The sequence below is a fragment of the Oryctolagus cuniculus genome, unplaced genomic scaffold (genome assembly GCF_964237555.1).
Source record: "Oryctolagus cuniculus unplaced genomic scaffold, mOryCun1.1 SCAFFOLD_54, whole genome shotgun sequence".
Lineage (NCBI taxonomy): Eukaryota > Metazoa > Chordata > Mammalia > Lagomorpha > Leporidae > Oryctolagus > Oryctolagus cuniculus.
The window spans coordinates 901554-970216 of NW_027208332.1; the positions used below are offsets into that span (position 1 = coordinate 901554).

The following is a 68663-nucleotide window of genomic DNA, read 5'->3' on the forward strand; positions in this document are numbered from 1 at the left end:
TCATAATAATACAAGCCATCATTGATAACTTTAACAAGTTCAGTCAATAATCAAGAAAAAATTTAATTTATATTTTAAAGCCAAAATAAAAGCAAGAAATTAATGAGAAACAGATATTGATATTTAGTATGAAAGAAGTAAAAGTAAAAAAAGCAAAGGGCATTTACAAAAGTATATGAAGTTTGACACATATATATATATATAAAATATAAAAGAATATTTCTTTAAAAATACAAAAAATTATAAAATTAAATAAAACTATGAATACTAATTTAGAAAACAAATTACAAGCACAAATTTCAAGTTGCTGACATTTACCACAAAGACAGGAAAATGGAAAACTCAATTTTCAATGATTTCTAGAAACTCATTTATGATGCATTTTTCTTTAAAATTTTTACAGGAATATTTAGAAAACACTAAGTTTACTAAAGTCTAATGTAAACAAAGAAACAAAACTTAAGTTTAACTATGAGCTTCTAATAAGGACTTGCCACTGGATTATATCCACACAAGCCAAGTAACTTATTATACATTATCAAGCAATATCTTTATTTTGCCACCATGTTCATCCTGCTAAACAGAGTTCTCTGAATGTTTTCTAGTTTTGAGTGTTGTATGATTCATGAATCCTTTAAGTACTTAAATACACTCTGTTAAATTGATTTTCCTGAATATTTTTATTTATCATAGTCTGAGACATTCTATTTCTCATTTCTGCTCCGTCACTACTCAGTAGAAGGGAGTCCTGTGTTCCACAAAGAGAATTTTACACATAGTGTGAAAATCAGGAGATACTGCCCTTTGGAGATGTTGGGAGCTTCTCGCCATAGTGCCATAGGACCCATTTCACATGGTGCTGTGCATGCTGGTCTTCCATCTTCCCATGATGCTGATAGTTGAGCAGACACATTAGGCCACAGGAGCAACCTGGAAGTCATTCCAACACAACCTCAAAACATAATGTTGCTGTAGATACACATACCAATTGATTGGAGACCACCCAAACACATGCTATTAAACTCCAAGAAGACATACCCCCATGTTTTTGTCTCATATGGATTGCACAAGTGCCACTGGATTATTATGTTACTAAAAGCTTCAGTCCATTGTGGTGATAAAATATACATAGTATGATCTCAATTTCAGTCTGCATGTATCTTCATTGATGAGGCATGCTTCTTGTAGACAGCAAGTATATGGACATGTTCATTCAGTCTGCATGTTCCCAGATACAGTTGGAGAATTTAGGCAATTTAGATTCAAGGTTAATATTGATAAATAATGAATTGTCCCTGACATTATTTCTGTAAATATTCTTATTGCTTGCTCTAGGTTTCCTTTGTACTTTTACTAAATTTAATGCTTTCACATTATTTGACCATGGTGACAGTTCTGTGTTTATGTGTTTAGCATATCCTTAAACAGCATTTGTAAGGCTGGATGAGTGTTGCAGAATTCTTTCAATTTCTGTTTGCTATGAAAGGTCTTTGTTACACCTCCATTCATAAATGAGAGCTTTGCAGAATACAGTATTATAGAATCACAGTTTTTTTGTGTTTAATATTTGGATGATGTCTCTTCATTCTCTCCTAGACTAAGGTTTCTGAATAGAAACCTGCTGTCCATCTAATTGATGATTCTTTGAAGGTAATCTGACATTTCTCTCATGTTTTACTCTTAAAAGTTTGACTACAATAGGCCACAGTGCAGATCTTTTCTGTTCACATTTATTAGCATTTCTACAGGCTCCCTGTACTTTGATGTCCCTTTTGTTTTCCAAATTAGGGAATTTTTCTGTTGTTAATTATATCACTGAATAGGCCTTCTAGTCCATTTTTCAATTTTCACACTTTCAGGACATATTAAGACCAGTATGGTGGGGCATTTGATAGAATCCCATATATCTTGAACACTGTTTTAAATTTTTCTAATTTTTCTTACTTTTTTTGATCTGAGATACTTTTAAGGATGTCTTTTAAGGATTTCTAGCTGGGATACACCTTCTGCATCTCCAATTCTCTTCTTGAGGTTATTCACTGTATTTTTTGACATAGCAAATTCTTTATTTCTGATATTTCATCTTGATTTGTCTTCAAAATTTCTATTTGAGTAGAAAACTTTTCATCCATGACATGTACAGATTTCTTTAGCTCATGAATTCGCTTCTATTGCTTCTATATGAATGCTTTTGAGTTCCATTTCAGGCATTTAGAAAGCAAGAGAGTGGGAACCCTTTGGATGAGAAAGGCCAGGAGGCCCATTATTGCTAGTCTAGAAAAAAATAGGAGAGATCTGTAACCCATGACCCTGCAGGGATCTGGAACTAGTTAAAAACAGCAATTAAAATTAACTATGTTATCAATATGGCAGCCTAGGAGATAACAGAAATGAGGCATGGGGGACAGCAGAGAAGGATGACTGAGGCTGGGAACTGGGCACTGGCTGCCAGATTCAACATTTCCCCCACTCTCCAACATGAGAGACAAAGTAGAGGGGCAGTAAACAGACCCTGGAACCATCAGTCAAGCCAGGGAAGGCCAAGAGAGCCCAGAGAGTGAAAGAAAGTGATGGCCTCGACTTCTTGTAAGATGTTCTTACTGCACAAGTATGTGGCAGAGACACTGTGGCTAGCTGAGACAGAACAGGATGTGGGCAAGGTGGCTCAGTTACAAGAAAGCAGGCAAGACTCTGCCTCCATGAAATATTGGCAAACAGATTTTGTTGCAATGAGACAAGGCCAAAGAAATGCTGAAAGTAGCATTCCTCAGAATGATGTTGCTCAGCCCTGACCACTGGCCCTCGCCAGTGCTCCATGATCAAGGATCAGTTGTTTGGGATTCTTGCCTTCACACAAAAATGATTCAGATGTGATACAGAGAGTAGTGGTGAGCATCCTAGGGAAGCTTAATGAAGAGAAATAATGAAGAGAGTACAAATAGCAGAACACATTGGCATCTTGGTAAAAAAAACTGAGAGCAAAAACTTTCTTGAAATAAATGAAAATGAAAATACAAGATCAAAATCCATAAGATACAGTAAAGCAGTATTAAGAGGGAAGCTTATTACATTAAGTGCTTACATTAAAAAAGAGAAATGTCTCAAGGTAAAGAGCTAATTATACATCTTTAAGAGTTAGAGAAATGAGAACAAACCAAATTGAAAATGAGCAGGAAGCCAAAATCACGCCCTGGATAAAGGACAATCTCGTCATTAGATAGTGTTGGAAAATTGGACTTTTGCTTGCAAAAGTATGAAGCAAAAGCTCTACCTAACAACTTGTAGAAGAATCAGTTCACAATGAATCTAAATTCCTGACATGATACAACCAAATTGCTGGAGTAACATTTGGGAAAATGGGACAAGACATATAATAAGCATAATCTTCTTGCATAAGACCCCAGAAGCACAGGCAGTCAAAGAAAAAATAGACAAATGGGATTACATCAAGCTAAGAAGCTAAGAACCACTCATAAAAGTGAAGAGGCAACTCACAAAATAGTAAGAAACATTTGTGAACTATGCACCTGATAAAGGGTTAATGTGCAAGGTCTATACAGAGCTCAAGATACTCAACAACAAACAATCAAGTCAAGACATGAGCAAATGACATGAATAGGTATTTGTCATAGGATGTAATTCAAATGGCCAACAAATACATGAAAAAGGCTCAGGATCACTAGCCATCAGGAAGTGAAAATAAAAACCATAGTGCAGTATTACTTCACCCAAGTTCAAATAGCTGTCATCTAAAAAATAATAACAAATGCTCACAAAGATGTGTCAAAAAAGGTACCCTAATCCAGCATTGGAAGGAATGTAAACTATTATGTAAGTCTGTATGGAGATTCCTCAGAAATCTGAAAATAGATCTATTAAATGACCCACTCCTGGGAATTTACTTAAAAGAAATGAATCAGCATATGAAAGAGTTATTTATACTCTATGCTTTTATCATCTCAATTCACAATTGCTAAGATACAGTATCTACCCAGATGTCTATCAGCCAATGACTGGATAAAGAAAATGTGTTGTATATAAAAAATGGATTACTATTCCACCATAAAAATAATTAAATGTTGTCTTTTGCAAAAAAAAAAAAAAAAAGGATGAAACTGGAGTTCATTATGCTTCATGAAAAAAGCAATTCCTGAAAAGACAAATACCATATGTTTTCTCTGATATGCAGGGGTTAATATGAAATATAAAAATGTATGAAAAGAAACTGGTATCTCATGATTCAATATTGCTTTAGCCCTTGTGCATACTCCTGTGCAATAGTGTCTTTCTATTTACTTGTTGAATATTATGGTTAGTGATTCACTAAGTTTGTGATTATAAATTAAATTGAAATTACATTATCACAAAAATTAAAAGAGAAAAAGAAAGGAAGGAGGGAAGAGAGAGCAAGAGAGGGAGGCATGAGGGAGCATTGTTTGATTATCTTCTCACAGCTATGTCTGAAATACATGAAATCTGTTCTCTTGATATTAACAAAAATTTTAAGGATAAAAATATTTTTAAAAAGGACATTTATAACTTGTGAAAGGAACTCAAAATATCAATATACAGGAGATTGAGAAGCCTTAATTGCCTCCTTTATGTATGACTTGGAGGGGTTCAAGACTTCAGTGGAATAATAAAACTGCAATAGAATTAGAATTGTAAGTAAGTCCTGATTATGTGATTGAATTGCTGCAAATCCTTGATAAACCTAACAGATGAGGACTTACTCTCATGAGTAACCAAAGAAAGTGGTTCATTTTTAAATTAGTTAATTAATAAATCACTTGAGATTGTTCAAAACTGCTAGTTCACTGCCCAAATACCCATATAGGAGGGGCTAAGATAGAAAAAAAGCTGCGAGTTAGAATAAAATCTATGTCTTCTACATGGATGGCAGGGACTCAATTACCTAAGATATTAACTGCTGCATTCCTGAGTTACATTAGTAGGAAGTTGAATTAGGAAGAGAGTCAGGACTTGAATACAGTCTCTGAATGGGTTTTTGGATTCTTAACTGTTAAGCCAAATGTCCACTCCAGAAAGTGGATTCTTGAGATAGAATCTACTTCTGGTGAGGATACAGTAAAAATTGTTGACACTATAACAAAGAATTTAGGATACTACAAAAATCTAACCAAGAAAGCAGCAGCAGAGTTTTTGACAGTTAGCTCCCATTTTGAAAGAACTATCATGAACGTGTGAAGTGCTATGAAAGAGTATTAAATATTATGCAGAAATATTTTATACAGGGGTGTATTTTAATGTTGACAAATTCATATTCATTTTTCTTTTTAATAAATGACTATAGCCACTCCAATTATCAGCACCAGTCATTTTGACCAACATCCATCAACAATGAGCACTGAGGGAAAGCTCTACAACATCAAATGTATTACAAACCTAAAGTCTCAAATGCTCATTTGCATTTTAATAAAAAAATTTAAGGTATTTTCTTTTTTAAATACTTAATGATATTGTGTGTATAATAATAGTATGGCATATACTTGTAGGGACTATAAAATTTTCATGTGAAATTACTTATTACCATATTTCTTTTAATGTGGGGAATGAAACTAAATATCAGTATAACAAAGTTACGCCTGTGTCTATTAATTCTATAGAGGTTGCTAAGAACAAACATGACAGATTAGACAAACAAAAACAGTTTAGATATTATTTTAATGTCTGGTAAGCCCTTAAGGTGGGTCCACATATCTGAGAACAGCCTAACAAACCTCAACAAGTTTGTTCCTTTATCTCATGTGCAATAAAGTTGAGGAAAAGAAAATGTGTTCCAAATGAGATAATAAAAGAAATCACAATTAGCTTACCCTAGCAAAATGAAGATTTGTGATTTAACTAATGGAGAATCACTTCCACCATGAAAAAGTATAAAATTATAAAACCAATATAAAAAGTATAAAAGGGATCAATGATCTAAATACAAAATCTGAAAATATCAAGCTTCTAAAGGAAACATATGGGAAACACTTCAAGGCAGTGGCATAGTAAATGAGTTCTGGATAACATCCTGAAATCACAAATAAGAAAATTAGATAAGTGTGATTTTATTAAACAGAAATTTCTCCACAGCAGTCAACAGATTAAAGAGACAATTTACAGCATGGAAGAAAATATTCATAAAACATGTCTATGATAAAAGATCAGTATCTAGAATACAGAAGATGCCAAAAGAAATACAACAACAAAACAAATAATTCAATTAACAATTGGAAATAGGGGTTTATATCAACTAATTATTGCCTGAGATGACCATATCTCATATGTAAAATGGGATATTACACACTCATAAAAAATAACAAAATCCTGAAATTTACAACAAAAAGATAAAATCTGAGATCATTATGGTCATTGAAATAAACAAATCACAGAAATAAAAAATATCATTTTTCTTGCTAATTCATTTATGTGTGTGTGTGTGTCTACAGTGATTACTAGAGGATAGAAATTGGGGAATGAGAGTTTTGATAATAAGTAACAAATGCAATCAATTCAAGTAATGGATTCTTATTTTAAGATTTATTTATTTGAGAGACAGAGTTACAGAAAAAGGTAGAGACACAGAGAAAGAAATCTTTCATGCACTGTTTCACTCCCCAAAATGCCTCAATGATGGCTGCTGGGCCAATCCAGAGACAAGAGCCAGGATCTTCTTCTGGATTTCCTATGTGGATGTAGGGTACCAAGAACTTGAGCTATCCTCTGCTACTTTCTCAGGCCATTAGCAGAGAGCTGGATAGAAAGAGGAGCATCTAGGTCATGACCTGCCTAAAAGAGATGTTGGTAATGCAGGCAGAGGCTTAACCTCTTACACCACAGCAATGGTGCTGCTAATGGATTCTTGTGTTCCATAAATATGGAAGGTAGACTTACTTTTTCTGTGTACATGTAAAAATAGTGCTCCATGCTCCATAGGCTGTATATATTCTTCATGTTAATTTTTAAAATAACCAACACAAAAACAGGAAAAGCCATAAATATGCTAACCTGGTTAAATAAAGGAATGGATGAACAAAGTGAGAATTTCAATAGAGAGAAACATTAAAATATATACCAAACCAATATAATTTAAATACATGTAAAAACAAAGTGCAGTGCAGGTATTCAATAGGAAATTTGATTAAACCAAGGGAATGATTAGAGAAATTGAAAATATGCAATTGTTTATATGTATATATATGCATATATATATGCATTTGGAAATCATACAAAATGAACAGAAAAGCAAATAAGAATGTTAAAGAGTGAAGACAGTCAAAGGATATATGCAATACCACCAAGAAAAATAAATCCTATATTGTCAAATGGCAGAAAGGAAAACAGAGACATAAAATTATAGCATTTATAAAAGACATCAAAGACAGCCTGTAATGCACATTAGATGCCTCACATAAGCCTCATAGTAAATATGAAGAAAAACTTAGTACATACATCACCCAAATAACAAAAACAAAAAAGGATCCAGACATATCTTTACATAAAAGCATCACACCACAAAGGAATATATCAAGGAAAGTAATGATTTACAAAATAATTGACAGAATAGCAACAGTAGGTCCTTAGTTGTAAATAATTACTTTAAATATAATTTATTAAATTATCTAACTAAAGAATTAGGTGCCTTAAAGGATAATGCTAGATTTAACTATTTGCTGCCTTCATGAAACTCATTTCACACAGGAACTGAAAGAAAATGTAAAACAAAAAATTCCACAAGAAACAGGAACCAAAAGAGAGTGAGTATAACTACACTTATGTCACACAAAATATACTTTATGTAAGGAATGCCATTATGTTGTGGTAGAGGGTTCATTTCATCAAAAGCTGTAATTGCATTTATATATATACATATATACATTTATATATATATACATATATATGGTAATTTTTCCTCTTGGCTATAAGGGAAGCTCAAGTAGTGTCCATTCATTTGAGGTGCGGAGCCATCTGTAATCACTGTAAACTGATGCTGTAATATTTATTCTTTCTGTTTCCAAGTTGCAGCACTTGAAGACTTCTTGAAAACTGGAAAATATGCTAATAGTTATAGAAATAGTTGTCACTTTAGTTTTAAACTCGTTTCAAACAATTTTTCTTCAAAAAAGGAATTGATTCTTTTGTCTTCTTTTCTGGTTTTTATCTTGAAGTATTTAACTTTGTTTCCTCTGCAGGCTTAAAAATAGTGTTTCAGTTACTTTACTAGAATTTCAAGAATCAGAGGTGTAATAATCCTTTGCCCCTTTTGTGATGTCACAGCTTTTGACCCACCTGGAGTGTTCTAGTGGTACCCTGGTCCCCAGAGAATTTAACTTGTGGCTGAGCTAATGGTCACACTGACAGTTGATTCCATTGGGGTCCTAATGAATCCAGAACATGTTGCTAATAAAGAAATAATAGGGCTGTGTTTTCCTGAAACTTGAAAGCTGCAACAACAAAACATAAAAATAACATTTGTCAATATAAATATAAATAGATATGAAGAAAGAGAATGAATGTAATACAGTGAGATTCAGGGGCTTCAGTACTGAATGTAAAACAATGAACAGGGGCCAGTGCAATGGCATAACAGGTAAAGCTACTGCCTGTGGTGCTGGCATCTCATGTGGGCACAGATTTGAGTCCCTACTGCTCCAATTCCAATCCAGCTTTCTGCTATGGCCTGGGAAAACAGTAGAAAATGGCCCAAGTCCTTGGGCCCTTGTATCCATGTGGTGGACCCAGAGAAGGCTCCTGGCACCTGGCTTCAGATCAGTGCAGTTCTGGTCATGTGACCATTTGGGAAGTGAACTAGCAGATGGAAGACCTCTCTCTGCATCTGCCTCTCTGTAACTCTGCCTTTAAATAAATAAATCTTTAAAAAAATGAACAACCATCTAGAGAAAAGCAAGAAGAAAATATTGGGCTCAAACAATATTTTAGGCAAAATGTACCTATCATGTATTTTCAAAACATTGCATTAAGCAATAAAATACATAATATTCTCAAATTTACATGGTGCACTATTTTCCATGATAGATTATATGTTGTGTCACAAAAAGTTTACAATAATTTTTTTTTTTCTGTAATACTACAAAACTAAAAATCAGTAAGCAAGGATTCAGGACAATTCATAAATATGTTTAAATTTTTAAAAAAATATTCATATTCTTCTGAAAACCAGTGGAGTTAAAAAATAAATTATCTAAATGACTTGAAAATAAAAGTAGAAAACAAATACAAAAACCTATGACATGTAACAAAAGCAGTTCTGAGATGTATATTTATATGAATAAACACCTACATTTAAAATAAAATCTCAAACAACTTAAAATTACATTTCCAGGAAATTAAAAAAATGACAAAATTTACCCAAACTTAGCAGAAAGAAAGAAGATAACAAGATTAGAACTTAAATAAAAGAAATACACTAGAAAAGCAATAGAAAAGATTAACAAGAGTGAAGCTTATTTTAAAGAGACCCATGGAATCAATGAACTTTAACCTAGAGTAAAAATGAAAGAGAAGTGTCAAATAAGATCATAATGAGAAAGAGACATTACCACTGGACAAGCCAAAAGCTAGGAATAAGAAGCGATTAAAATGAAAAACTACACCAACAATTATGAAAATCTTGAAGATATGAATGAAATCCTAGAAATCTGAAATTTTCCAAAACTGAATCAGGCAGAAGAATAAAATATAAAACCAATAACAAGACAGGAAATTGAAGCAATGATAAAAATTCTCCCAATTGAGTCAGAGCATTTGGCACAGCTGTGCAGAGGCCTACAACTTATATTAGAGTGCCGTGATCTGAGTCCTGGCACTGCTTTTGGTTACAGCTTCCTGCTGATTTGTTCCCCAGAAGACACCAGAACCTAACAAAGTACTTGAATTTCTAGCATTTATGTGAAACCCTTGGATTGATTTTGGATTCCTGGCTCCAGTATAGCCCATCTACAGCTCTTCTAGGCATTTGAAAAGGACATTAGCACATAGAACATCTTTCGTTCTCTCCCTTTCAAATGAAGGAATAATAATACATATATCCTTTTAAAATATCTTGCATTAGAGTAAAGCCCAGGACATGAACAGTTCACTGTGAATTCTGCTAAACATTTAAAATAGAAATGGTGATAATCATCTTTAAATTCTTCCCAAAAATTGAAGAGGAGGAAACACTTAACTCACTTTGCAAGACCAACAATACACTGATATAAAAACCAGGTAAGAAACACACAAGGGAAAAAATACAGGCCAATAGTTCTGGTGAACACAGATGAAAAATCTATAAAATACTAGCAAACTGTGGCAAGATTGTGGCACAGCATGTTATGTTGCTGGCATCCCATATTGCAGCACCAGTTCAAGTCCTGGCTGTACCATTTCTGGTCCAGAACCTGAATAAAGCGCTTGGGATAGCAAAGGAAGGCCATTTACTTGGCCCTGGGCACCTATATAACAGACCTAGATGGAATTCTGGGTTTCTGACTTGGCCAAACCTAGCCCCCAATTTGGGCATTTGGGGAGTGAACCAGCAAATGCAAGATCTCTCCCTGTCTCTCCTTCTCTGTCACTTCACCTTTCCAATAAAATAAATACTTTTTTAAAATACTAGTAAACCTGGGGCCAGCACTGTGGCATAGTATGCTAAGCCCCTGCCTGCAGCAGCAGCACCCCTTATGGGCACTGATATGTGTCCCAGCTGCTCCTCTTCCTATCCAGCTCTCTGCTATGGCCTGGGAAAGCACCCAAGTGCTTGGGCCCCTGCATCTGCCTGAGAGACCCAGAAGAAGCTCCCGGTTCCTGGCTTTTGATCAGTCCAGCTCTGGCTATTATGGCCATTTGGAGAGTGAACCAGTAGATGGAAGACATTTCTCTCTGTCTCCCCCTCTCTGCCTGTAACTTCACCTCTCAAATAAATAACAATCTTTTTTAAAAAAATATTAAGCAATTCTATAGCACACTAGAAAAGTTATTCAAACTTAAAAAGTGGGAATTATCTCAGGGATGCCAGAATGTTTCAATATATTAAAATTAATATGTGTGATGCATAACTGGATAAAGAAAATTGTATAGTATTCTATACATTATGGAATGTATGGCTCAAGACTATATACATTATGGAATACTATACAATGGTTATAAAAATGAAATCCTGTCATTTGCAACAAAATGAATGCAACTGGAAACCATATACTTAGTGAAATAAGCCAGTCCCCCAAACAAAAATACCATATATTCTCCATGACCTGTGGTAACTAATAGAAGACCTAAAAGGTAATCTGTAGAGTATTGATACCTTTTTTAAAAGATTTATTTATTTATTTGAAAACCTGAGTTAAAGAAAAGCAGACAGAGAGAGAGAGAGTTCTTCCATCTGTTGGCTCACTCCCCAAATGGATACAATGGCTGGAGCTGTGCCAATCAGAAGCCAGGAGCTAGAAGCTTCTTCCAGGTCTTCCACATGGGTGCACGGGTGCAAGGACTTCAGCCATCTTCTACTGCTTTCCCAGGCCACAACAGATAGCTGGATCAGAAGTGGAGCAGCTGGGACTTGAACTGATGTTCATATGGGATGCCAGCACAGCAGGTGGTGGCCTTACATGCTAAGCCACAGCACTGGCCACAAAATTGATACTTTGAAACGTGATGATCTTTAACAGCCCTTGACTTGACTATTGATGAATAATTTTCTTTCATACTAATTGTTGCATTCTTAGTCCTGGGTTAATCTTATGACTGTAAAGTTAGCTCTCAATAAATCTTGGTAAAAATAATTGGAATAGGAATGGAAGAAGGAAGAAGAGTGGCAGCATGGGCAAGGGGAATGGTAGAATGGAAAATAGCACTATGTTCCTAAATCTATATACATGAAATACATTCAATTTGTGTACTCTAAATTAAAATTTAAAATATAAGTGTGATATACAATATCATCTTAATAGAGAATAAAAATCACAAATGTCACAATACCAGCAGATGCAGAAAAACAACTTGTGAAAATTCAGATTTGATCATGGGAACTCTCAAAAAGCTGGCACAGAAAGAACATACCTCAACACAACAAAAGCCATAAACAGCAAGACCACAGCTAACATTGAAGTCAATGGTGAAATGTGTAAAACCTTTTATCAAAGATCAGAAATAATATAAGTATCTACATGTTTATCATTTCTATTCCACATAGTGCTGGAATTGCGAGATAGAATTATTAGGCAAGAACAAAAAAATCATCCTTATAAGAGGAAGAAGTAAAATTATTTCCATTTAGTGATATTAAGGAATCAATAGAAAAACTGTTAGAAAATAAATAAATTCAGGCCGGCGCCGCGGCTCACTAGGCTAATCCTCCGCCTAGCGGCGCCGGCACACCGGGTTCTAGTCCCGGTCGGGGCACCAGATTCTGTCCCGGTTGCCCCTCTTCCAGGCCAGCCCTCTGCTGTGGCCAGGGAGTGCAGTGGAGGATGGCCCAGGTGCTTGGGCCCTGCACCCCATGGGAGACCAGGATAAGCACCTGGCTCCTGGCTCCTGCCATCGGATCAGCGCGGTGCGCCGGCCGCAGCGCGCCGGCCGCGGCGGCCATTGGAGGGTGAACCAACAGCAAAGGAAGACCTTTCTCTCTGTCTCTCTCTCTCACTGTCCACTCTGCCTATAAAAAAAAAAAAAAAAAAAAAAAAAAGAAAATAAATAAATTCAGGAAATTTTTAAGTTCTAAAATCAATATAAAATTATTTGTATTTCTACAGACTAATAATATATTATCTGGGAAAGAAATTAAGATAATTTTCCTATATATAGGAGCATAAAGAAATACATTTTTTAGAATAATAAATAAATAATGTATCCAAATAAATGAATGTTTTATACACTAAATTATAAAACATTGATGAAACAAATTGAAAAAGATAGAAATAAATATAAAAGTAGCCTCATCATATTGGCATATGATCCAAAGCAATCTATGCACTCAGTGCAATTCCTATAAAAATACCAACAATCTTTTATTCAGAAATAGAAAAAATTCTAAAATTTCTTTGTGACTGTAAAAATACAACATAGTCAAAGTAAGCTTGAGCCAAAAGAACAACACTGAAGGTATCACACTTCTCACTTGAAAATATATTACAATGCTATTGTAATTAAAACAGTATGGCACCAGCTGCAGAAAATCAGCTGGAGCAGCAAGGGTCAAGGCAAAAGGCCAGTACATGCTGTGGGGACAGCAAGATGCAGTGTGCTACACAGGGATCTGGTGCCAGGAGCTTTTCAGGTATCAGGATCAAGGCCAGGTGTGCAGAGGCTGAAGGACCTAGAGCTGTAGTGGGAGCAGAGCAAAGCTAAGGCAGCAGGTTGGGGATCACAACTTTCTGAGGCTCAGGCAGCTCCAGTATCAGCCTGGGAAACCAATATGGAGCTAAGCTCAGAGCTGTCTGACTCACTGTGCACACTGCAGCCTGAGGGCACATCCCTGGAGATCATTTCTAGTTCTTCTAGAGGAGAGACAAGTGGAAATGAAAGTACAAAGTGAAGCTCCTGGAGAATTGGGCATCCTAGAGACCCAGTTAGAGATTGATTGGTGTGGGAACCACCACCCTTCAATAACAAACAACAATAATAAAATATAAAAAGAACGCAAACTGATGTACACTTCAAAATGATGATGTGATAAACATTAGAAACCATGGATTTGGATATATCAGAGTGTTTTAACATGGCTCATCAGGCAAAAAAGTATTATTATTCTCGAACAGAAGGAAGAGAGGCACCTTAGGCCAAATATTAAATGGAATATAACTGAAGTTTAAAGCCTTTAACAAAGTACCATGGTATTTTGGCAAAAATAAGAGAAATATTTAATAAAAATACAGCAAATGAAAAATGAATGAAGCAAAATGTATTGTAATTGAAAATTCACACATAAGTTTTAAAAGATTTCAATCATCCCAGTGTGTTGGCTATATTAAATAAACAAAAAATAAAGATTTGAAGAATATAAACCCAATTTTAAAAATCCATATTTGGGCTGGCGCCGTGGCTCAATAGGCTAATCCTCCGCCTTGCAGCGCCAGCACACCAGGTTCTAGTCCCGGTCAGGGCGCTGGATTCTGTCCCGGTTGCCCCTCTTCCAGGCCAGCTCTCTGCTATGGCCCGGGAGTGCAATGGAGGATGGCCCAGGTCCTTGGGCCCTGCACCCGCATGGGAGACCAGGAGAAGCACCTGGCTCCTGGCTTTGGATCAGTGCAATGCGCCAGCTGCAGTGCGCTGGCCGCAGCGGCCATTGGAGGGTGAACCAACGGCAAAAGGAAGACCTTTCTCTCTGTCTCTCATTGTCCACTCTGCCTGTCCAAAAAAAAAAAATTCCATATTTGTAGGTTTAAATGAATTATTGTTCAAAATGAGAGTATTCATATTTTTATAACTCATTACAGTTAACCTACACTACAAATTAAGTTTGCTTTCCAGGTAAAATACAGGATGGTAGTTAGATGTGTTTTAGAGATAAAATGAACATTTTTCTTTGAAGCAGGCATATTTGGGACATCATATATCAAAAATGTCTGGTTGGCTTGAAATTTAAATACAAGTAGTTTCTCCGCATTTGTATTAGCAAAATCAGTGACCAGGCTTTAAAGAAGTGACATTGCTATGGCAAGATTCACAAAAATTAAATAATAAATGGAAACAGAAACCTTAACTTCTTCCCAAATCATACAAATGAAACCTATTGTTGCTTTGGATTCATTCTGAGAGGAGGAGCGTGGTGGGGGCAAGAGGTGCGGAGTCACCACACAGACCACAGGAGTCAGGTGAAAGCAGGCCAGAGGCGAGCAGCCCACAGACTCATTTATTTCAGTTGGTACAGCAGCTTTAATAGCCAAGGCAGGCAATTCAGTCAAAGGGCGGTCTATGCCCTAACCAATCACAGCCTGTTGCCAGGCAGTATCCGAAGCCATCCAATGACAGCCTGTTGCCAGGCAGGCTCCATTGTCAGGTGGGTTTCAAAGCCATTCCTGAGTAACTGATGCTCGCTTGCCAGCAGCCACCTTGCCATGGCCTTCTCATTCCATAACAACTTATAATAAAAGAAAATTGAGAAATACCCTCTGGAAATTCAACTGCATGTTAACTCAATTAACCAAAGAGTGAATAAAAGGAGAGAAAACACATTAGGAGTTTATTTTTATTTTTTTAAAAGAATAATTTTTTTTTAATTTTTTTTGACAGACAGTTAGAGAGTGAGAGAGAGAGACACAGAGAGAAAGGTCTTCCTTCCGTTGGTTCACTCCCCAAATGGCCACTACAGCCAGTGAGCTGTGCCGATCTGAAGCCAGGAACCAGGTGCTTCCTTCTGGTCTCCCATGCAGGTGCAGGGCCCAAGGACCTGGGCCATCCTCCACTGCACTCCCAGGCCACAGCAGAGAGCTGGACTGGAAGAGGAGCAGCCGGGACAGAATCCGGCACCCTGACTGGGACTAGAACCCGAGGTATCGGTGCTGCAGGTGGAGGATTATCCTAGTTAGCCATGGTGCTGGCCAGGAGTTTATTTTAAAAGCAAAATATAAAAATGATACACTATGCCCTAGAATCATAGCTATACAAAGAATGTTTCCATGAAATTGCAGACCCAGTATCACATTGATGCTTGTTAGACCTGCAGAAATTTATGTTCATTTAAAACTAGTAAGTCTTTTTCCTGCCATACTCCGATCAGGGACTGGGGCAGTGGGGAGAGGCAGAGCTGCGAGAGCAGGGCCCCGGTGGCCCCACGGGGAGGTCATGGCTGTGACCCTGAAGTTGGCTTGGGGCCTGACTCCCCTTCTGCACCCCTCCCACCAGAAATGGGGAGATGTCTGTGTCAGCACTGAAGGCGAGATGAAGTTCCTGGCGTCCATCTTTGACAAGAACCACAGGCAATTCCACATCATCAGTGAGAAGCTGGATGAGCTGCACTGCCAGTTCCTGGTGAGGCCGCTGCTCACACTGCACTGCAGCATCATGGCAACTGACTCCTCTTCTTCACCAATACGGTTTGTGGACGCTGATGGCCCAAATCTGACCTCAGTTCTGGAGCGTATAGATGATTCTAAGAACAACAGTTTGCTTCATCAGCAATTGAGGTGGTTGATATATGAACGCAGATAATACAACCTTCCTAAGCACCTGCATGTTGAGATGCTGGATCAACCACTCCCCACAGGTCAGAATGGGACAACAGAGGAAGTCACTTCAAAAGAGGAGGAAGAGGAAGAGATGGCCAAAGATATAGAAGCCTTAGATCACTATGAGATGAAGGAAGAAGAACCTGTTAGTGGGAGACAGAGAAGGAAGGAATTGAAAAAACTTGGCAATATTAGAGAAGATTAGGAAGACTCAAAGGCAAGACCATTTAAATGGTGCCGTGTCTGGGTCAGTGCAGGCTTCAGACAGACTTGTGAAAGAGCACAGGGTCTATACAATCACAGAGCTACAATACAGGGATTTATTCAGTGGAACTCATAAATGAGTTTCTGTGACTGGCATGTTAAACTGCTGAAGGTTGACCCTGATAGTCCTTTGCACAGTGATCTTCAGATATTAAAAAAAGAAGACATAGACTATAGTTTGCTTAATTTCTCTTTTAAGGATAATTTTCTGTTTGATTCTCCATTTGTTCGAGTGGTGTTGCCTTTCTCTCAAGAGGGTATGTGTTCGGTGGAGGAGAATTGTGTACAGAACTTCTCACAAAACAGGACTGTAGCAGTGACAATCAATTGAATCAGTCATCATGAAAATAAATGCCACCTTAGACAAAGGCACAACCAGAGTGCAGTTTGGAACAAATAAGAATCAATATAATCTAGCAAGAGCCCAACAATCTTATTATTCCATTTTATAGATACATGAGATAAATGGCTGGTGCAGCCCTCCAAAGGGATATGGCTAAATAAGTTGACTGTCATATGTGTGAACCAATGTTGCTTTAAGAAAATTTTTCAAGGAGGTACCTTTCTCTGAAGGGAGGAGAGAACTTCCACTTTGACTATGACATAAATAAGATTGGAGTTGTCGAACTCAAGAGGCTTCCATAGCCTTGGCAGCTCATCACAAGAACCTAGGATGATTACTGACGCCATAAACAAGAGTGCTGATTGTTAAGTCAACAAGAGTCACTGTGCACTTACTCCCCATGTAGGAGCTCTGTCCTTAATATGTTGTACCATGTGAATTAACAGTATAACTAGTACTCAAGCAGTATTTTATACTTTGTGTTTCTGTGTGGGTGCCTTGAAATCTTTACTTAGTATATACTAAACTGAGATGCTCTATATAAAGATAATTGAAAATGAATCTTGCCTGGCACCGTGGCTCACTAGGCTATTCCTCTGCCTGCAGCCTTGGTACCCAAGGTACCAAGGTCTTGGTAGCTCCTCTTCCAGTCCAGCTCTCTGCTGTGGCCAGGAAGGCAGTGGAGAATGGCCCAAGTGCTTTGGCCCTGCACCTGCATGGGAGACCAGGAGGAAGCACCTGGCTTCTAGCTTCAGATCAATGCAGCGTGCTGGCCATAGCGGCCATTTGGGGATGAACCAAAGGAAGGAAGACCTTTCTCTCTGTCTTTCTCACTGTCTAACTCTGCCTGTCAAAAAAAAAAAAAGAAAAAAGAAAATGAATTTTGATGTGAATGGGATGGGAGAGGGAGAAGGAGATGGAATGGTTGCAGGTAGAAGGGAGGTTATGGGAGTGGGGAAAGCTGCTATAATCCAAAAGCTGTACTTTGGAAATTTATATTTATTAAATAAAAGTTAAAAAAAGAAAATCTTTTCAACATGCAGACACAGCTTTGAGTGCCTCATAACAGCAGTACTGAAGACGTAAGCTAATAGATATTTTAGTGGATAATCTGTCAGCTGACATAGAGTGCAAGTTACAGCCTTCTAATTTTGCTCATTTCAGGTATCCTGGACTGAGCAGAGGGGCCTTTCCTATATTTATCCTGATAAATACACATACTGGCCACTCCTTATCATCCCTTTTTCTTGAAAAGTGAAATCTTTTAAACAGATCAGTACCAGGTTACTGAACAGTTGTGGCTTTATGGTGACTTTCCTATTTTGAGCCCACAGGTTAAGAGAATTGGTAATATGTTGCTATATTTAGAGCCAATAAACATTTAATATATGCTCAGTATTGGTTTAGAAATTTTTGGGTCCTATAAACCAAATAGTTTTGTCAAGAATAAAACCATTTTATTATACTGCTAAAATAATGACGAGATGTATTTAAATCATCAAAAATTATTAATGGCTATGTCATGATTGTACTGTTTGCTGAAGATATACTCTAAATAGCATGGTGATGTACCTTTTAGGCAAAGAAATCAAGCTACGCCAGTTTAGTGTGTAGGTGGTCACATCCACTGGGACAGCAGTCCTACTGGGCTGAATCTGCGTCTTGTTGGTTTTTTTTGTTAATTTATAAAAAAGGTATTTTTTTATTTTTTTAACTTTTATTTAATGAATATAAATTTCCAAAGTACGACTTATGGATTACAATGGCTTCCCCCACATACCGTCCCTCCCACCCACAACCCTCCTCTTTCCCACTCCCTCTCCCCTTCCATTCACATCAAAATTCATTTTCGATTATCTTAATATACAGATCAGCTTAGTATACATTAAGTAAGGATTTCAACAGTTTGCTCCCACACAGAAACATAAAGTGAAAAATAATACATGATTTTTTTTAAATGATGATGAAATCAGATCAGACCTATTGTCATGTTTAATCCCAGTGAGAGTCAAGTTGGGAATTGATAATTTCTTTCTTTTTTTTTTTTTACAGAAGATCAGTTTAGTATGCATTAAGTAAAGATTTCAACAGTTTGCACCCCCATAGAAACACAAAGTGAAATATATTGTTTGGGTACTCGTTATAGCATTAAATCTCAATGCACAGCACATTAAGGACAGAGATCCTACATGAGGAGTAAGTGCACAGTGACTCCTGTTGTTGACTTTACCAATTGACACTCCTGTCTATGGCATCAGTAATCTCCCTATGCTCCAGTCATGAGTTTCCAAGGCTATGGAAGCCCTCTGAGTTCTCCAACTCTTATCTTGTTTAGACAAGGTCATAGTCAAAGTGGAGGTTCTCTCCTCCCTTCAGAGAAAGGTACCTCCTTCTTTGATGACCTGTTCTTTCCACTGGGATCTCACTCACAGAGATCTTTTGCCAGAGTGTCTTGACTTTCCATGCCTGAAATACTCTCATGGGCTTTTCAGCCAGATCGGAATGCCTTTAGGGCTGATTCTGAGGCCAGAGTGCTATTTAGGACATCTGCCATTCTATGAGTCTGCTGAGTATCTCACTTCCCATGTTGGATCACTCTCCACTTTATTTATTCCATCGGTTAGTGTTAGCAGGTACTAGACTTGTTTATGTGCTCTCTTTGACTCTTAGTCCTTTCATTATGATCAATTGTGAATTGAAATTGATCACTTAGAATAGTGAGATGGCATTGGTACATGCCACCTTGATGGGATTGAATTGGAATCCCCTGGTATGTTTTTAACTCTACCATTTGGGGCATGTCAGCTTGAGCATGTCCCAAATTATACATCTCTTCCCTCTCTTATTCCCACTCATATGTTTAACAGGGATCACTTTTCAGTTAATTTTCAACACTTAAGAATAACTGTGTATTAATTACAGAATTAAACCAGTCATATTAAGTAGAACAGACAAAAAAACTACTAAGAGGGATAATGTATTAAGTTGTTCATTAACAGTCAGGGCTAAGCTGATCAAGTCACCACTTCCCCTAGTGTCCATTTCACTTCAACAGGTTTCCTTTTTGGTGTTCAGTCAGTTGTCACCGATCAGGGAGAACATATGGTATTTGTCCCTTTGGGACTGGCTTATTTCACTCAGCATGATGTGTTCCAGATTCCTCCATTTTGTTGCAAATGACTGGATTTCGTTGTTTCTTACTGCGGTATAGTATTCTATACAGTACATGTCCCATAATTTCTTTATCCAGTCTACTGTTGATGGGCATTTAGGTTGGTTCCAGGTCTTAGCTATTGTGAATTGAGCTGCAATAAACATTAGGGTGCAGACCGCTTTTTTGTTTGCCAATTTAAATTCCTTTGGGTGAATTCCAAGGAGTGGGATGGCTGGGTCGAACGGTAGGGTTATCTTCAGGTTTCTGAGGAATCTCCAGACTGACTTCCATAGTGGCTTCACCAGTTTGCATTCCCACCAACAGTGGGTTAGTGTCCCTTTTTCCCCACATCCTCGCCATCATCTGTTGTTGGTAGATTTCTGCATGTGAGCCATTCTAACCGGGGTGAGGTGTAACCTCAATGTGGTTTTGATTTACATTTCCCTGATTGCTAATGACCTTGAACATTTTTTCATGTGCCTGTTGGCCATTTGGATTTCCTCTTTTGAAAAATATCTATTGAGGTCCTTGGCCCATCTCTTAAGTGGGTTTTTGATTTGTTTTTGTGGAGTTTCTTGATCTCTTGTAGATTCTGGTTATTAACCCTTTATCTGTTGCATAGTTTGCAAATATTCTTTCCCATTCTGTCGGTTGTCTCTTCACTCTCCTGACTGTTTCTTTTGCAGTACAGAAACTTCTCAATTTGATGCAATCCCAATAGTTGATTTTTGCTTTGACTGCCTGTGCCTCCCGAGTCTTTTCCAGAAACTCTTTGTCTGTGCCAATATCTTGAAGGGTTTCTCCAATGTTCTCTAGTAACTTGATGGTGTCAGGTCGTAGATTTAGGTCTTTAATCCATGTTGAGTGGATTTTTGTGTAAGGTGTAAGGTCGGGGTCTTGCTTCATGCTTCTGCACGTGGAAATCCAATTTTCCCAGCACCATTTATTGAATAGACTGTCCTTGCTCCAGGAATTAGTTTTAGATCCTTGATCAAATATAAGTTGGCTGTAGATGTTTGGGTTGATTTCTGGTGTTTCTACTCTGTTCCATTGGTCTATCCATCTGTTTCTGTACCAGTACCATGCTGTTTTGATTACAACTGCCCTGTAGTATGTCCTGAAATCTGGTATTGTGATGCCTCTGGCTTTGTTTTTGTTGTACAAGATTGCTTTAGCTATTCGAGGTCTCTTGTGCCTCCATATGAATTTCAGCATCATTTTTTCCAGATCTGCGAAGAATGTCTTTGGTATCTTCATTGGTATTGCATTGAATCTATAAATTGCTTTTGAGGGAATGGACATTTTGATGATATTGATTCTTCCAATCCATGAGCATGGAAGATTTTTCCATTAAACACATCTTTCCAACAAAGATCCATACAGACTGAAAGTGAAAGGCTGGAAAAAGATATACCAAGCCAACAGAAATGAAAAAAGAGCGGGCGTAGCCATCTTAATATCAGACAAAATAAACTTTACACAAAAACTGTTAAGAGTGACAAAGAGGGACACTATATAATGATTAAGGGTTCAATTCAACAGGAAGATATAACAATTATCAATGTATATGCACCTAACTACAGGGCAGCAGTTTATCTAAAAGATTTGTTAACGGACTTAAAGGGAGACTTAGATCCCAATACAATAGTACTGGGGGACTTCAATACTCCACTCTCAGAAATAGACAGATCAATAGGACAGAAGATCAACAAGGATACAGTAGATTTAAACGACACTATAGCCCAAATGGATCTAACAGATATATACAGAACTTTCAATCCTACAGCTAAAGATTTTACATTCTTCTCAGCAGTACATGGAAGCTTCTCTAGGATTGACCACATACTAGGCCATAAAACAAGTCTCAGCAAATTCAAAAGAATTAGAATCATACCATGCAGCTTCTCAGACCACAAAGGAATGAAGTTGGAAATTAGCAACTCAGGAATCCCTAGTATACGCAAACACATGGAGATTGAACAACATGCTCCTGAATGAACAATGGGTCATAGAAGAAATTAAAAGAGAAATCAAAAATTTTCTGTAAGTAAATGAGGATAACAGCACAACATACCAAAACTTACGGGATGCAGCAAAAGCAGTGTTAAGAGGAAAGTTTATATCAATAGGTGCCTACATCAAGAAATTGGAAAGGCACCAAATAGATGAGCTTTCAATTCACCTCAAGGATCTAGAAAACCTACAGCAAACCAGACCCAAATCTAGTAGGAGAAGAGAAATAATTAAAATCAGAGAAGAAATCAACAGGATTGAATCAAGAAAAACACTACAAAAAATCAGCCAAACGAGGAGCTGGTTTTTTGAAAAAATAAACAAAATTGACACCCCATTGGCCCAACTAACTAAAAAAAGAAGAGAAAAGACCCAAATCAATAAAATCAGAGATGAAAAAGGAAATGTAACAACAGACACCACAGAAATAAAAAGAATCATCAGAAATTACTACAAGGACTTGTATGCCAGCAAACAGGGAAACCTATCAGAAATGGATAGATTCCTGGACACATGCAACCTACCTAAATTGAACCAAGAAGACATCGAAAACCTAAACAGACCCATAACTGAGACAGAAATTGAAACAGTAATAAAGGCCCTCCCAACAAAGAAAAGCCCAGGACCAGATGGATTCACTGCTGAATTCTACCAGACATTTAAAGAAGAACTAACTCCAATTCTTCTCAAACTATTCAGAACAATCGAAGAAGAGGGAATCCTCCCAAATTCTTTCTATGAAGCCAGTATCACCTTAATCCCTAAGCTGGAAAAAGATGCAGCACTGAAAGAGAATTACAGACCAATATCCCTGATGAACATAGAAATCCTTACTTAATGCATACTAAACTGATCCTCTGTGAAAAAAAAAAAAAAAAAAAGAAGGAAATTATCAATTCCCAACTTGACTCTCACTGGGATTAAACATGACAATAGGTCTGCTCTGATTTCATCATCATTTAAAAAAATCATCTATTATTTTTCACTTTATGTTTCTGTGTGGGAGCAAACTGTTGAAATCCATACTTAATGTATACTAAGCTGATCTTCTGTATATTAAGATAATCAAAAATGAATCTTGATGTGAATGGAAGGGGAGAGGGAGTGGGAAAGGGGAGGGTTGTGGGTGGGAGGGACGGTATGGGGGGAAAGCCATTGTAATCCATAAGTCGTACTTTGGAAATTTATATGCATTAAATAAAAGTTTAAAAAAAAATTCTCGCCAATACAATGCAACAACACATCAGAAAGATCATCCACCCAGACCAAGTGGGATTTATCCCTGGTATGCAGGGATGGTTTAATGTGCGCAAGACAATCAATGTGATACACCACATTAACAGACTGCAGAAGAAAAACCATATGATTATCTCAATAGATGCCGAGAAAGCATTTGATAAAATACAACACCCGTTCATGATGAAAACTCTAAGCAAACTGGGTTTGGAAGGAACATTTCTCAATACAATCAAAGCAATCTATGAAAAACCCACAGCCAACATCCTATTGAATGGGGAAAAGTTGGAAGCATTTCCAGTGAGATCTGGTACCAGACAGGGATGCCCACTCTCACCACTGCTATTCAATATAGTTCTGGAGGTTCTATCCAGAGCTATTAGGCAAGAAAAAGAAATTAAAGGGATACAAATTGGGAAGGAAGAACTCAAACTATCCCTCTTTGCAGATGACATGATTCTTTATTTAGCGGACCCAAAGAACTCTACTAAGAGACTATTGGAACTCATAGAGGAGTTTGGCAAAGTAGCAGGGTATAAAATCAATGCACAAAAATCTACATCCTTTGTATACACAGACAATGCCATGGCTGAGGAAGAACTTCTAAGATCAATCCCATTCACAATAGCTACAAAAACAATCAAATACCTTGGAATAAACTTAACCAAGGACGTTAAAGATCTCTACGATGAAAATTACAAAACCTTAAAGAAAGAAATAGAATAGGATACCAAGAAAAAAGGTATTTTTAACATTTATTTAATAAATATAAATTTCCAAAGTACAGCTTTTGGATTACAGTGGATTTTTTCCCACATAGCTTCCCTCCCACCCGCAACTGTTCCATCTCCTGCTCCCTCTCATATTCTATTCACATCAGGATTCATTTTCAATTATCTTTATATGCAGAAGATCAATTTAGTATATATTAAGTAAAGATTTCAACAGTTTGCACCAACACAGAAACACAAAGTGTAAAGTACTGTTTGAGTACTAGTTGTAGCATTAATTCATGTTGGACAACATATTAAGGATAGAGACATACATGAGAATAAATGCACAGTGACTCCTGTTGTTGACTTAACAATTGGCACTCTTGTTTATGGCATCAGTAATCTCCCTAGGCTCTTGTCATGGGTTGCAAGGCTATGGAGGCCTTTTGACTTCGCTGAATCTGATCTTATTTAGACAAGGTCATAGTCAAAGTGGAAGTTCTCTCCTCCCTTCAGAGAAAGGCACCTCCTTCTTTGATGGCCCATTCTTTCCACTGGGATCTCACTCTCACAGAAATCTTTAACGTATGTCTTTTTTTTGGCACAGTCTCTTGGCTTTCCATGCCTGAAATACTCTCATAGGCTCTTCAGCCAGATCCAAATGCCGTAAGGGCTGATTCTGAGGCCAGAGTGCTGTTTAGGACATCTGCCATTCTAGGAGTCTGCTGTGTATCCCACTTCCCATGTTGGGTCATTCTCTCCGTTATTTATTCTATCAGTTAGTATTAGCAGATACTAGTCTTCTTTATGTGATCCCTTTAACTCTTAGACCTATCAGTATAAACAATTGTGAACTGAAATTGATCACTTGGACTAGTGAGATGGCATTGGTGTGTGGGCTTGCCACACCAGTCAAACGGAACCTGAAGGAGGGAGTGGGAATGAAAAGAGTGTAAAGGGTGGAGAAAATGGAGCCAAGACAACAAGGCTGATCAAGGAACATTTTTTCTAAAGTCCCAGTGGTATTTATACATAACCAGCTGCAGAACAAAGAAGCAAAAAGAAGTACAAAAGATAACAACATGTGTAACCAACTTATTGGGCCTCCGGTGGCACAGATAATTTTAACAGAGTGTTCTGGATTATCATCCTCCTTCAGGATGTCATCCTCCTTAAGGATGGGAGTATGTGATTTTCTCATCCCAGGAATTCCCCAAGCCGATTGGCCTTAACTTGTCCAAAGGCTGCCTACACATTGGTACATGGCACCTTGATGGGATTGTATTGGAATAACCTGGCACATTTCTAACTCTATGGTTTGGGACAAGTCAGCTTGAGCATGTCCCAAATTGAACATATCCTTCCTCTATTATTCCCACTCTTAAATTTAACAGGGATCACTTTTCAGTTACATTTCAACATCTAAGAATAATTCTATGTTAACTACAGAGTTCAACCAATAGTATTAAGTAGAACAAAAAAATACTAAAAGGGATAAAGAATTAAGTTGTTCATCAACAGTCAGCACAAGGGCTGATCAAGTCACTGTTTCTCATAGTGTCCCTTTCACTTCAACAGGTTTCGTTTTTGGAGCTTGATTAGTTGTCCCCAATCAGGGAGAACATATGATATTTGTCCCTTTGGGACTGGCTTAATTCACTCAGTATGATGTGTTCCAAATTCCTCCATTTTGTTGCAAATGACTGGATTTCATTGTTTTTGACTGTTGTGTAGTATTCTATAGAGTACATGTCCCATAATTTCTTTATCCAGTCTACTGTTGATGGGCATTTGGGTTGGTTCCAGGTCTTAGCTATTGTGAATTGAGCTGCAATAAACATTAGGGTGCAGAAGCTTGTTGGTTTGCCAATTTAATTTCCTTTGGGTAAATTCCAAGGAGTGGGATGGCTGGGTTGTATGGTAGGGTTATATTCAGGTTTCTGAGGAATCTACAGACAGACTTCCATAGTGGCTTTCCTGGGTTGCATTTCTACCAACAGTGGGTTAGTGTCCCTTTTTTCCCCACATCCTCGCTAGCATCTGAAGTTGATAGATTACTGTATGTGAGCCATTCTAACCGGGGTGAGGTGAGACCTCATTGTAGTTTTGATTTGCATTTCCCTGATTGCTAGCAATCCTGAACATTTTTTCATGTGCCTGTTGGCCATTTGGATTTCCTCTTTTGAAAAATGTCTATTGAGGTCCTTGGCCCATCTCTTAATTGGGTTGTTGGTTTTGTTTTTGTGGAGTTTCTTGATCTCTTTGTAGATTCTGGTTATTAACCCTTTTTCTGTTGCATAGTTTGCAAATATTCTTTCCCATTCTGTCAGTTGCTTCTTCACTTTCCTGACTGTTTGCAGTACAGAAACTTCTCAATTTGCTGCAATCCCAAATGTTAATTTTGGCTTTGACCGCCTGTGCCTCCAAGGTCTTTTCCAAGAAGTCTTTGCCAGTGCCTATATTTTGCAGGGTTTCTAAATGTTCTCTAATAATTTGATGGCATTGGGTCATAGATTTAAGTGTTTAATCCAGGTTGAGTGGATTTTTGTGTAAGGTGAAAGGTAGGGGTCTTGCTTCAAGCTTCTGCAAGTGGAAATCCAGTTTTCCCAGCACCATTTATTGAATAGGCTCTCCTTAATCCAGGAATTGATTTTAGATCCTTGATGAAATATCAGATAGCTGTAGATGTTTGGATTGATTTTGGTGTTTCTACTCTGTTCCATTGTTCTATCCATCTGTTTCTGTACCAGTACCATGCTGTTTTGATTGCAAGTGCCCTGTAGTATGTCCTGCAATCTGGTATTGTGATGCCTCCAGCTTTGTGCTTGTTGTACAAAATTGCTTTCGCTATTCGAGGTCTCCTCTGTCTCCATATGAATTTCAGCATCATTTTTTCCAGATCTGCGAAGAATGTCTTTGGTATCTTCATTGGTATTGCATTGAATCTATAAATTGCTTTTGAGGGAATGGACATTTTGATGATATTGATTCTTCCAATCCATGAACATGGAAGATTTTTCCACTTTTTGGTATCCTCTTCTATGTCTTTCTTTATGGTTTTGTAATTCTCATTTTTATCCTTCTTGGTTAAGTTAATCTTTATCATTCTTGGTTAAGTTAATTCCAAGGTATTTGATTGTTTTTGTGGCTATTCTGAATGGGATTGATCTTAGCAGTTCTTTCTCAGCCATGGTCTACAAAGGCTGTTGATTTTGTACATTGATTTTATATCCTGCTACTTTGCCAAACTCTTTTGTGAGTTCCAATAGTCTTTTAGTAGAGTTCCTTGGATCCCCTAAATAAAGAATCATGTCATCTGCAAAGAGGGATAGTTTGAGTTCTTCCTTCACAATTTGTATCCCTTTAATTTTTCTTTCTTGCCTAATGGCTCTGGCTAGAACCTCCAGAACTATATTGAATAGCAGTGGTGAGAGTGGGCATCCCTGTCTGGTACCAGATCTCACTGGAAATGCTTCCAACTTTTCCCCATTCAATAGGATGCAGGCCGCAAGTTTTTCATAAATTGCTTGACTGTATTGAGGAATGTTCCTTCTATACCCAATTTGCTTAGAGTTTTCATCATGAACGGGTGTTGTTTTTTATCAAATACTTTCTCTGCATCTATTGAGATAATCATATGGTTTTTCTTCTGCAAGTTGTTTGATTTGTGAACGTTGAACCAGCCCTGCATACCAGGGATAAACCTAACTTGGTCTGAGTGGATGATCTTTCTGATGTGTTGTTGCATTCTAATGGCCAGAATTTTATTGAGGATTTTTGCATCTATTTTCATCAGGAATATTATTCTGTAACTCTCTTTCAATGCTGTATCTTTTTCAGGTTAGTGATTAAGGTGATTCTGGCTTCATAGAAAGAATTTGGGAGGATTCCCTCTTTTTGATTGTTCTGAATGGTTTTAGAAGAATTGGAGTTAGTGCTATGCTACGTCAAAACTCTTGTTTTGGGTCAGAATGAAAATTGAACAAAAGAGATATGGAAACAAGCAAATCTGAAACCAGGAAAATGGAGGGAATCACAGATGAATCATCACAGAATTATCTACTGATGTGCCCAAAATAATGAAAGCAACCTTGAATTCAGAAAGCCAAATCCTGTGCCATGTTTTCAAAAAAACATTCATCCAGTTACCTGAATTCCATTATCCAGCAGGAAACAAAATGTAACATCATAACATTCATTAAACTAGTGAAATACATGAAATATATGAAGAAAAACCCAAGCAAAGAGGCTGTAGCAAGATCTGATGTTGAGTTAGACACAAGAGAATTGGATCTTTCTCATTTGATCCACCCATATGTGGCCAAAATGTTGATAAATTCTGATTGAGTATCACCAGAAAAACACAGGAAAACTCATTTTGGAAAAAAATTATAATCCCTGTCATCTATGAAAGGCTTAAATTTCACTTTCACTAACACAAAAATCATCTCTGTCAGTGTTGCCCATAGATTTTGAAACCTAAAACTCCAGTTTGTAGTGTGTTTGTATATCATTATATATACTACATCAAAACTCTTGTTGATTTTGGTCAATGTAAAAAATGAAGGAAAGTGATACGGAAACAAATCTATAATCATAAAAATGGAGGCAATTGCAGATGAACAATAGAATTATTGGCTGATGTGCCCAAAACAATAAAAGCAACCTGCAATTCCAGATACGGAAATCAAGGGTCCTGTAGAAATAACCCATTCATGCAGTTACCTGAATTCCGTTATCCAGCAGGAAAACAAAATGCAACATCATAACATTCATTAAAATAGTGAAACACATGAAAAATATGCAAGAAATCCTAAAGCAAAGAGGCTATGGCAAGAGCTGATATGCAGTTAGTCACAAGAGAACCAGATTTTTCTTGTTTGATCCACCAATAACTTGCCAAATTGCTGGGGAATTCCAATTGAGTATAACCAGAAAATTGCAGGCAAACACATTTTGGAGAACAGTAAAATCCTTCTCTTCTACGAAAGGCTTAAATTTCATTTTCTCAAATGGAAGAATCATCTTTATCAGTGTTGCCTGTAGACTTTGAACCATAAAACTCCAGTTTGTAGTGTGTTTGTACATATAATATATACTAGGACAAAACCATTGTTGGTTTTGGTCAGATTAAAAAAATGAACAAAAGAGATAACGGAAACAAAAAGATTAAAACCCTGAAAAAGTGGAGGGAATTGCAGATAAACAATGGAATTATCAGCTGATGCAACCAATGAATAAAACCAAACTTGAATTCCAGAAAGCAAAATCCTGTGCTGTGATTTCAAAAGACCATTCATTTTGTTATCTGAATTCTGTTATGCAGTATGAAACAATATGTAACATCATAACATTTATAAAAATATTGAAATACATAAAATATGCAAGAAACCCCAAAGCAAAGAGGCTGTAGCAATAGCTGATATTTAGTTAGCCACAAGGGAACCAGATTTTTTTCGTAGCACCCATCCACATCTGGCCAAATTGCTGAGGAATTCTGATGGATTTTAAGCAGCAAATTGTAGGCAAGCTAGTTTTGGAGAAAATTAAAATTCTTCTCTTCTACAAAAGGCTTAAATTTCATTTTTGCAAACACAAAAATCATCTAGGTCAGTGTTGCCTGTAGATTTTGAACCATAAAACTGTAGTTTGTAGTGTGTTTGTATAGCATAATGGATACTACGCCCTAACTCTTGTTGTTTTTGGTCAGAATAAAAACAAATCAAAGAGATACAGAAACAAAAAAAAATTAAAACCCTGAAAAAATGGAAGGAATTCCAGATGAACAATGGAATTATCAGCTGATGTGCCCTTAACAGTAAAAACAACCATGAATTCCAGAAAGCCAAATCTTGTGCTGTGAGTTAAAATGGTCATTCATCCAGTTAGCTGAATTCGGTTATACAGCATAAAACAAAATGCAACATCATAACATTCATTAAAAATAGTGAAATACAGGAAAATCCAAATATATACAGGAAATCCCAAAGCAAAGTGGTTGTTGCAAGATCTGATATTGAGTTAGCCATAAGAGAATATGATGTTTTTCATTTGATCCACTCATAACTGGTCAAATTGCTGAGGAATTCCAATTGAGTATAAACTGCAAATCGCAGGCAAACTCATTTTGGAGAAAAGTAAAATGCTTCTCTTCTATGAAATGCTTAAGTTTCAATTTCGCAAACACCAAAATCATCCGGGTAGTGGTGGCTGTAGATTATGAAACATAATATTCCAGTGTGTAGTGTTTGTATCATAATGGAAACTGTGGGGAGCAATTCGGACTAGACTAAGTTACTGGAATTAGGACTTATTCTATGCATCTGCTCTCCCACAATATGGCGCTGGGAGAGGAGAAAACAGCTTCTACGCAGCTGCCTCCAGTTCAACCAATAAACTGTAGGACCTACTCCTGATTAGAGGAGAGCAGCGTACTCGGCGTGTGGGCAGCCGAGTTGGGATTGGCGGAGGAGGACTATAAAGGAGGAGAGAGACGGCATGCATCAGGAACATCTATGGGGAACATCTAAGGGAACCCGTGCAGCCCCCCAGAAAGCCGGCCGGCGGTGTGCCGCTCCCCTGCGGAAGTGGGGAATGTGGCCAGGGGGAACTGCCCTTCCACGGAGGTGGAAGGGATAGTAGCCAACCCGGGAAGAACCAGCAGCAAACCCGGGGAGGGCCGAGCAGACGAAAGAACAGCGCAGGGTCTTGTGTTGCTCCTCCACGAAGAGGGGGAGCGACATAATGGTGCCGTGACTCGGAGATGAAGCCTAGGCAGGGTCCTGTGTCGTTCCTCCACGAAGAGGGGGAGCGACATAATGGTGCCGTGACTCGGATAGGAAACCTGACTCGGATATGAAGCCTAGGCAGGGTTCAGTGTCGTTCCTCCACGAAGAGGGGGAGCGACATAATGGTGCCGTGACTCGGATATGAAGCCTAGGCAGGGTCCTGTGTCGTTCCTCCACGAAGAGGGGGAGCGACATAATGGTGCCGTGACTCGGATATGAAGCCTAGGCAGGGTTCAGTGTCGTTCCTCCACGAAGAGGGGGAGCGACATAATGGTGCCGTGACTCGGATATGAAGCCTAGGCAGGGTCCTGTGTCGTTCCTCCACGAAGAGGGGGAGCGACATAATGGTGCCGTGACTCGGATAGGAAACCTGACTCGGATATGAAGCCTAGGCAGGGTTCAGTGTCGTTCCTCCACGAAGAGGGGGAGCGACATAATGGTGCCGTGACTCGGATAGGAAACCTAGGACGGATAGGAAACCTAGCTCGGATAGGAAACCTAGGACGGATAGCAAACTTAGGAGGGAAGAAACGGGAAGAAGCAGGAAAATACCGGAGAGAGAGACTAGCAAAGAGCCTAGGTGCCGGAAGAAGCTATTGAAAGCCTAGGCAGAGACTCGGATATGGACTGTGGGAAAGAAGTTAGGATTGACAGCGAAAGTGAAAGCTTTCATAGACTCGGATGCGGACTATGGCGGGGAAGCTAGGAGACTGAAAGCGAAAGTGAAACCTGGAGGAGGCTTGGACTCGGATACGGACTGTGGGGAGAAGCCAGGAGAAATGAGAGGAATATTGTTGGAAGAAAACTTGGGGAAGCATACCGGGTAGAGAAAAATGTTAGGGAGGATGAAGCCGCGAGTGCAGGCCGAGGCGGAGATATAAGCCACCTTGGAATTCTTCAAGTCACCCCGGGGAGCAAGAGGCGAAGATCTGGAACCAGAGGCAGAGACGTGGGCCGCCAGGATTCGCCAGGTTAGTCCGGGGAACTTGGACTGAATGCCGGTGGTGGCAGAAACATTCGCGGAAGCCGCCGCGTGCAGAGAGAGCACGGGGCGTTGGCGCGAGGCCGTGGTGCGGGCGCGAAGTGCGTGGAGACCGCGGAGCGTGCGCGCAGAGCCGGGAACCTGCCGGCGGGGCGAGGCGCCGGGAAGCCGCGCAGAGCCGGGAACCCGCCGGCGGGGCGAGGCGCCGGGAAGCTGCGCAGAGCCGGGAACCCGCCGGCGGGGCGAGGCGCCGGGAAGCCGCACAGAGCCGTGAAGCTGCCGCGGGGCGAGGTGCCGAGAAGCTGCTGCGGGGCGAGGTGCCGAGAAGCAGCCTCGGGGCGAGCACCGCCGGGAAGCCGCAGGGATAAGAGAAACAGAAGTTTAGAAGTAAGATGAGAGAAATGGGAATGTTGGCAGACAGAAGTAAAATGAGAGAAATAGGAATGCCCGGAGATAGAGAAATAGAGAAATAGAAAGGCCTCCCCTCAACATGGCAATGAGAAAGCTTGGATTCGGTCTGCCCAATTAGTGAGGCGATGAGAACCTGCGGCAGCTAGCAGCTTATGCGCCGCAGGTCACCGAAGACAGGCATGAATTAACATCAATAAGGCCTCCCCACAACACTGCTATGTGAGAGCTTGGATTCGGTCTGCCTGATTAAGGCGGTAAGCACAAGCAAGCAGCTCGACCAGAGTATGAGCTGCAGGTCACCGAAGATAGGCACGAACCAACACTAATAAGTCTCCCCCACAACACAGCGCTGAGAAGGCTTGGATTCGGTTTGCCTGATAGGTTTTGTAAGCACCTGCAGGCAGTTCTAGCAGAGCAGAGCATGCGCTGCAGGGCACCGAATACAGGCACGCATCAGCGCCTAAAAACCTCCTCACAACATGGCGAAGAGAGGACCCGGATTCGGTTTGCCTGATTGATAGGACTTGTAAGAACCTGTGGCAACTCTAGCAAGCAGAGCAGAGTGTGTGCCGCGGGACACCGAAGACAGGCGCGTATCAACGCCAAAAAAATAAAAAGAAAGGGGGATCTGTGGGGAGCAATTCGGACTAGACTAAGTTACTCGAATTAGGACTTATTCTATGCATCTGCTCTCCCACAATATGGCGCTGGGAGAGAAGTAAACAGCTTCCGCACAGCTGCCTCCAGTTCAACCAATAAACTGTAGGACCTACTCCTGATTAGAGGAGAGCAGCGTACTCGGCGTGTGGGCAGCCGAGTTGGGATTGGCGGAGGAGGACTATAAAGGAGGAGAGAGACGGCATGCATCAGGAACATCTATGGGGAACATCTAAGGGAACCCGTGCAGCCCCCCAGAAAGCCGGCCGGCGGTGTGCCGCTCCCCTGCGGAAGTGGGGAATGTGGCCAGGGGGAACTGCCCTTCCACGGAGGTGGAAGGGATAGTAGCCAACCCGGGAAGAACCAGCAGCAAACCCGGGGAGGGCCGAGCAGACGAAAGAACAGCGCAGGGTCTTGTGTTGCTCCTCCACGAAGAGGGGGAGCGACATAATGGTGCCGTGACTCGGAGATGAAGCCTAGGCAGGGTCCTGTGTCGTTCCTCCACGAAGAGGGGGAGCGACATAATGGTGCCGTGACTCGGATAGGAAACCTGACTCGGATATGAAGCCTAGGCAGGGTTCAGTGTCGTTCCTCCACGAAGAGGGGGAGCAACAGGAAACTACATCAAACTGTTGTTTTTTTTTTAATTTTAATTTTTTTTGACAGTCAGAGTTAGACAGTGAGAGAGAGACAGAGAGAAAGGTCTTCCTTTTGCCATAGGTTCACCACCAAAGTGGCCACCATGGCTGGCGCATTGTGGCTGGTGTGCTGTGCTGATCTGAAGGCAGGAGCCAGGTGCTTCCTCCTGGTCTCCCATGCGGGTGCAGGGCCCAAGGACCTGGGCCTACTGCACTCCCAGGCCACAGCAGAGAGCTGGACTGGAAGAGGAGCAACCGGGACAGAATCCAGCACCCCAACTGGGACTAGAACCTGGGGTTCCAGTGCCACAGGCAGAGGATTAGCCAAGTGAGCCATAGCGCTGGCCAGATTTTATTTTTATTTTATTTTATTTTTATTTTTTGGTGAGAATAAAAAATGAACGAAAGAAATACGGAAACAAACAAATCAAAAACCAGAAAAAATGAAGGGAATTGCAGATGAATAATGGAATTATTGGGTGATGTGCCCAAAAGAATAAAACCAACCTTGAATTCCAGAAAGCCCAATCCTGTGCCCTGATTTAAAAAGAGGATTCATTCATCCAGTTACCTGAATTCCATTATCCTGCATGAAAACAAAATGCAACAGCACAGCATTCAATAAAAATAGTGAAATACACAACAGGTACATGAAAAAACCCAAAGCAAAGAGCTGTAGCAAGATCTGATATTGAGTTAGCTGCAAGAGAACCGGATTTTTTTCATTTCATCCGCCCATAACTTCCCAAAGTGCTGAGGACTTCCATTTGTGTATAACCAGAAAATCACAAGCAAACTAGTTTTGGAGAAAAGTTAAATCCTTCTCTACTTCAAAAGGCTTAAATTTCATTTTCACAAACACAAAAATCATCTCGGTAAGTGTTGCTGGTAGATTTCAAACCATAAAAATCCAGTGTGTGTGCAGATTATAATGGATACTATGTGCAAACTGATGGATTTTTTTTGTTGTAATAAAAAATGAATGAAAGAGATACGGAAACAAATATAAAACCAGAAAAATTGAAGGGAATTGCGATAAATAATGGAATTATGGGCTGATGTGCCCAAAACAATCAAACTAACCTTGAATTCCAGAAAGCCAAATCCTGTGCCCTGATTTAAAAAGACCACTCACCCAGTTACCTGAATTCCATTATCCAGCATGAAAACAAAATGCAACATCAGAACATTCATTAAAAATAGTGAAATATATGAAAAATATCAAAGAAAATCCACAGCAAAAAGGCTGTAGCAAGGGTTGATATTGAGTTAGCCACAAGAGAATCGGATTTTCTCATTTCATCCACCCATAACTGGCCAAATTGTTGAGGAATTCCGAATGATTTTCACCAGTTTTGGAGAAAATTAAAACCCTTCTCTTCTACAAAAGGCTTAAATATAATTTTCACAAACACAAAAATCATCTGTGTCAGTGTTGCCTGTAGATTTTCAACTACAAAACTCCAGTGTGTAGTGCGCTTTTGTATCATAATGGATACTATGTCCAAACTGCTGTTTTTTGGTCAGAATAAAAAACAAACGAAAGAGATATGGAAACAAATAAATCAAAAACCAGAAAAATGGAGGGAATTGCAGAGGAACAATGGAATTATTGACTGATGCACCCAAAACCATGAAACCAACCTTCAAATCCAGAAAGCGAAATCCTGTGCCCTGATTTAAAAAGATATTCATCCAGTTATATTAATTCCCTTTTCCATCAAGAAAACAATATGCAACATCATCACATTCATTTAAAATAGTGAAATACAAAAAAAATGCAAGAATCCCAAAAGCAAAGAGGCTGTAGCAAGAGCTGTACTGAATAATCCACAAGAGAACTGGATTTTTCTTGTATCTTCCACCCATAACTGGCCAAATTGCTGAAGAATCCTGTTTGAGTATAACCAGAAAGCTGAAGGCAAACTCCTTTTGTAGAAAAATAAAATCCTTCTTTGTCACTCCCCCATTCGTGGAGGAACGACACTGGACCCTGCGCTGTTCTTTTGTCTGCTTGGCCCTTCCCAGGTTTGCTGCTGGTCCTTCCCAGGTTGGCTGCCAGCCCCTCCACCTCCATGGAGGGGCGGTACCCCCTGCCACTTTCCCCACTTCCGCGGAGGAGTGGCACACCACCGGCCGGCTCTCTCGGGGGCTGCTCAGGTGTTCCTTCAGATGTTCCTGGTTCATGTTGTCTCTCTCTTCCTTTATAGTCCTCTTCCACCAATCCCAACTCTGCTGCCCACATGCCCAGCACGCTGCTCTCCTCCAATCAGGAGCAGGATCAGCTCCTGCAGCTTATCAGTCAAATTGGCAAGAGGCAGCTGCGCAGAAGTTTACTCCTCCCCAGCGCCATCTTGTAGGAGAGCAGATGCATAGAATAAGTCTTAATTCCAGTAACTTAGTCTAGTCTCAGTTGCTCCCCACACTTCTTGTCTATTAAAGGATTAAATTTCATTTTCATAAACACAAAATTCATCTGGGTCACTATTACCTCTATATTTTGAACCATAAAAATCCAGTGTTTAGTGTGTTTGTAAATCATAATGGATACTATGTCCAAACTACTGTGTTTTTGGTCAGAATAAAAAACAAAGGAAAGATAGATGGAAGCAAACAAATCAAAATCCAGAAAAAAATGGAGGAATTGCAGATGAATAATGGAAAAATCAGCTGATGTGCCCAAAACAATGAAACCAACCTTCAATTCCAGAAAGCAAAATCATGTGCCCTAATTTAAATAGACCATTCATCCAGTTACCTGAATGCCATTAGTAGAATGAAACAAAATGCAACATGAAAACATTCATTAAAAGTAGTGAAATACATGAAAAATATGAAGGAAAACCCGAAGCAAAGAGGCTGTAGCAAGATTTGACAATGAGTTATTCACAAGAGTATCAGATTGTTCCCGTTTCATCCACTCACATGGCCAAATTCTGAAGAATTCTGAATGAGTATAATGAGAAAATCGCTGGCAAATGCATTTTGGAGAAAAGTAAAATCCTTCTCTTCTAAGAAAGCCTTAAATTTCATTTTCACAAGCAAAAAAATGATCTGTGTCAGTGTTGTCAGGATAATTTGAACCCTAAAACTCCACTTTATAGTGTGCTTGTAGATCATAATTGATACTATGGCAAAACTGTTATTTTCTGGTCAGAATAAAAAACGAACGAAAGAGATACGGAAACAAACAAAATAAAAACCAGAAATAAATGGATGGAATTACAGATGCACAACAGAATAATGGGCTGATGTCCCCAAAACAATAAAACCAACCTTCAAATCCAGAAAGACAAATCCTGTGCTGTGACTTTAAACTCCATTCATCCAGTTATATGAATACAATTATCCATCAAGAAAACAAATGCAACATCATAACATTCATGAAAAATAGTGAAATACACAAAAACTATGCAAGAAAACCCAAAGCAAAGAGGCTGTAGCAAGAGCTGATATGGAGTTAGCCACAAGAGAATTGGATTTATCTCCTTTCACCCACCCATAACTGGCCAAATTGCTGAGGAATTCTGATTGAGTATAACCAGAAAATCACAGACAAATTCATTATGGAGAAAAGTAAAATCCTTCTTGCCTATGAAAGGCTTACGTTTCATTTTCACAAACACAAAATTCATCTGGGTTACTGTTGCCACTAGATTTTGAACCATAAAACTCCAGTTTGTAGTGTTTTTTTGTTTTTGTTTTTGTTTTTCATAATGGATACTGCATCCAATTTGCTGTGTTTTGGGTCAGAATAATAAACTAATGAAAGAGATACAGAAACAAACAAATCAAAAACCAGAAAAAATGGAGGGAATTGCAGATGAACAATGGAATTAAACACTGAGGGGCCCCCCAAAATAAAGACAACCTCAAATTCCAGAAAGCCAAATCCTGTGCCATGATTTTAAAAGTCCATTCATCCAGTTACCTGAGTTCCATTTTCAATCAAGGAAACTTGATTGCAACATCATAACATTCATTGAAAATACTGAAATACATGGAAAATATGCAAGAAAACACAAGGCAGATAGGTTGTAGCAAGATCTGATATTGAGTTAGCTACAAGAGAATCGGATTTTTCTTTTCTGATCCACCCATAACTGGCCAAATTGCCGAGGAATTCTGGTTGATTTTCACCAGATAATTACAGGCAAACAAGTTTTGGAGAAAAGTAAAATCCTTCACAACTATGAAAGTCTTAAATTTCATTCTCACAAACAGAAAAAGCATCTGGGTCAGTGTTGCCTGTAGATTTTGAACCATGAAACTCCAGTGTGTAGTGTGTTTGTATATCATAATGGATACTATGTCCAAACTGCTGGGTTTTTTTTGGTCAGAATAGAAAATGAACGAAAGAGATAGGGCAACAAACAAATCAAAAACCAAAAACCAAAACAAAAAGGATGGAATTGCAGATGAACAATGGAATTATTGGCTGATACACCCAAAACAATAAAATTAACCTTGAATTCCAGAAAGCAAAATCCTGTGCATGATTTAAAAAGACCATTCACCCAGTGTCTGGAATGCCCTTATCCTTCAAGAAAAGAAAATGCAACATCAGAACATTCATTAAAAATAGTGAAATACCTGAAAAATATGCAAGAAAACCCAAAGCAAAGAGGCTCTAGGAAGATCTGATATTGAGATAGCCACAAGAGAATCAAATTTTCTCATTTCTTCCACCCATAACTGACCAAATTACTGAGGAATTCCGATTGGGTATAACCAGAAAATCACAGGCAAACTCATTTTGGAGGAAAGTAAAAACGTGCTCTTCAAGAAAGGCTTAAATTTCATTTTCATAAGCACAAAATTCATCTGGAGCAGTGTGGCATGTAGATTTTGAACCAAAAACTCCAGTTTGTAATGTGTTTGGATATCATAATGGATACTACATATCAAAACTGTCATTTGCTTTGTCAAAATAAAAAATGAAATAAAGAAATATGGCAAAAAATAAATAAATAAATAAATAAATGGCAGAAAAAATGGAAAGAATTGCCGATGAACAATGAAACTATCGGCTGATGGGCCCTAAACAATAAAACCAGCCTTGAATTGCTAAAAGCCAAATCCTGTGCCCTGATTTAAAATGAACATTCATACAGTTACCTGAATACAATTATCCATCAAGAAAACAAATGCCACATCATAACATTCATGAAAAATAGTGAAATACACAAAAACTATGCAAGAAAACCCAAAGCAAAGAGGCTGTAGCAAGATCTGATATTGAGTTAGACTCAACAGAATCGGATTTTTCTTGGTTCATCCACCGATAACTGGCCAAATTGCTGAGGAATTCTGCTTGATTTTAACCAGAAAATTGCAGCCAAACTCCTCTTGGAGAGAACATTAAAACCCTTCTCTTCTATAAAAGGCTTAAATGTCATTGTCAAAATCACCAAAATTATGTGGGTGAGTATTGCCTGAGGATTTAGTACCATAAAACTCCAGTTTGTAGTGTGTTTGTATATCATAATCGATACTAAATCAAAACTGTAGTGGTTTTGGTTTTTTTGGTTTTTTTTGGATACTAAATTAAAACTGTAGGGTTTTTTTTTGGGGGGGGTGAGAATAAAAATGAACAAAAGAGATACGGCAACAAAGAAATCAAAAAACAGAAAAAAAGAAGGGAATTGCAGATGAACAATGGAATTATCAGCTGATATGCCCAAACAAATAAAACCAACCTTGAATTCCAGAAAACCAAATCCTGTGCCGTGATTTAAAAGACATTCATCCAGTTGCCTGAAATCGTTAACCAGAATGAAAAGAAAATGCAACATCAGAATATTTATTAAAAATAGTGAAATACATAAAAATATGCAAGAAAACCCAAAGCAAAGAGGCTTCAGAGAGCTGATACTGAGTTAGCCACAAAAGAATCATATTTTTCTCATTGCTTTCACCCAAACTGGCCAAACTGCTGAGGAATTCCGATTGAGTATAACAAGAAAATCGCAGGCAAACCTGTTGTGGAGAAAGTAAAATCCTCCTCATCTACAAAAGAATTAAAATTCATTTTTACAAACACAAAAATCATTGGGGTCAGTGTTGACGGTAGATTTTGAACCCTAAAATCCAGTTTGTAGTGTATTTGGATATCATAATGGATACTACATCAGAACTGTCATTTTTCTGTCAAAATAAAAAACGAAAGAAAGAAATGCAGCAACAAACACTAAAAACCAGAAGAAATGGAGATAATTGCAGATGAACAATGGAATTATCGGCTGATGTGCCCTTAACAATAAAAACAACCTTGAATTCCAGAAAGCCAAATCCTGTGACTGATTTTAAAAGACCATTCGTCCAATTACCTGAATTCAGTTATCCATCAAGAAAACAAAATGCAGCATCACAACATTCATTTAAAATACTGTACATGAAAATATGCAAGAAATCCCTAAACAAAAAGACTGTAGTAAGATCTGCTATAGAGTTAGCCACAAGAGAACCGGGTTTTTTTCATTTCATCCACCCATAACCGGCCAAATTGCTGAGGAATTCTGATTGAGTATAACCAGAAAATCACAGGCAAACTCATTTTAAGAAAAATTAAAACCCTTCACTTCTACAAAAGGCTTAAATTTCACTTTCACAAACACAAAATTCATCTGGGTGAGCATTGCCTTTAGATTTTGAACCCTAAATCTCCTGTTTGAAGTGTGCTTGTATATCATAATGCATACTTACTCCAAACTGCTGTTTGTCCCCCCCCACCCCCCCGCTTTGGTCAGAATAAAAAAATGAATGAGATACAGAAATAAAACAAACCAAAAACCAGAAAAAATGGAATTATCAGATGATGTGCTCAAAACACTGAAAACAACTTCAAATTCCAGAAAGCCAAATCCTGTGCCCTGATTTAAAAAGACAATTCTTCCAGTTACCTTAATTCCCTTTTCTATCAAGAAAACAAAATGAAGCATCATAACATTCATGAAAAATAGTGAAATACACAAAAACTATGCAAGAAAACCCAAAGCAAAGAGGCTGTAGCAAGAGCTGATATTGAGTTATCCACAAGAGAATCGGATTTTTCTCCTTTCATCCACCCATAACTGGCTAAATTGCTGAGGAATTCCGATTGAGTATAATCAGAAAATCGCAGGCAAACTCATTTTGGAGAAAAGTAAAATCCTTCTCTTCTATGAAAGGCTTAAATTTCATGTTCACAAACACAAGATTCACCTGGGTCAGTGTTGCATGTAGATTTTGGACAATAAAACTCCATTTGTAGTGTATTTGGATATCATAATGGATATTTATCTAAACTGTGGTGTTTTTTTTTTTTTGGTCAAAATAAAATAACAAATGTTAGAGATATGGAAACAAAAATCAAAAACCAGGGAATTGCAGATGAACAATGGAATTATTGGCTGATAAATCCAAAACAATAAAAACCAGCCTTGAATTCCAGAAAGCCAAATGCTGTGCACTGATTTTTTAAAAAAAAAAAATCCAGTTACCTGAATTCCATTATCCAGCATGAAAACAAAATGCAACATCAGAATATTTATGAAAAATAGTGATATACACAAAAACTATGCAAGAAAACCCAAAGCAAAGAGCTGTAGCAAAATCTGATATTGAGTAGCCACAGAGAATTGGATTTTTCTCATTTCATCCACCCATAACTGGCCAAATTGTTGAGGAATTCCAATTGATTTTAAGCAGAAAACTGCAGTCAAACTTGTTATGGAGTAAAGTAAAAACCTCTTCTATGAAAGGCTTAAATTTCATTTTCACAAACACAAAAAACATCTGGGTCAGTGTTGCATATAGATTTTGAACCATAAAACTCTAGTTTGTAGTGCCTTTGGATATCATAATGGATACTACATCAAAACTGTGGGGTTTTTTGTTTGGTCAGAACAAAAAAAAAATGAACAAAATGGATTCAGAAACAAACAAATCAAAAACCAGAGAAAATGGAGGGAATTGCAGATGAACAGTGGAATTATCAGCTGATGTGCCCAAAACAGTGAAACCAACCTCGAATTCCAGAAAGTGGAATCCTGTGCCCTGATTTAAAATGACCATTCATCCTGTTACCTGAATTCCATTATCCAGCAGGTAAACAAAATGTAACATCATAACATTCATTATAAATGGTGAAATACAAGAGAAGTGTGTGAGAAAACCCAAAGAAAAGAGATGTAGGGCTGGTGCTGCGGCTCACTAGGCTAATCCTCTGCCTTGCAGCACCGGCACACCAGGTTCTAGTCCCAGTCAGGTCTTCAGATTCTGTCCCAGTTGTCCCTCTTCCAGGCCAGCTCTCTGCTGTGGCCAGGGAGTGCAGTGGAGGATGGCCCAAGTGCTTGGGCCCTGCATCCCATGGGAGACCAGGAGAAGCACCTGGCTCCTGCCATCGGATCAGCGCGGTGCACCAGCCACAGTGCGCTGGCCGTGGTGACCATTGGAGGGTGAACCAATGGCAAAGGAAGACCTTTCTCTCTGTCTCTCTCTCTCTCACTGTCCACTCTGCCTGTCAAAAAATAAAAATAAAAAAAATAAAAAAAGAAATGTAGCAAGATCTCATATTGAATTAGCTACAAAAGAATTGGAGTTTTTACATTTCATCCATCCACACCTGGCCAACTTGCTGTAGAATTCCGATGCAGTATAACCAGAAAATCACAGGTAAACTCATTTTGGACAAAAGTAAAAGCTTTCTCTTCTATGAAAGTGTTAAATTATATTTTCACAAACATAAAAATCATTTCATCAGTGTTGCCTCTAGATTATGAAGCATAAAATTCCAGTTTGTATTGTGTTTGTGTATCATAATGGATACTACATCCAAACTGCTGGTTTTTTTTTGTTAGAATAGAAAACGAAGGAAAGAGATACAGCAATAAATTAAAAACCAGAAAAAATAGAAGGAATTGCAGATGAACAATGGAATTATCAGCTAATGTGCCCAAAACAATAAAATCAACCATCAATTCCAGAAAGCCAAATCCTGTGCCATGATATAAAAAGACCATTCATCCTGTTACCTGAATTCCATTATCCAGCAGGAAAACAAAATTCAACATCATAACATTCATGAAAAATAGTGAAATACAAGAAAAATATGCAAGAAAACCCAAAGCAAAGAGGCTGTAGTAAGATCTGATATTGAGTTAGCCACAAGAGAACCGGATTTTTCTCGTTTGATTCACCCATCACTGGCCAAATTGCTGAGGAATTCCAATTGATTTTCACCAGAATATTGCAGGAAAAGTCATTGTGTGTGTGTGTGTGTGTGTGTGTTTTGCTTACAACTTGTTACTACTTGAATTCTTTATTTACTGGAGGGTTCTCCTTGTGTATAAATTAAAAGTATGTCATTGTAATAATAATAAGAGTAAATTAGAAAGGTAGGGGGTGGGAGCGAGAGTGGAAGAGAGAGATGGTATAGTGGGAAATATCATTATTCTCTTAAAACCAGATTTGTCAAATACATGAATTTTGCTATGTTCATTTACATTTTTAAGATTTTTTTAATCTACATGAAACAGAGTTACAAAGAGGCAGAGGCAGAGATAGAGAGGGAGTGAGAGAAAGAGAAAGAAAGAGAGAGAGGAATCTTCCACCTACTGGTTTACTCTCAAACGGGCCACAACCAGGAGCCAGGAGCTTCTTCCAGGTCTCCCATAGGGGTGCAGGGGCCCAAGGACTTGGGCCATCTTCTAATGCTTTACCAGGCCAAAGCAGGGAGCTAGATTGGAAGTTGAGCAGCAAGTTCTTGAACTGTCAGTCATATGGGATGCCAGCACTGCAGGTGGCACCTTTATCTGCTATGTCACATTGTTTGCCCCTCCATTATTTAAATAAAAATTATTTTATAATTGGTATAGGCAGTTTAGAAATAAAGATATATAATTGAGCAATGAACTTAGGAAATAAAATTCAAATACACTAATAATAAAAAATGCAAAACAACAGTGAGATGACATTTTAATGACTCAATTGATGATTCTTTTTTTAACTTTTTTAATAAATATAAAATTTTCAAAGTACAACTTTTGGACTATAGCGGCTTCTCCCCATAACCTCCCTCCCACCTGCAACCATCCATCTCCCACTCTTTCTCCCATTCCATTCACATCAAGATTCATTTTCAATTATCTTTATATACAGAAGATCTACTTAGTATTTACTAAGTAAAGATTTCAACAGTTTGCACCCACACAGAAACACGAAGTATAGAGTACTGTTTTAGTAATAATTTTACCAACAATTCACACAGTACAACACATTAAGGACAGAGATCCTACATGGGGAATAAGTGCACAGTGACTTCTGTTGTTGATTTAACAGTTCACATTCTTATTTATGATGTCAGTAATCACCTGAGGCTCTTGTCATGAACTGCCAAGGCTAGGGAAGCCTCTTGAGTTCACCAACTCCGATCTTTAGACAAGGCCATAGTCAAAGTGGAAGTTCTCTCCTCCCTTCAGAGAAAGGTACCTCCTTCTTTGATGGCCTGTTCTTTCCACTGGATCTCACTCACAGAGTTCTTTCATTCAGGTAATTTTTTTTTTTGCCACAGTGTGAAACTGTTAATCATAGGATAATCGGTTGTCAGTAAAACAGGATGCTTCAAATATAAATAGCCACAAAATATTTTTGTAAAGGTTAGATTTGTCTCTATGAAGTTGGTTTTAATGATTACAATGATGATTATAATGGATAATATAAAAAACTGGTTTTTAAGATGTTAATAATTTCTGTGTTAATACAATATATTTTTCTATTCAATAGAACAGAAACATAGAAAAAATGATGGAGGTCCATAAAAAAATGATACAAAGTGATTCTAGTTAATAAAAAACGACATCAAGCACCAGCATTGTGGCGCTGTTAGTTAAGCTACCACCTGTGATGCCAGCATACTCTATGAGAGCTGGTTTAGGTGCCTAATGCCTCACTTTGAATCCAGCTTCCTGCTAATGTTAATTCTAATGCTTCCATCAGTAGAGGATGGCCCAAGTACGTGGGCCTCTGCCACCCCAATAGGAGACTCAGATGGGGTTCCAGGCTGCTAGTTTCTGGGCCAGCCCCAAGCTTTGGGGTCATTTGGAGCAATAACTCAGAAGTTGGAAGATCTCTCAATCTCTCTCTCTCTCTCTCACACACACACACACATTCATGGCCTTTTAAAATTATTTCTTTATTCATTTGAAAGAGTTACAGAGAGAGATCTTCAATGTTTGGTTCATTCCCCAAATGGCTGCAACAGCTGAGGCTGGCCAGGCTGATCCAGGACACAGGAGTTTCTTTCATTTATCCCACATGGAGGCAGGGACCCAAGGACCCAGACCATTCTCCCCCACTTTCGCAGGTGTATCATCAGGGAGCTGGATGGGACTCAAACTGGCACCCATGTGGGATGCTGGCACTGCAGATGGTGCCTTAATCTGCTGCATCAAGCACTTATCTCTATTTATTTTACAGGCAGAGTTGGAGAGAGAGAGGGAGAGAGAGAAAAAGAGAGAGAGAGAATCTTGCATTCTCTGGTTCATACCCAAATGGTTGCAGTATCTGAGGTTGGGCCAGCCAGAAGCCAGGAGCCAAGGGTTTCATCCTGATCTCCCACATACATCCAGGGTTTCAAGCACTTGTGTCATCCTCCAGTGCTTTTCTGGGTGCATGAGTATCAGCTGGATTTGATTTGGGGCATGAACCATTGGATGGAAGACTTTTCTCTCTGTCTCTCCCACTCTATCTATAACTTGGCCTCTCAAATAAATAGACTAATCCTAATTAATGTTAACTATTTAAACCAACTGAAAGGATGGGATTCCTCCCAAATTCCTATTAATCAGTTAGCATGATCTTAATTATAAAATCAGAAAAAAGATACAACAAAGAAAATGAACTAAAGACCAATATCTTTGATGAGCATAGATGTAGAAATCCTCAACAAGTTACTATAAAATAGAATCTAACAGAATATCAGAAAGATCATCCACCCAGACCAAGTAAGATTTAACTATTGTATGCAAGGATTGTTTAACATGCACAAATCAATAAATATGATACATCATATTAGTAAATTGAAGAATGAAGACCATATGTATGATTATATAAATAGAGGCAGAAAGGGGTCAGCACTGTGATTCACTTGGTTAATCCTCTGCCTGTGGTGCCAGCATCCCATATGTGTGCCGGTTCTAGTCCTGGTTGCTCTGCTTCCAGTCCAGCTCTCCGCTGTGGCCCGGGAGGGCAGTGGAGGATGGCCCAAGTGCATGGACCCCTGCACCCACACGGGAGACCAGGAAGAAGCACCTGGCTCCTGGCTTTGGATTGGTGCAGCACTGGCCATAGCAGACATTAGGGGGATGAACCAATCGAAGGAAGATCTTTCAGTCTCTCTCTCTCACAGTTTATAACTCTACCTGTCCAATAAAAAAATAGATGCAGAAAAATCATTTGATAAAACACAAAATCCTTTCATGATACAATCTTAAGCAAATTGGGAATAGAGGGAGCGTTTCTCAACATAAGATAATGTATGTCAAACATATGATAATATATGACAAATCAACAGTCACCATAATTTTGATGAAAAATTGGAAGCATTTTCATGGAGATTCAGAACCAGACAAGGATGTCCAGTTTCACCACTACAATTCAATACAATTCTGGATGTTTTAACCAGAGCCACTAGACAAAAAGAAATAAAAGGTATAAAGTTGGGAAAGAAAGATGTCAAATTATCCCTGTTTGCAGAGTATATGATCCGATACATAGGGGAACCAAAAGATTTCACTAAGTGATTATTGGAATTCATAAGAGAAATTTGCAAAGTTACTGGATACAAAATCAACACACAGATAACAAAAGCTTTTATATACACAATGTCATGGCTGAGAAAGAACTTGTAAGATCAGTCTCATTCACAATAGCTACAGAAAATTAAATCCTTTGGGATAAATTTAACCAAAGATCCAATTAAAGATTTCTCTAATGAATGTTACAAGACATTAAAGAAAAAATAGAAAAAGACAAAAAAATAGAAAACTCTTCCCTATTCATGGCTTGGAAAAAATAATTTATCAAACTCTTCATATTACCCAAAACAATTTACAGATTCAATGCAGTCCTAATCAACATATTGAAACATTCTTCTCAGATCTGGATAAAATGAACCTAAAATTCATATGATATCATAAGACCAAAAATAGCTAAAGAAATCATAAACAATAAAAATAGATCTGGAGGCATCACAATACCAGACTTCAAGAAATATTACAGGGCAGATATAATCAAGTCAGTTTGGTATTGGCAAAAAATTAAACAGATTGACCAATGGAATAGACCTGAGACTCCAGAAATTCACTAATGCATCTACAACCAAGAAATCTTTGACAAGTGACCTAAAATCACTTGCTGAGAAAGGGCATTCTTTTCAACAAATGATGCTGGGAAAATTGGAACTCTGTATGCATGAGTATGAAAAAAAAACAGTATCTTATACCCTATAAAATCATCTCATAGTGGATCAAGGATTTAAATCTAAGGCCTAAAACAATCCAATTACTCAAGGAAAACATAGGGGAAACACGACAAGACATTGACTCAGGCAAAGACTTCTTGGAAAACACCTCAGAAACACAGGCAATAAAGGCAATCATAGACAAGTGAGATTACATGAAGTAGGGAGTGCCTACAATAGAAAGGAAACAGTCAACAAATTAAGAGAAAATCAACAAAATAGGATAAAATATTCAAAAATTATAAATTCCATAGAGGACTAATACTAGGATATATAAAGAGCTCAAGAAACTCAACAACAAAACAAGCAATCGAGTTAAGAAATAGGCTAAGGATATAAACAGAGATTTTTCAAAGGATGGAATACAAATGGCCAACAGACACATGGAAAGATGCTCAGGGTCACTCGCCATCAGGAAAATGCATATAAGTTCCATAATGTGGCTTTGCTTCACAACATAAGAATAACTATCACACAAATCGAACAACAGCAAATTGTGGTGAGGATGTGGGCAAATGTACCCTAATCCAATGTTTATGTGAATGCAAATTAATACAGCCAGCATTGGAAGACAGTATGGAGATTTCTGAGAAATCTGAAAATAGATTTCCCATATGATTTAGCAATCCCAGTCCTGGGAATGTACCCAAATAAAATGAAATCCTCTTACTAAGGACTTACCTGTACCTTCTGTTTATTGTAGCTCAATTCACAACAGCTAAGACAATGGAATCAAACCAGATGTCCATCAATTGATAAATAATTAATGAAACTCTGATATATATACATACAGACACACACACACACACGCATGCATGCACACTATGGAATGCTACTCAATCATTAAAAAGAATGAAATCCTTTCTTTTGCAAGACACTAGATGCAACTGGAGACTATTATGTTTAGTAAAATATGCCAGCCCCATAAAGATAAATATCATGTTTCCTGATTTGTTGTAACTACTATACAGAGCAAAAAAAAATGTAGTGCATATGATCAAAATTGATGTTTTTACATTTGACTTTTTTGGCCCTTGTCTACACTCTTGAGAATCAAAATTTTTTATTTAAAACTTGTTCCTGGTTTAATTCTTTTTTAATGGAGCATTAAGCTTGTGTGTGTAAAGTAAATTAAAAATATGTCATTGTAGGGGCCGGGCCTGTGGTGTAGTGGATAAAGCCACTGCCTGCAGTGCAGCCATCCGACATGGGCGCTGGTTCGAATCCAGGTTGTTCTACTTCTGAATCAGCTATCTTCTGTGGCGGAAAAGCAGTGGAAGATGGCTCAAGTCCATGAGAGATGCAGTAGGAACTCCTGACACCTGGTTTCAGTTCAGCTCAGCACTGCCCTTGAGGCCACTAATCATATTATGACTAAAAATTATTTTTGTTCCATAGTAACCTTCCCAATCACAAAAATACAAGTCTAGATTCCTAAATTATTTTTAATTAATAATTTAATATAGTGTAATTTTTCAAGAATATTTGAGTATAATTAGCATTCAAAATTTGTATATACTCAAGTTATGCAACCTGATGTTTTGACATGTGAGGGGACTTTTAAAGGTTTATCAAAAATTCACCTTATCTTGTAATCGCAGTTTTCAAGAACCTCTTTGTGAGGGGATTTCAAGCTTTTAGAAAATTCACATTTTTATCCTATTTTTAAGAAACCTTTTTGTGCCCCCTTGTACATATATATTATTTAATGATAGGACAATCAAACTAACAAATCAATCATCTTATATGGTTTGTAAAAAATACTTAAGATCTTAACAAGTTGTATCTCATACTGTATTCATTTTTCATATACTGTGCAATGTTTTAGGTCTCAAGGAGTCAATTTATCTACTAACTGCAAATACATGTCATTAAACTACCATTTTATTTCTTCTATTCTCAGCCCCTGGTAACCACTATTCTGTTCTGTGCTTAAGTTTAATGTTCCTAGATTCCTCATGTATGTGAGATTGTGTGGTATTTATCTTTGTGTCTTATTTCAAGCATTCTGATATCCACATTCATATATTTGGATCCATTTTTGGAGATGATTCGCAAGAAAATTCTACCTAGATTTTGAAAAGATGTATGTATTAGAGAGTGAGTGAGTGAGAGCTTCCAATCACTGGTTCACTCCCCAAATGTCTGCGAAGCAAGTGCTGGGCCAGGCTAGAACTAGGAACACCATCCTGGTCTCCCACATGGGTGTCAGGAACTCACATACTAAGGTTATCACCATTGCTTCCCAGGTGCATTAGCAGGAAGCTCAATTGGAAGCAGAGGCAGGATCTGATAGTTGTTGTACCCATAGTTATATATGGTAATGCAATCTAAGTATGAATAAAGATTTGATTGAATGGGGTTGCAGTAAATTCATTGCTTTTTTTATCATGAAAAGTTTAAAGACAAATCAATATTTCCAGTAAAATTATTGTTTGCTCTTGTTAGAATTAGAATGGAAGAGAGAAAGCTGAAGGAGAAAGAAAAGGTGTCTGTATTTGTAGAAAGATTGGGAATCACAGCTCCAGTGGAGTGAGTCCAGTCTTGGTGGTGTAGAGGAAGGTGTGTTTCCCTTATCATGTCCTCCATTCAACCCATGGGATAGGAAGCCAAGTGCAATTAGAACACATCTGATTGTCATTTAGAATTTGCTCTGAAGTTATGGGAGTTGCTCATGGCCCCTTTCCATGACAAATGACTCTTTCAGGTGAAGACTGTAATTAGCAATGTGTTGAGTAGGTGGTATCCTTTGGGAGATGCAATTTTCCCTACAACATTTCATTAATGAAAAACCTAAGAATATTAACAAATTATTCACAAAAAAGTGCCCAATCAACCCAAGCTTGTGAGGTTACTCAGACATCTAAGCACACAATCCTGCACGAGGGCCCCCTGACCAAAATTCACATCTCATTCCCTTGCCACAGCTGTAACATTCTGTTCCTCATTTGTTATTGTGGCCCAGGTAAATGGAGTCTTGCAGTCACACGCAAGCATGAGCAATATGAGAAGATCAACATCTTACAAAGAGATTACAGAATTTATAAATCCAGAATCTATAACCCAAAGGTTTTACAGGACCCCAGATGTTAGCAGGAAAGAAAATGCCTGGGGAAATGGTTCTGAATCTATCACTGTTGATAATGAAGCCTTTGTGTAGAATTAACAGCAAACCTGATTCAAGTGGCTGAAATGTTAATACCAGAAAAAAGGAACTTCAAAAACCCTTCACATGACATTAAACAGAAACAGAAACACCAAAAAATACATTCAAAATCAAGATTATGCACTGTATGCTCTGAAACTCTTAACCACTGCAAACACGAAGATGAACTGTACCTGTATCTTTATCGGGAATCAAGAAGGCAGGACTGCCTGTTGCTCAAACATCTACACCCACACCTGAGCAGTTTCTAGACCTGTAGGGAAGATGTTTTAGAAATGGAAACATGTGTTAAATGATGACTTATTTTTAACACCCCTACCTTCCTTATGAAAACAGATGCCATCATTTACTTCCCCTCAAAGTACTTATTTTCCCCATACAAACAACTGATAGCATTTGTTGTCTATTCTTCTTTTGTCAGAATAGAAACACCAGATTTCAAGACTTTGTTTTAGAAGTCACTATCTAGAACTCTTCGTGTGTGCACTTTTTGTGCCCAATTTCATGCAATTTGGGTTTACAATTCTGGTGTATGGGGGATGCTGACAAATTAGCATCAACAACATATTTTCTAAACCTGAAAGACTTGACTGGAATGATGATCATGCTTTTTTTTTCCTCTGCTGGATTTACATTCAGGCAATTTACTCAAATGTTTGGCCTTATTTGAATTATTAAGGTGACTTGTAATAAAATGTTACATAATTTTCTAAGAATGAGAATTTACTTTAACTGGAGTATCTAATAAAAAACAGTGTGCAATACATTGCATGCATTGCAGTCCATGTTTAGCTAATTAGTAAGAAAGACAAAACAGGGGCTGAACACTGGAGCTGGCCTCACCTCAACAAAAGGCCAAGACTTATGCTGTTGAAGAGATGTCTGAGTTTGCCACACACTATCAACATCAGACAATGTGTCTGCATGACTACGATGAATCAACACAAAAGATTTTGTGTAATCATGTCTCAAAAACGAAAAGGGGACACATTCCAAATCCTGAAAATGCCCATTATGTCCCTCTTGTCATTTCCATAACTGATTGGTCCTTCTTATGAATTAGCTTTAGTTCCACTCCATTCTCTCTGCCTCCTAGATAAGAACTACTCATATTACCTGGACAGAATAAAATTAACTTCCTTAAAACATCCAATGCAGAGAAGCTTCTTAATTCCTTAAACATTAACCAATATATGTGAAACAAGCACGAATCCATTAAGAAATCCCTTGGGGAAGCAGCCTCTGAGTGATAAACTACACAATCATGTATGGCCTGCTGTCATATTTATTACTCTAAGTATTTATACCTCTTTGGACAACAGCTGTCATACTGATGGTCTTTGGGAAAAGTGATCTCATAAAATATTTTTTGTCAGTTTCGGCAACACAGTACAATAAATAAATATGTAGCTTAAAAGTAAATTTACAGGAGGAAACAATAATACTGTCAATATCCAACAAAAATCTAAAAGAAAATTATAAAGTTGAATATGAAATTCATTGGACCCCTGAAATCCAAGGGATATTTTAATTTATCTTCTCAGTAAATCAAAGTCATAGAACATGTACTAATAAACAAGTTGTTTGAACACTAAAATCTCTGCACAAGAAAATGGGGACAAATACCAAATATACATTTTATCATACTACAGGTGCAAATTCTCAAATTCATAAGCCTTCTCCACAGTGATTCTTACCCTCTCAGGCAGCTTCATTTGGCACACATTACACGCTGAATACAACTCTCTGGAGCCAAAAACTGCTGGGTCCTGAACTTTTCAGGTCTGGCGCTACTTAGCTAAAGTGGTTTTTCCTTGGCTTCGGTCACACCCTTCTCCCTTCTCAAGTCTGAAAAATCAAGTTGCATATACGAGCATCTGAGTAACTGACTGCTTTATCTCCCAGCAATGGAAACTGTGGTTAGAAGGAAATCTGAACGTCCCAAGGGCTTAAAGATACAGACAGCAGGCAGGTGTACCAGGAGTTTCAACCCAGCTCAAGTCAGCTGCTCCCAGGAAAAGGCTCAGGGCCAGGGGCTGCCCCCAGTGACTCAGGGACTGTCATTCACTAGGCATTCCTGGAAAGAGGCATGTTGGACATCATGCCCAGGCAGTTTTAGGAACCAAACAAGAAAAAGAAAGGAGGGTGGGTGGAGGTGACAGCACCCTGTGAAGTTTGCAAAGAGGAACATCAACCCAATGAAGTTCCAATGTCCATGCTTAAGGAGCGTAAAATCAGGAGAGGTGCACGGATATTTTGCACTGGAGGGACGGGTGGGCATTCTCTACTTTCCTCTCTTGTAAAATGGTCACCAAAGTATACCCTTTAATGTGTCATGGTGATGCCGGCTCTGCCTCTGAGCTCTGCAAGTTCATCATCAGATGGCATCCCCAACCCTTGTCTGAAAAGCTGAGCAAAGTAAGACTTCCATTTCTGAGTTCCCCAGCTTGTAATGTGCATGGCTGGCGAGAAAGGAGGACTGATGACCCCCAACCTCCTCGCCGCGTGAACGCCACAGCGCAGTCCACTCTCCCGATCTCCCTCCGTCCTCTCCACACAACCTGGGGAGAGGCGGACTGTGTGCACGGAGACGGAGAGGAGGCTCTGGAGCGAGCCGAGGTTACTGGTGCAGGGACGGGGCTGTCGCCCGTGTCCGGAGCCGGCCCAGCCCTCAGCGGTGGGGTCCACAGATGGAAGAGCTCACGTGGGGGAAGTCCAGGTCCCTCTGTAGCTGGTTCTGGCAGGATCCACCTGCCCCACAGCCCCTTCTGGAAAACCTGGCCCCACACACTCACCACTTCCTGCTCGCGAGGTCCAGGGCTTCCTCTTCTCAGAGCTGAGGAGGCTGAGCCACCGCGGGACGCTCTGCCCTCTACAGGCTGGACGCCACTAGGACACAGGGATCTCGCGAGATTACAAAGTAGACCCGCCACCTTCACTGGGGCCCCTGATTGGACAGGTGCCAAGCCGATGGGCATTCGGGGCGTCACGAAAGCCGTAGCCAATCAGCACGCTCCCTGGCACAGTGGGCGTGGGGAGGCTGCTGCCAGGCGACGTGAGTGCTGGGCGGGTTTGGTGTCTGAGGCCGCCGCCTCTGTTGCTTGAGTTCCTGGCGTCGCTGTCACCTCCGTGTCCTGCGGGGCTCTCTGGACCTCTAGAGTTCGCCGTGAGCTGCAGAAGCCGCTCCAGGTGAGTCACCACTAACTGCGGTGCATGTACTTCTGGTCTTGTGTTTCTACATATTCCCCAACGATTTCTCTTCTGGGAAGTTGTACAGGTGTGCAATGTTCATTTGAACAAGGTTTAAAGATATAGCGTAGTGAATCTTCTTGATTCGTTTTTCTTCTAGATACGTGTTTTCTAGTCTTTAGTCCTTTAATATGATTTCCTATTTCTTGCTGTTAGTAATGACAGGTTTTTAAATTTATTTGAAAGGCAGAGGGAGAGATGGGGGGAGGAGGAGGGAGAGGTCTTCCATCCACTGGTCACTCGCCAGATGGCCACAAGGCCAGAACTGGGCCAATCCAAAGCCAGGAGCCAGGAGCTTCTTCCCCGTCTCCGATGTGGGTGCAGGGGCCCAAGGACTTGGACCATCTTCCACTGCTTTCCCAGGCCATAGAAGGGAGCTGGATCAGAAGTGGAGCAGCTGGGACTCGAACCAGCACCCATATGGGATGCTCTGGTAATGACATTTTACCCAGTAATCTTGTTACCCCCACTTGTCAGTTGTATGTGGTTCGGGATTACATTGATTGCCTGTATGTAATGGGCGTTATCTGGGTATATTATGGGTATATATATGTTATCTGGTTTATTTAAAGGTTGATGCGTGTTTTTATTTTTCAATTTCCCTGTTAAAGAGAGATGGGAAGAAGGCAGCAGGCATGTCTGGGTACGTTCCCAGGGGAAAAGCTTTCCCTGATCTTGTATTAAGTAGTTTGTTGTAGGTCCATTTTAGAGCATCTTGATCATATACAGGAAATCACTGTTTTTGCATTTTTGCCGGAAGTTCATTTTTTTCTGCCTGGATACTGTATTTTATTTTACATATTTTAAAAATGCTTTTTGACACTTAATAGAAATGATTGTGTAATTGCCTCACTTTTTCTACCTACCTGGATGATTTACAGGGTTTGTTTGAGAATGGTGAATGCTCTTCAAATTTTATGTGTCTTGCTTGTTATTGATCTATTGTGTTTTCTTGTATGATTGTATTCATATAATAATAATTTCCATATGATATCACCTGTTTATGAAACAGATGCTGTTTAATTTTATTTTTAATCCATATCCTGAAGTTCTTTGCATCATAGATACAACAATGACTTCCCCAAAGTAATTGAAATATATCCTCCGTTTAGTTCCAATTGGAGCTTGTTGGGGAAACTTCATTTTTTTTCTTTCTTAAAAGTTTGAAATATTCCATATGTCTGGACCCAAAATTTGTTTGTGGAACTTTTTTCTTGGTTGATTTGACTTCTTAAAAATTGGTTCAACTTATTAAATTATATAGAAATTTTTCTATTTCATTTTATATTTGTAATTTGGGAAACTGACTTTCAAAATGTAGCAGATTTTGATCTCCAGAGTCAAATTTTTACTTTTATGAATTTAGGAAAATCCTTAGTATTAGTAAGTTCTATAAGCTCTATAAAGACCGGTTCTGTTTTCATTTCCTGCAATTAGTTATTGGTTTATTTATTTTCTTAACTTTTTTTTAATTTTCTTAACTTTTAAAGTATGTTTTTCATTATATGTTTCTGTAGTACTTTTGTGACTACCAACTATTTATTTGGATAGGCAGAGTTAGACAGTGAGAGAGAGAGAGACAGAGAGAAAGGTCTTCCTTTTCTGTTGGTTCACCCTCTAAATGGCTGCTACAGCCAGTGCGCTTTGAAGATCCGAAGCCTGGAGCCAGGCACCTCCTCCTGGTCTCCCACGCGGGTGCAGGGCCCAAGCACTTGGGCCATCCTCCACTGCCCTCCTGTCCCACAGCAGCGAGCTGGACTGGAAGAGGAGCAACTGGGACTAGAACCCGGAGTGCCAGTGCCACAGGCGGAGGATTAGCCTAGTGAGCCGTGGTGCCAGTGCTACCAATTTTTTTAATTGATGTCTGTTGTCATCTGTTACTGCTTTTATTTAAATATTCTTCAACATTTTTCAGCTTCAGTTTTTGAGAAAGATGCTGAGATCATTTGGTTTCAGTGTCCTAACATATTCACTTAAGGATTTAAATTTACTCTAAGCACTAATTTATCTGTGTACTCTTAATTTTCTCATTTGTTTCCAAAACCTGTAAGTGTAGACCCTGTCTGCCCCAGTATCTCCATCCCCAAGTGCCTGCAACCATGTCAGCCTTCGTGTATCTCCAATTCTGTGCCTGAAACCCCATGTGTTTCCTCCATTGTCATTCTCCATAGAACTGTGAGCTCTCTCCACTGTTGTACATTGTCATTTGTAAAATCTCTGTACTCCATGTCAGCTATCGAAAGTCCTATTCCTTGTGCCTAAAGCATGTACCTTCATGAGTCTCCATCCCCTGTGTCTCCAGCACATTTTTAAAGTACTTATTTGAAAGTTACATAGACAGAGAAACAGAGAGAGAGACAGAGACAGACAGAATGAGCTTCCATCCACTGTCTCACTCCCCAAATGGCTGCAATGGCCAGGGCTGGGCCCATCCAAAGCCAAAAGCCAGGCATCTGGAGTTTCTTCTGGATCTCTCACATAGGTGGCAGGGGCCAAAACACTTGGACCATCTCCCACTGCTTTCCCAGGTCATTAACAAGGATCTGGATCTGAATGGGGAGCAGCCAGCATACAAACCAGCACCCATATGGGATTCCAGCATCGTAGGCAGTGGTGTAACCCACTGCATCACAATGCCAGCCCCTCCATCACATCTTTCCTTGAGTGTCCATCTGTGCCTGAATCCCTAGCCATTTGTCATGTACTCCAGCCCCTCTGCATGAAGCCCTGATCTCCCATCAATTATCTGCTTCCCTACTCCAGAGTATTTTCCTACTAACATGGAGTGACTTCATTGCCTGTGCCTCCAGCTCATGGCAGGCTTTAGATACCTCTCTGCCATTGGCTTGAGGTCATTGTCTTCCTTAGGCATATAGAGCCCCTATGACTGCAGCCTAGGCTTTTCTCTTGTGTCCCCATGCTAAATGTTTACATCCTAAGCATCTCATGTGTGTTCATCTCCTGTTCTCTTCCCAGGATCTCCACCCACTATGAAGGTTTGGTTATGTGGTTAACTATTGAAGAACAACTTGGTTTTATATGAGTTTTAACCATTGTGAATAAAGCTGCTATATATATTTTCATGTCAGTTTTTATCAAAGCATATGTTTTCATACCAGCTGTGAAAATATATTTGAACATGTATGCTGTATGACATGGTGTTGGGTTTTTGATAACATGTCAAGATGTCTGATAAAGAATCTGTCCCCCACTATGAGTTCTCACCAGTAATGAATTTGATGTCCTGCTACTCTATCCTTGCAAAGCATTTGTAATGTGTATTTTTTTAAATATTTTATTTATTTACTTGGCAGTCAGTTACAGGGGGGATGGGATGAGAGAGAGAGGTCTTCTGTGTGCTGGTTCACTACTCAATTGGCTGCAGTGGCTGGAACTGTGCCAATCCAAAACCAGGAGCCAGGAGCTTCTTCTGTGTCCCCCATGCAGATGCAGGGGCCCAAGGACTTGGGCCATCTTCCACTGCTTTCCCAGGCTATAGCAGAGTTGGATCAGAAGTGAAACAGCCAGGACTCAAACCAGTGCCCGTATGGGACACTAGCACTGCAGGCAGTGGCTTTACCCACTAAGCCAAAGTGCCGGCCCATAATGTGTATTTTTTAAGTATAATCATCCTGATACATAGTGTGTCCATCTTGTTGCTATCTAAATGTACTCATCTTTAATGTATGGTACATTTCTTTTTCTCATAATTACCTAATGTTCAGAATGGGTTATATCCTTATTTGAATACATGTGTTATGTGTGTGTATTTATATATTCATTTGATATATTTTAAATATTTATTTTAGTTATTTGAAAGGCAGAGCTACACAGAGGCAGAGGCAGAGAGAGAGAGAGAGAGAGAGAGAGAGAAAGAGAGAGAGAGAGAGAGAGAGGTCTTCCAACCACTAATTCATTCCCCTGATTGGCTGATGTGCCAATCCAAAGCCAGGAGCCAGGAGCCAGGAGCCAGGAGCTTCTTCCAGGTCTCCCATGTGGGTGCAAGGTCCCAAGAACTTGCACCATCTTCTACTGCTTTCCCAGGCTATGGCGGAGAGCTGGATTGGAAGTGGAATAGCCAAGACTCACACTGGCACCCATATGGGATGCCTGCACTGCAAGACGGTGCCTTTACATGCTATACTGCAGCACCAGCCCTCTTTCAATATTTAAGTTGCATTTGTTTTCTTGTTCCTGAGTTTTACAAGTTATTGTTAAGTTTTACATGCAATTCCATCAAATATGTATTTTTTCTCATTATTAGATTTATTTATTTGAAATAAAGAATTACAAAACACACACACACACACACACACACACACACAGAGAGAGAGAGAGAGAGAGAGAGACCTTTCATCTGCTGGTTCACTCCACAAATGACCACAATGGCTGTTTCTGTGCCAGACTGAATCCAGAAGCCTGGAACTCCATCTGGGTCTCCCATGAGGGTGGTTGGGGACCAAGCCCTTGAGTCAACCTCTGCTATTTCCTGAGGCTCATTAGCAGAGAACTGGATGGAACATGGACTTCAACTGTTGCTCATATGGGATGTCAGTGTCATAGGACATGGTTTAACCTGCTGTGCGACAATACCGGTCACTGTTTTGTCTCTTTGATAATAGGCATTCTAACTGAAGTACTTGGTATCTAATTGTGGTTTTTATTTGTGTTTCTTTGTTGATTAGTGATGCTGAGCATTTTTTTCTTGTACTTGTTGGCCATTTCTATGTCTTCTCTGACAAATGTGAATTTAGACCTATTACCAGTTTTAAAATTTGCTCATTTTTTGTTGAGTTTTTAATTTTTTTTTACAGGCAGAAAGGACAGTGAGAGAGAGACAGAGAGAAAGATCTTCCTTTGCCGTTGGTTCACCCTCCAATGGCCGCCACGGCCAGCGCGCTGTGGCCGGTGTACCATGCTGATCCAAAGGCAGGAGGCAGGTGCTTCCTCCTGGTCTCCCATGGGGTGCAGGGCCCAAGGACCTGGGGCCATCCTTCACTGCACTCCCGGGCGACAGCAGAGAGCTGGCCTGGAAGAGGGGCAACTGGGACAGAATCCGACGCCCCGACCGGGACTAGAACCCAGTGTGCCAGCGCCGCTAGGCAGAGGATTAGCCTGTTGAGCCACAGCAGTGGCCAAGTTTTTAAAATTTCTTACACACACACATACACACACACACATTCTGGTTATTCATCCCTTACTAGATGTATAGTTTGCAAATATTTTCTCCCTTTTCATAGAATGTCTGCTGTGTTGATTATTTTATTTGCTGTCTGAAGCTTTTTAACTTAAAAAAATCCATTTGACTATTTTTTCTTTTTCTTTTCTTTTTTTTTCTTTTTCTTTTTTTTTTCTTTTTTTTTTTTTTTTGCTGTGCTTTGGTGTCTTATTCCCATAATGTTTGTCCATTCCAATGTCCTGAAGCATTTTCTCCAAATAGTCAGGTCTGACATTTAAGTCTAAATTATCTTTAATTAATTTTAAAGAGTTTTTATTTGAGAGCAGAGAGACATAGAAAAAGAGACAGATAGAGAGAGCTCTCATGTTGATTGACTCCACAAATGCCCACAAAGGCCAGGACTGGGCCAAACAGAATTAGTGTGGAATTCTATCCAGCTCTCCCTCATGGTATAAGGAACCCAGTTCTTGAGTTATCACTACTCCCACCCAGCAGGAAACTGGAGTCAGAAGTCAGAGCTGGGTATCTAGCTGAGGTACTTTGATATGAGACGCTAGCATCTTAATGACTAGGATAAATTAACACCCTTGAGTTCATTTTTTGGTAAATGATGAGAGATAAGAGCACGTTTAGCAAGTTTAAATCTTCTGCATGTGGGTATTCAATATTCCAAGCATCATTTATTGAAAAGACTCTCCTTTCTGCAGTGTATATTCTTAGCATTTTTTGAAGATCAGCTGGCTGGAGATGTTTAAGTTTACTTTTAGGTTCTCTAAATTTTGTTATTAATATAAAGAGAACAGAATTCATGTATTTCATAGATACAATTCCAAGAAGATAACCATAGTTCCCTCTCTCTCTCCTTCAACTCTTCTTCACCCTTCTTTTTTCCTTAATTTTTACAAAAAACAAATTTTTGAAATACATAATTTCATAAGTTCCAGTATAAGCTCAGATTTAGTGTATCACTAGCCATAATATTCAGCAAGTAAAAAGTACAAATACCACAGTTTCACTAGAATATGTACAAGGCTAAAAAACCATAATCAAATCATAAGTGCACTTCATTCTTACACTTTTTTATATCTTTATTAATTCACATATATTTGTCTTTGTATTTCTTTAATAGCTTATTTCAATAAGCATCATGGTTTCCAGTTGCATCCATTTGTTTCTTTTTTTGTTTGTTTGTTTTGACAGGCAGAGTGGACAGTGAGAGAGAGAGACAGAGAGAAAGTTCTTCCTTTTTGCCGTTGGTTCACCCTCCAATGGCCGCCGCAGCCAGCGCACTGTGCTGAACCGAAGGCAGGAGCCAGGTGCTTCTCCTGGTCTCCCATGGGGTGCAGGGCCCAAGCACTTGGGCCATCCTCACTGCACTCCCAGGCCATAGCAGAGAGTTGGCCTGGAAGAGGGGCAACCGGGACAGAATCCGGCGCCCCGACCAGGACTAGAACCCGGTGTGCCAGCGCCTCTAGGTGGAGGATTAGCCTGTTGAGCCATGGCGCTGGCCTCCATTTGTTTCAAAGACAGGATTTCATTCTTTTTTAAGACTGAGTAGTATTCCATTCTACTCATTTTCTTTATTCAGTCATCAGTTAATAGAAATCTGACTTGATTTCATATCTTAGTTATTTTCATTCAAGCTGCAATAAGCATGAGGGTTACAAATAACTCTTCCATAGGCTGAATTCATTTTGTAGATTTCATCTGATTTCATATAGTAGATCTATTTTCAGATTTCTGAGGAATATCTTTACTGCCTTCCATAATGGTTGTACCACTTTACATTCCCATCAACAGTACATTAAGGTAACTTTTTCCCTCACATCCTTACCAGCATTTATTATTTTTTGGTTTTTGGATAGTAGAAATTCTAACTGGGATGAAATGAAACTTCGTTGTGGTTTTCTTTGCATTGCCCTGATGGTTAGAGATACAGAGCATTTTTTTCATGTGTCTCTCAGCCATTTATATTGCATCCTTTGAAAAATTCCTGTTCATGTCCTTTGCCCATTTCTTAACTACATTGTTTTGTTGCAGTTGAGTCCCTTCAGGTCTTTATAGATATTGGATATTAACCCTTTACCAGTTATATAGAGTACAACTATATTCTTCCATTCTGTAGGTTGCCTCTTCACTTTGCTGCTGAGTGTTTTCTTGGCAACACAGAAGCTTCTTTGCTTTTGCCTTTTTCTTCTTTCATTGCCTGTGCTTCTGGGGTCTTTTGCAAGACATCTTTGCCTGTGCCAATGTCTTGCAGAGTTTCCCCAATGTTTTCCTCTAGTAATTTGATAGTATCAGGTCATAGATGTAGATCCTTGATCAATTGTGAATTGATTTTGTATAGGGTGTTAATACAGGTCTTATTTCATATTTCTGAAGGTAGATGTCCAATTTCTCCAGCACCATTTGTTAAAGAGACAGTCCTTTCTTCAGGGATTTTTAGTTCATTGGTTGATTGTGGCTACATGGATTAACTTCTGTGGTTTATATTTTGTTCCTTTGGTATACATATCTATTTTTGTGCCACTTCTAGGCAGTTTTGTTTATAACTGCTCTGGCCCTGTAGTATGTCTTGAAATCTAGTATTGTGATGATTCTGACTTTATTTTCCTTGTTTAAAATTGCTTTAGCTATTTGGGGTCTCTAGTGTTTCCATATAAATCTGAGAATAATGTCCTTGGTATTTTTACTGGGATCTCATTGAATCTATAAGTTGCTTGGGCTAGTTTGAACATTTTCATGATATTAATTGTTACAATCCACAAACATGGGATATTTTTCCATTTTTTGTGTGTTCTTCTGTTGTTTTTTTTTTAATATTTTATTATTTCCATTGTGGAGATCTTTCACGTCTTTAAATTTTTGAAGCTATTTAATTTTTTGGTAAACATGCTTATAGCATCAACTTCCCAAGGGTTTCAAAAATTACTTTTTTGATACAATATTAAAATTATAAAAGGCATTTTTAAATACCCTTCCCAGATAATAAGTCCTGTCAAATCATGTGACAGTAGATATAATTATAGATGAGAATTTTAATTATAAATGTAGATATTGATGAATCCCTCAAAATTTACTATGGTATTTTTGTTTAAATTTTAAGTCATTTCTGAATATAAACTCATTAGTATCATAAAATTTGTGGCAGTGAAGAGTGTTCATAAATTACATTCCTACTTTCTCTGAATTCTGAATGATTTAAAGCTAGACATAGAAGGAAATGTGATCTTTATAGCCCACAGAGTTATTAGTCTTGGTGCTTAGCAAAAAAGACTCCCATCTGTTGCCCCAGTACCTTGCATCCTTACCTAGTCACTTGCAGTGCACAGATGATGTTCTAAATTTACAGTATAAATGAGGGCAGACAAGAACTCATGTTCATTTGTAGGCATCCTAAAAACATCCTAAATACAACAAAAGGTGGTATGGTAACTCATTTACTCCTTCCAATATCTCCAATCATATAAGTCATTAATAAATTCCATATAGTGGAACAACTGAGGAGGGGTCAGGAGCAATGCTCTAATATTTAGGCATTTTTCTTTGTGGAGTAGGCTGAATCCTTGTCAGCCTAAATTCAAAGAAAACACTATGTTCCAGAAAAACAAGAAGACTAGAAAAGTGATCATACCAAATTGTTTCTTTTAATTTTAGAGAATCACTTGTGTGGGGCCACTGCTGTGTTGCAGCAGGTAAAGCTGTTGCCTGCAGACAGAAATGATTTTAAACTATCCTTTCTTTGTAGAGAGTAAATATAAAAATGTACAAAATACAGTATGAACTGCCTGAGCTAAACAGTAGCAAAAACACTGTTGGATTTAAAAAGTCAAAAACAAATAAAAATATTAGCCTAAAATGGAAAATTTCCAAACACCAATGTATGTACAAATGTTTAAATAGTGATGTTACTTCAGAAATACCTATTTTTTCTATTTGCAGCAATTTTAAAGGGCAAAGAAACACCTGCAATTAAGGTAGCAAAGACAAATTCACAAACTTTGGATTAAGAAACATATCCTTCCTGTGTTTTAACAGCATCTTCTATACAATATTAATTCTAATTGTAGCAGATTTTTTAATTCACGTCATTGTATAAAAATTTAAAATACTGAAAACGTTTCTGTTAAAAAGACATTAAGTCCTCACAATTATCTCACAATCAAAATACTGTACAGAAAAATCTCAAGTCACCATATATTACATAAAGGTATAAGCTATATTACATTTGCAAAGGCAGTTCTAAAATTTGAGGTTAAGCCAACTGCTACTAATGGTTTCCTTTAAATGGTGCTTGCTACTATCTCACATTGCTTTTTACATAACAGGTTTTAACAGAGCATGTATTTTTTTAAAATTTATAAGAGTTGTTGTATCTTCTAGTGAATATTTTCATACACTGTTATTTAATGGTTGAAGCTGCTGTTCCCTTATTTCTCTATACTGTTTAAGATGGGGAACTGACTCTGTGCTGTGGGATTCTCCAAGATGTACAGTTCGATTTTTAGATCTTATGAAAGCAGTGGCAAACATTTTCTATATTATAGCATAGCCAAAATAAGAGCTTAAATTGTAACTTCACAACTAAATTTACTTCACCATGGGATCTCAAATCCCCTTGGGCTAGCTGGTGAAAGTGGCATGTTAAGTTTTAATGTGATCATGCAGATTAGATTAAGTTTTAAAATGACCATATTAGATTGGAATGTTTTAAAGCAGTCATATAGTATAGTGATCGTATCAATAAAATTAGTAAAATTATAGAGGAGTGAATGCTCTGACATGGGAAGGAGTTCATACAGCAGACTCATAGAATGGCAATTGCTTTAAGTAGCACTCAGTGATCTCAGAATTAGCCCTAAAGATCTTCTCACTTGGCTAAAAGTCCCACAAGAGCATTTCAGGCATTGAAAGCCAGAACACTCATGGGAAAACATATCCCTGCATGGAGAACTTGACTTCATTGTTTAAATTTCTTCCAAACTACTTGATTTTTTTTGTAGTTGTTGTGAATGGGATTGGTCTTAGACTTTCTTTCTGAGCCATGGCACAGTCTCCGTATACAAAGGCTGTTGATTTTTGTGTATTGACTTTATATCCTGCTACTTTACTAAACTCTTATATGAGTTCCAATGGTCTTTTGGGGGAGCCATTGGATCCCCTATATGTAGAAAAGGCCATCTGCAAATAGGGAAAATTTGATTATTCCATACCAATTTTATATCCCTTTGATTTCTTTCTCTTGAATAATGGCTCTAACTAAACTTTCCAGGAATATTGAATAGCAATGGTAAGAGGGGGAATCTTTGTGCTTCCAGATCTCAGTAGGGATGTTTTCAACTTTTCCCCATTCAATATGATGCTGGCTGTGGGATTGTCAGAGATTGCCTTGATTGTGTTTAGGAATGTTCCTTCTAAACCCAATTTGCTTAGAGTTTTGATCATGAAAGGGTTTTGTATTTTATCAAATGCTATCTCTGCATCTATTGAGATAATCACATGGCTTTTGTTCTGCAATTTGTTAATGTGATCTATCACATAATTGATTTGCACATGTTGAATCATCCCTGCATACCAGGGATAAATCCCACTTGGTCTGGGTGAATATTTCTGATGTTCTTTATTTAGGGGACCCAAAGAACTCTACTAAGAGACTATTGGAACTCATAGAAGATTTGGCAAAGTAGCAAGATATAAAAACAATGCACAAAAATCAACAGTCTTTGTATACACAGGAATGTCATGGCTGAGAAAGAACTCCTAAGATCAATCCCATTCACAATAGCTACAAAAATAATCAAATACCTTAGAATAAACTTAACCAAGGATGTCAAAGATCTTTATGATGAGAATTAAAAAATCTTAAAGAAAGAAATAGAAGAGGATACCAAAAAATTGAAAAATCTTCCATGCTCATGGATTGGAAGAATCAATATCATCAACATGTCCATTTTCCCAAAAGTAATTTATAGAGTCAATGTGATACCGATCAAAATACCAAAGACATTCTTCTCAGATCTGGAAAAAATGATGCTGAAATTCATATAGAGGAACAGGAGCCCTCAAATACCTAAAGCAATCTTGTACAACAAAAACAAAGCCAGAGGCATCACAATACCAGGTTTCAGTACATACTACAAGGCAGTTATAATCAAAACAGCATGGTAGTGGTACAGAAACAGATGGATAGACCAATGGAACAGAATAGAAACACCAGAAATGGTCCTGGAAAAGAAACACACATAGCACACAGAAAGGATGCACGTAGCTGTTCCCCGGGTCCAAAGAAATCCTGGGATGCCTTTATTGTGCTGTTACAAAAGGATGCAATATCCTTCTGTTCCCTCTCAGCAAGGTAGAACAAATGAACTCCCAAATTAAAACCCACGAGCAGATCTGAAGAAAAGGTAGAATTTAGGCAAAGCTGTAGAGTTACACCTTCCTGTTGAATGAGCTGTGACAGTGCTCCTTTTGCTTTAAATTTCTTACAAGTCTCACCCTCTGGAGAGCTGTCAGAGTGAGACACTGGAGACCTCCCACAAGTCCAGTCCAGTTGCCTCTGGTTTGATGGAGGGACCTGACCACCTGACATTGGGAGGGGCCTGATCCCCTCATAACGCTGCCGAGAGGTTTTGATTGTGCTTTTCCAGAGATCATTCTGCAGCCTGTGTGGATACCAGCCTGATACATCAAACCCTGACCCCAATCTCCAAAGCCAACCCTCCGACAAGCCAACTCCAGTGTCTTTCCCTGAACAAACCATTCATAGACAGATCTTCTTCAGATCAGTTGCAGTTTATATGGATGGGACCTTACCAGGTGCTACTAAACATGGCACCTCAGTGAAATTAGGATTAAACTTCTACTTCTTAAGTCTTCACAGATGACATACCTGATTATTCTTGTAAGCCAGATATCATAAGCCTTTGCCTTCGTCACATCAAAACTGCTACACCCTAATGCAGACATGCTATACCTGCCTCTTTTTATTCTCTCTGGGAACTGTTATTGACAATAAACTCCTAATGGGTTCTTCTATATAATTCTCTCTACTCAAACTAAATGGGCTTATAGTCTTTCATCACCCACTATTGGGAGTCTCCATTGACAGTTGGTCTTGGTCCAGCCTCACTCATGCTAATTAACAAACTTAAATGTTTCAGAACTCAACGTCTAAGAGTGGCTGGCCATGCAGGGGACAAAGACTCTGGTGGTAACTGAGACTGCCCCAGCTCACAAGGCAAATTTTTAGATGAGATAGTCAGAGACTTCCAGACCCAAGACAGGCAGGGCCAGCACTATGCCCCTCATAAGCAGGAAGCAGCTATTAAAGATGTGATGATTCTGCACCCCTCAACACCCTCTAGGGATTAAGGGAATGAAGTCTCTGAAAGGAGAATGGTCTAGGAGGTATACACGATCAGGTTTGTGAGCTGGAAGACTAGGCCTTCACTACACCCCCTGTGTGAACTCATGCCCCTGCCAGCTCACACCTGTTCACCCACCTGCCAATCACAAAGGCCTGAAACATGGTTGGCCTGGCCTTTTTTCTCTTGCCCTTCCTTTTCCTCCCCACCCTTAATCCCCAACATCTTACCTGGTAGACAAAACTCTACTCTGGGGATTATACAATTTTAATATTTTATTTGTATTTATGAGGAAGACAGAGATCTACTTTATTCCCTAAATATTCACTCCAGGCAAGACTGAGCCAGGAAAAAGTCAGGAAATCTTATACAGAATGTCACCATCCTATATGCAAATTCATCTAACAAACCTGGCAGTTCTCCCATTTTAAAGCTTCCTTTTAACTTTTTCCAATCTTCCAGGATGATCAAAGAAATATTTGTAAGATGAAAACATCATTTTGTCTTTCGACTAATCACTCCAAAACATGATTGTGATGTGAAAAAAATCTTAAGTGTGAATTCAAAACCCTCATGTTCTGACTACTCACCACTACTTTAAGAGCTTCTCTCATCTGTCAAAAAGCTAAATTGTTCATAGTTTTCTAAGTTCACTATGCTGTTTTATGTGCTTATTCAGGCCAGTATTGTGGTGCAGAATGTTTTTTTTAAAAGAAGATCAAGAAAATAGACAAATCTTTTGCCAGATTGACAAAGAAAAAAGAGAAAAGAAACCCTCAAAATGTAAATGAATAAAAATAGACTTGAGTAAAGAAGATATTACTACTGATACCACTGAAATATGAAGTATCATAAGTAACAACTACTGACAACAATATTTAATGAGTTAGACAATCTTGAAGAAGTTAATAAATTCCTGGATACATTTAACTTATGAAGATTGAATCAAGAAGATGTAGAAAATCTGTACAGGTCCATAACAAGAAATCAAATTGAATATAAGTTACAAAAAGGTCTCCTGTGTAAGAAAATCCAGGACCAGATCTTCAAAGCATTTAAAGAGGATATAACACCAATAATTTTCAAACTATCTCAAAGTATTTAACAGCATACAGCTCTGACAAAACATTTTCATGAGGCCAGCATCATTCTGAAACTAAAGTCATAACACAAAAAGAAACCCACAGACCAAGACTGTTAATGAAAATGCATTTGCAATTCTCAAAAATATACTAGCTAATAAAATCCAATATCATATCAAACATCATATGTTACAATCAAGTTGTATGCATCTCAGAGATGAAGGGTGGCTCAACATTCTCAAATGTCATAAACCACATCAACAGAATGAAGAACAAAAATCACATGAGGATCTAAACAGATGATGAGAAAGCATTGGAAAAAATTCATCATCCTTTTCTGATAAAAATCCTCCACAAACTAGGTATAAAAGAAACATACCTCAAAACTTTAAAGGCTATATGTGACAAACCAACAGCCAACATCAGACTGAATGGAAAAAGTTAAAATTATTTTCCCTCAGAAATAGGACAGGATGAGGATCCATCATTCTTATCCAATATACTATTGAAATTACTAGCCATAGCAATCAAGGAAGACAGAAAAGGTATCAAAATTGAAAAGGGGAAAGTGGAACTATCCGTGTTTGCGGATGACAGGATATAGCATATGAAAAAACCTAAATCCTCCACAAAAATCTGTTAGAACTGATAAAACAATTCAGGAAATTCACTGGTTATAAAATCAAAATACAAAAAGGTAGCTTTGTTTATACACCAATATCAAACTCACCAAAAGATAAATCAAGAAAAAAGTTATATTTACAATAGCCACAAAAATAAAAAAATTTTGCTTACACTTAACCAAAGCAATGAGATTTCTATAATAAAGATTATAAAATATTGATAAAATTATCAATTATACAGAATGAGAATATATTACTTATTCATGTTTTAGAAAATTAAAATGGCAATGTTACCTAAAGTAATGACAGCTTCAATGTAATTCCTATCAAAATACAAGTAACATTCTTTACAGAGTTAGAAAAACAATCCTAAATCTCATATAGAAACACAAAATATCAAGAAGACCAAAAGTGATCCTAATTTTTAAAAAATCAAATTGTAAGCATCACAATTCCTGATGTCAAAGCATACTACAAAGATATCATCATTAAAACAGCATGGTACTGGAATAAAATCTGCCATATGGATCAAAGCAATAGATACAGAAAACTGAGTTTTGACAAAAGTCCCCAGTACATACCTTGGAGAAACAAAAGTCTCTTTAGTGAGTTCTGCCAGCAAAACTGAATATATGGTATGTGAAAAAATGAAATGATATATCTACCTATCATCATATACAACTATCAACATAAGATAGTTTGAAGAACTTAATTTAACACCTGAAACTATGAAAATTCTAGAAGAAAATGTAGAGAAAATCACAATGAAATATCATTTCCCCCATCACAATGGCTATTATTTAAGAGACAGAGAAAGTAACAAATACTGCTGAGAATGGGGAGAAAGGGAAAATTTATACAGTATTAGTGACCATTATTACATTATTAAGTTATTACAATCACTGTGGAAAATATTATGGATATTTTCTAAAAATACAGAAATAGATTAGCCATATGATCCAATAATCCCACTACTTAATAGATACAGAAGACATGAACTCATTGTTAAAGAGATACTTGCTTCACCATGTTTACAGAAACACTGTTCACAATGGCCAAAATATGGATTCAATCAAGTGTCTATCATATGAAGGGATAAAGAAAATGTGAGAGATAAATACACACTAC

General features: G+C 38.5%; 1 long non-coding RNA gene and 1 pseudogene across 2 annotated transcripts; one reads left to right on the top strand and one right to left on the bottom strand.

Moving 5' to 3' along the window:
• Nucleotides 1–7279: 7279 nt before the first annotated feature.
• LOC138848225 (uncharacterized) lies at nucleotides 7280–54546 on the bottom strand. 2 transcript variants are annotated; one of them, XR_011386043.1, is made up of 4 exons: nucleotides 52831–54546; nucleotides 51733–51883; nucleotides 50209–50288; nucleotides 7280–8450 (listed from the first exon to the last, which is right to left on the bottom strand). It is a non-coding gene; the product is annotated as an uncharacterized lncRNA (long non-coding RNA). The 2 variants fall into 2 exon arrangements; XR_011386042.1 differs by lacking the exon at nucleotides 52831–54546 and having other exon boundaries at nucleotides 51733–52800.
• LOC138848223 (ubiquitin-conjugating enzyme E2 Q2 pseudogene) lies at nucleotides 15787–16933 on the top strand (annotated as a pseudogene).
• Nucleotides 54547–68663: the final 14117 nt, after the last annotated feature.